Below are 51237 nucleotides of genomic sequence, written 5' to 3' on the forward strand. Positions count from 1 at the left end.
ATTGCACTCTGCTCCACTCCCCCTTTCTTCCCTCCCCAGAACGGCCCTGCCCTCTGTCTGCTCCTCAGAGCTGGCCCTCACATGGGGCTGGGCCTCAGTGGCCTCAGCCTCATCCTCTTCACTTCTCCAGCAGCTGCTACAAGCTGCCCAAGGGAGGAGGCTGGCAGCAGTGGCCATGGAGAGGTAACAGGGTGCTCCCTCACAGTCATCACCACCTCCTCCCGAGTTCAGCAGAGGCATCACTGGGGGGAGAAATAGGGACATTCCGGGATCAAATACGAAGCTGGGACGGCTTTTGTAAGTCCGTGATAGTCCCTGGAAAACCGGGGCGCTTTGAGGGTATGCATATCTTGCTGAGTTGCGAGAAGCAATCAAACTCATGAGAAGAACCTGCAGCAGGTCAAAAGCCTCTCTGGTCCAGCATCCTGATCTCTCAGGAGCCAACCAGATGCCGTAGTAGGAAGCTTGCAAGCAGGAGCTGAGCATGAGAGATCTCTGCCCACCTGTGATTCCCAGACACTGGCATGCAGAGGCATACTGCCTCTTAGAGGGATAGCAGAACATAGCCATCATGGTTAGCTGATAGTCTCACCTTCCATTAATTTGCCCAACACTCTTTTAAAGCCATTCAAGATGGTGGTCTCCATTGCATCTTGTGGGAGGGAGTTCCAGAGTTTAGCTATGCATCATGTGAAGAAATACTTACTTTTTCCTGCCCTGAACCTTCCAACATTCAGCTTCTTTGGATGGTTCCTCCACAGTATTATGAGAAAGTCCTACCTTCTTTTCTATGTAAGAACATAATAAGTCTGGCTGCTGGATCAGACCAATAGCCCATCTAGGTTACACATACAGGTTAGTACAGAGCAAGACTGGTCCAAAGTAAATCCCCTTGTGCTCATTGAGGGTTGCTCCCAGGTAAGCCTGCGATGGATCATAGCCTTCCTTGTGCAACCACATGCAGAACTAGCTGTTGCTTCCTGCCAGGTCTCAGCTGGGGAGTGGGCGTCCAGGAGGCTCTGGCCTTACCTTGGTTCAGGCTCCATCTGCAAGTGAGAAGCTGGGATCCTGCAACGAGGCTAAGTAGGGGCCAACTGCACCCAGGGTGAGTTCAGCCTCAGACATCGAAGCAGTGTCAAAGCAACATAAAACAACGCGCATCTAAAAGCTCAGCAAAATTAGCCCACAAATATCCACACAGCTTTTGTCAGTGGCCTTCTGAAGGTGAATTTCAACCAGCTTACGTGCACAAACTTCAGCCTCCTTCAGCCCTGCGGCATCCCGGGCTTCCACATGCTAATCACCAGCTTCTGCCAGGTCCATCACCAGCTTCCAACCATGGATATCTGCTGCTTTCAAGCCGCGGTCCTGCTCAGCAGGTACACTTGCCTTCTCGTTGCTCCATGGCATCTCATTGATGGATGATGGCCTCCTTCCATTTGACACTTCACCTCCATGCGGAAAGAGATCACCAAGTACTGAATAACACAACTGTTGTCCACTGTGTCCTTTTTAAGCTTTGCCTTGGGCTTTCCCCTTGGGCCGCTTTTGTATATCCACTGAGCTGCCATGTGCTTATGTGACATCACAGGGCATCCACAGCCAATAACAGCAGCTGGAGAGGCATCATCATCATCACCTCCTCAGGCCTCACAATAGTGGGTGCAGCTCAGCAGCCAATTCCCCTTTGCTTATTTGCTATGTACCGCTCACTCCTTATCTGTAATGACATCGGAGAAAGACATGCCATAAATCCACCTTCCCATTTTGATTCTCTGGCATCCTATCTGCATAACCTAGCAATTCCAAAATATAGACGTGTTGGAAATATCAAGCCTTTTATCAGAGGAACTGGCAACAATCGTAGGCACCCGGCTTGATTCCCTGATGACCTCCCTGGCTGCATTCCCCAGCAGACGCAGGCAAGGTCTCGATCGGCGATTCTTCTCAAACGTGAGAAGAACACACCCCTCTTTTCTGCCCCCCCGGGCAGGGGAAAGAGATAGACAGAAACGTATTTACATGCCTTTATTTCTGTCTTTGCAGCATTACAAAAACATGACTGCTCTCTTCAAACTCCAGCAGCCAAGAGAGAAAACACTTCCTGGATAGGAATAAACGGAAGAGCTCATATTACACTCTGAGCTAATTCCGGTGCTTCGCTCTGTGAATAGACTGCCCCTCTGATTCCCACGGCAGTCCCAACATTCCCATCATGTTTACCTCTCAAGCTAGCAGTTTGCAGCTGCATTGCATCCATATCGTAACAAGACGCGCTTTTACTCTCGCAAGATTGAATGTATTATTCTTGAGGGATGATTCCAACAGATTCCACATGAAAAACTCTTTTGTCCCTGTGGAGATGGCAGTACCGAATTGGTGGCGCATGCCCTTCTGGCTTGCACTCTTTATAAAGACTTGAGGAATGAGATTATCACCCCTCTTTTATTGTCCATTCCGGGTCGCCCAACCACTGCCACAGTGTCCTTTCTCTTGGCAGATCAAGATGAGCAGGTGGCAGCAAAGGTTGCAAGGTTTTTAGCTGGGGCAATCAGAATAAGACCCACCATTTGACTGCTGATTCAGGACCCTAAACTGTGTTTTATATAATCAACTTTTTATTTCTGTTCTGTGTATATTGCAATGTTCTTTTGTTGCTATGGCCTATGGCTGATGCAAATAAGGTTTCATTCATTCATTCATCAAAGCAGAATTGGTCCCAAGCCCAAGGGAAGGGTGGATGGGAACTCAGCCTAGCCAGAGGAATGCCCAACTACAGGTAAGGACTCATTGGGAGTAGGGCCTTCCTCTTAAGGAGACCTCTGGAGAGAAGGGAGTTGACAGGAGTTGGGGTGTGGCTTTAGTAGCTCCACATCAAAAACCCCAGGGTAGAAATAGAAGAGTTGTTGGAACAAAGTCTCTGTATCACTTCTGTGCACAACCCAACCATGGACTGCTCTGACTTTGACACTAACCTGGACTCTGCTTACTTGGACTTTGATCTTGGATGGGCCCTGGATACTGCTTTGCTTGCTGCCCCGTTGGTGTTGCTGCCTGTCTACCCAGGGACCTCTTCTTCACCCCAGGATCTGATAATAACATTCTCCAGTGGGCTGCCTGATTGTGATATCTAACTGCAACAGAACACATGTGCTTTTCCTCTTGGGACAGAGATACCCTTCTGTGCAGATCCATGTCTAAACTGCCATGTGTTCCCAAGTGCTTTTGGAGAATGCAGTGTGGCTCTTCTGTTCAGAACCACTCCCCCCTTTGAAGGTTAGCACTCTTCTCATCAGCAGATACACTCTTAGCTCAGTATATTTATACCTCTGACTGCCACTGCAGTATGTTGCCCCAGACATTGCAAACTTCCTTCCACTCTTCTCTGTTAGGCTGATTGCTGTTGTTTTCTTTTGTTGTGCTGTGTCCTTTGAAAGCCTGCTTCTGGGTTTTAATCCAGGAGTAATTAAAAAAGCTTTGTTGAATGATGACATTCACTCCCACAAGATATAGTGATGGCCTCCAACTTGGATGTTTTGAAAGAGGATGAGACAAATTCATGGAGGAGAGGAGGGCTATTGATGGCTACTAGCTGCAATAGCTGTGTTCTACCTCTACTGTTAGGGATGCAGGTGGCACTGTGGGTTAAACCACAGAGCCTAGGGCTTGCCGATTAGAAGGTCGGCGGTTCGAATCCCCGTGATGGGGTGAGCTCCCATTGCTCAGTCCCTGCTCCTGCCAACCTAGCAGTTCGAAAGCACATCAAAGTGCAAGTAGATAAATAGGTACTGCTCTGGCAGGAAGGTAAACTGCGTTTCTGTGCAGTTCTCTGGTTCGCCAGAAGCGGCTTAGTCATGCTGGCCACATGACCTGGAAACTGTACGCCGGCTCCCTCGGCCAATAAAGTGAGATGAGTGCTGCAACCCCAGAGTCAGCCACGACTGGACCTAATGGTCAGGGGTCCCCTTACCTTTACCTTTACCTTTACCTCTACTGTTGAAGGCAATTTGCTTCTGAATTTCAGTTGCTGGGAGCTGCAGGCAGGGAGAGTTCTTGTTGCACCCAGGTCCTGCTTGTGAGCTTCCTACAGGTATCTGGTTGGCCACAGTGAGAATAGGATGTTGGACTAGATGGGCAACTGGCCTTATCCAGCAGCTAGCCTCTTCTTTATTGAGCTACCAATGAAACCTTACATATTTCATTCTTTTGCATCAGCCTGAGGCATCCAGGCACCCTCTGGATGCTTGTGCTGGCTTGGGCGGATAGAGGCAGTAGTCCAAAAGATCTGGCAGGCACTGAAGGCTGATCTGGATTGAGCAAGGCTGGAGCACCCTGGGGCCCTCAAGATACTGTCGCAATGGCCAGGAAGGGAGGTTGGTTGGGGAAGACTGCTTTAAGCCCATACATAATTCAAAACATCTCTCTTTAATGTGCAACAGAGGCTCTGTAATCTGCCCCTTAGGCTGGAAATCTTTTGAGAGCAATGCCTAGGTTTGTTTTTCTGCATCCACAAACACCCCACTGGCCTCTGCTCCCCTCTTCATCTGCACCACGATGGCACCTGTTGTTGTTTTTTAATTTTTAAAACTACTACTGTGCTTCCTGTTGTGAATATTAAGTATGTGAAATGAAGCAAAGGATATCCAAGGCAGGGCTGCTGAAGTTATTCTTATTATTTTTATTAAAAAAGAGCGTATGAAAGCTAATTGCACTTGCATATAAATAGAGGTTTTAAAGAATATTGTCCTCTTCGTGATTGCAATGTAAATATTAAATACTCAATAACTGGAGGCCCTGGAAATGAGAGGAAGTTACCTAAGACATCCCAGTAGGATGTTAAATTGAGTTTCTTTTCCCTGATACACACACACAATATTGCAGTGCCTTCTGAGAGTTATTCCATGTGCAAAACCTTAATCTGCTTGCAGTGAGTGGGGCACCACTCCTGACATTGTGCCTGCTCATCTGGCTGTGTCCCAACCAGCAAAGTCTGAAGGGGGAGCCAGTTGTACTTCTGAAGGATCCTTCACTTAACAAGGTATTTGTTTAGAGCACTTAAATTGGAGTCTTCAGCCAAAAAGACTCCCAGACCAGCCTACCTGCAACTGAGCAAAACAATTCTCTGCAGTCTTACTATCTAAAGGGCACAGCATGAAAGGAAAGAGAGACAGGGAGGGGAAAAAATCAGACTCAAACACCAATTCTTAAAGTAAAATAGCAGTTCTTGTAATGAACAACTGAGATGGAAACCAGCTGAGCAGCAAGAGGAGCCTGATGGAGGTGGTCTTTCAGAAGAGCTGGTGGCTTGCAAAGTATTGGAAGACACAAGAGTTACCCACCCGAGAAGAATGGCAGACGAAAGTGATGGACTATATGGAATTGGCTGAGATGACTGGCAGAATCTGGGACCAAGGAGAAGAGTCGGTGGAAGAAGATTGGAAAAAATTTAAAGTATATTTTCAAAAATATTGTAAAATTAAGGACTGTTAGAAAGATGCTGGAAAAAGAAAATTAGGTGGTTTTGGTAGAAATGATATAAAGGACTAAGTAAAAATGAGTTGATGAAATTGACAAAAGAGAGGATGTTAAACTATAATATATTAAATTAAATTACTTAAATGAAAATAAGGTTGGAAGGATTTGCTGAAATAACGATTTGAACTAGAATACAAAATTGGGAGGTGTGAGGAGGTCAAGGAAATAAGTAAAGGAAGAAAGTTATGTAAAGGTTTAATCTGCTCTTTTTCTTTTTTAAGCGAATGCATTTTTATTATTTATTATTTGTTTTCTATTGCTGTTGTATTCTTTTTTATGTATTTTGTATTGTTCTTTTTTCTTTTTGTAACTTTTAAACTCCGAATAAATATTATTATTAAAAAAAAAAAGAGCTGGTGGCACGAGCCTTCTGCTTACCACTGAGAGCTCATGGAGGCTAGTGGCTACTGGATGACAGGTACAAAAGAGGAGGATTGATGGAGTACAGTGCTGTGCCAAAGACTTCTCGCGGCATTCTTCTTCTGCAACCCTCTGCATAGGGATTTCAAAGACATAATTTCTGAAAGGCAACACTTTGTCCTTGATCTTAGGCAAGTAAAAAAGAAAAAAGAAAACTGGTATTGAAGAGCTGTCATAAGGGGATACAATGAAATTCAGATAGGAGGGATCCGAGGAAATCAGTTAACAATGAAAGATAAATTGGGTTGTACAAGTAATATGTGTTTAATTTTTTTTTTCTTGTTTTAGTGTCATAGTATGTTTTCTCTGCTTAAAAAGCAGAGACATCACCTTGCCAACAAAGGTCCGTATAGTTAAAGCCATGGTTTTCCCAGTAGTGATGTAAGGAAGTGAGAGCTGGACCATAAAGAAGGCTGATCGCCGAAGAATGGATGCTTTTGAATTATGGTGCTGGAGGAGACTCTTGAGAGTCCCATGGACTGCAAGAAGATCAAACCTATCCATTTTGAAGGAAATCAGCCCTGAGTGCTCACTGGAAGGACAGATCATGAAGCTGAGGCTCCAATACTTTGGCCACCTCATGAGAAGAGAAGGCTCCCTGGAAAAGACCCTGATGTTGGGAAAGATGGAGGGCACAAGGAGAAGGGGGCGACAGAGGACGAGATGGTTGGATAGTGTTTTCGAGGTTACCAGCATGAGTTTGACCAAACTGCGGGAGGCAGTGGAAGACAGAAGTGCCTGGCGTGCTCTGGTCCATGGGGTCACGAAGAGTCGGACACGACTAAACGACTAAACAACAACAATGTTTTCTTTTGTGTGCTTTTTTTCTTCTATGTTATAATTGTGGAAAACTTTTTTTTTTTTAAAAAAAGAAGCACCTTTTTTTTTGGCTCAACGACTTTGGGGTTTGTCTAAAACCAGGAGTGCCCTGCTTTTTACTTTTTGAAATGTGGCAACCCTACCTCTGCCCAGCAACTGCTGTTAAAATATGTTGCATTCCGAAACCATCAAAGGGGAAAGAAAATGTTGGCGAAATTATTATGGGTGGGTGCAAAGTTTTTGTTGCACTTGCCTTACTTTCAAAATGTCCTGCCTTTCCTTCTATAAACCGCCTCGCTGGTGGTACGCACTCTGCAGCCTTCATGGCAACCTGCATTTCCAGCAAACCCAATGGTGGACTCAGGTAGGTAGGGGAAGGCAGCCTCCTTTATTCAGAGAAAGGACTGTGCCCAGTGGCAAAACCACTGCTTTGCTTGTAAAACGCCCTGGGTTCAATCTCTGCCTTTGCCAGGTAAGGCTGGGATAAGGATCAGAAATCCTGGATAGCTGCCACCAACCAGGGTAGACAAAACTGACCTAGATGGACCAATGGTCTGATTCAACAACAACAACAATCATTATTACGGTCCAAAGACCCAACAAATTGTTGCAAAGCAGTACACAATTCATACAGCCTACCTCCAGGTTAAACAAGCATTTTGTTCAGAATATAGGGATCATTGGTTCTTGCAACCATCGATAAAAACTTTGCCACTGCTAATGTTCTAGCATTTGTCCGGTCTTCCAACAGGAACCTGACATAGTGAGCCTCTGATTTTCCTGGGAAAGGTACCAGCAAGGGTAGTATCAGTTCAGCCCTGGCTTGCTCATATTTTGCACAGTGCAACAAAATATGTTTTATGGAATTGATGTCTTGAGCACACAAGCAAAGTCTGTCCTGGTAGGGAACTCCTCTCAACCTGCCATCCAACACTGCAGAAGGAAAGACTTTTAGTCTGGCTTTGGTGAAAAGCCTTCAATAGTTTGGTACTGTCAGGTTTTTAATGTAAGATGTTAACTTAAAGACATGCCCATATTGTACTCCTACTGCCAGCAGACTCACTGATTCAGTATAAGGCTCTTCAAGGAAGAGCCAGAGCTCAGTGGTAGACCACCTGCCTTGCATACAGAACGTCTCCTGTTCAATTCTCAGCATTTCAGCACCCCAGTTTGATTCCCTGGATTGCTGCTACCAGTCACTGTCACCTATATGGCGCTGGCTGGAGACTGCTGGTGCCTTATCCCTGTGGTAGGCTAAAAGTGTGCAGCCAGGTAGTGCTGTGAAAGAAACATGGGCGAGCTGCTGCCAGTCAGTGTAGACAATACTGGGCCTGGTGCCGAATCCCAAGGGAGCAGAAAAGACTATTTATGTATGTGATCATGAATGTTATTGGCCCAGAGATGCAAAGAAGACAAAGTCCCCACCAGAGAAGAATGTAAGATGAAGCTGATGGACTATACTGAAATGACTAAAATGATGGAAAGAATCAGAAATCAAGAAGACCAAAATTTTAATAGGGAATGGGGAAAATTTATAACTTATCTTAAAGACCATTGTAAAGAATTAAAACCGTTAGTAGGATTGGAATATCACTTGTAGTTTAAGCGTGAATTCTGGATACAATGGAGATGGAAAAGATTTTGGACTATCATAAAAATGCAGAAGGAAATGATAAAAAACAGGACCCACAAAGGGGTGGATGGAAGCCCAGGAGATTCCTTGGAATCTTGTTTTTTATGATTTATGTTTGATATATCTCTGTAAAATTTTAATTTGAAAAACCAAATAAATATGATGATGATGATGATGATGATGATGATGATGATGGAGCGTCTCCACCTCCATCATTCTGCCCAGACACTGAGGTGCAGCGCCGAGGGCCTTCTGGCAGTTCCCTCACTGTGAGAAGCCAAGTTACAGGGAACCAGACAGAGGGCCTTCTCGGTAGTGGCGCCCTCCCTGTGGAATGCCCTCCCACCAGATCTCAAAGAGAACAACAACTACCAGACTTTTAGAAGACATCTGAAGGCAGCCCTGTTTAGGAAAGCTTTTAATGTTTGATGTATTACAATATTTTAATATTTTGTTGGAAGCTGCCCAGAGTGGCTGGGGAAGCCCAGCCAGATGGGCGGGGTATAAATAAATTATTATTATTATCAATATTGGGCCTGCTATATGAAAAGGATACAAAGCATTTTTCTACAGGTTCGATTCTTTTAAGGGAAGTATATATCACCCTATGTATATTTGCTGTCTTTTATAGCCTTGAGCTAACGCATGGAGATGGGCTCTCACTGCCATAGCATTCAGTCCTTCCTCTGGCTTGGCTGAATGTGTCGTGTGGAGCTCTGCCACGCCCTGTGTGCTATGGGGGATCCTTCTCACATGCCACTTCCTGAGACATCAACACACCAGGAAGTTCGCTCGTTCACAACTGCATAGCTATGCTGTGCGATTCTGGAGAACCCCGCCTTTCCCCGTAATAACGGACGCGATGAAGGGCTGCTGGTTAATTAGCATATTTAATTAACTGCAAGGCTTACCTTCAAGCTTATTGTTTGAGTCAGCAAAGGGGAACTCTGGGTGACCAACTGCAAATTTGCCTCCCAGCTAAGCTCTGTAAGCCTTTGAAAAGACAACGCGGGGGGGGGGAATTGGATTGCTCAGTGCATATTAAAAAATGCTACCCATGAGGAATGAAGGCTTTGGGAATCATTCCTAACAAGGGGCTGTATTTAATTTTGATCTTACTCAGAGTAAGCACACTGAAGTTTATGGACCGTGGCTAACTTATGTCCATTAATTTAAATGGGCCACAGCGTTAGACTTAGTTGGACAAAACCCAAAATTATTACTGTTACAGGTGGCACATAATATTTTTTCCTCAGTTGTAAGAAACCAATCTTTTAGCACTTGCACTTTGGAACTCCCTGCCTTTTGATACCTGGCAGGTTCCTTCACAGTGTTTTATTCAGCACCTAAAGCATTGTTTTAAGGCAAGCCTATCCAGACATGTAAAGGATACATGGTGGGTTATTGTTGCCTTTGTTGCTGCTTTGTTATTGTTTTTAGCCACTGTCAATTTTAATAAACTTTTAGATATTATTAATACCTGTTTTAATCAATAACTTTAATGTTTTATTTCATATTGTTGCAAATTGCCTAGAGGCTTGTTTATTTTTTTTACAACCAAGCAGTATATAGATTTTGGTAGATGAAATAAATCAATAAAATTATGAATGTATATATCAGTTGATGTCAAAGCAGGCTTCTGAGCCATTTATGAATTCTAACAATTCGTTGAACAAATGTGAAAATGCAAACACCCATCCTTTAAAACACACAGTGAAACAATGTTGAAGCACTGAGTAGACTGGAGGTAAAACTTTCTGCTTAACGTGATGCTGATTTTGTGATGTGTTGTGATTTTGTACCAGATGTCAATCTAGCCAGCCCTGGTCTAGAGTCGGATTTGTGCTGTTTTGTCGCATATTGCCTCCTGTTCCATTCCACAGCAGTGTCAAGATAAGAGACTCCCACAGTTAAGACGCCCCAAAGGCAATGCGATAGCAGTCTTTGAAATTACAGAGTTTCAGCACCTTGGAGAGAGCTGCTTCACTCCCCCCCACAGAAGAGAGGAAGAAAACTCTTGTTGACGAGATGAGCAAGTTCAATGCATTTTTTCGCATTTGACATACAGGTTTAAAAATAATAAGGACGGGAGCATTAGCCAGAGGCTGGGTTGAGGGTGTCCTCAATAATTATTAGGGTCACAGCAGGTGTGGAGTGAAGGAACTTAACCCACCTCCAACTCAGAAACTTCAATTGGTCCCCAAATGCAGTGTCCAGATTACAGGCTGGAGTTCTGTTTAAATCACATATAACTCCCATCTGAAAACAGCTGCATTGGTTTGGTGGTTCATTTCCAGGCTCAATTCAAGGTGCTCAGGCCCCAAATAACTGAAATACTGCCTCCTTTCCTACAGAAACTCTCAGGTGCAGTGGGGCCCTCTTGGTATCGGTAGTTCCACCACCCTCAGAGGTTCGTGGGGTGGTGGCCTGGGAAAGGGCCTTCTCTGTGGCAGCCCCTAAGATGTGGAACTCCCTCCCCACAGAGGGCAAGCTCATTATACAGTTTGCAGTGAAGCCGTACCTCTTTACCTTGGTCTTTGACACCTGTGATGTACGTTTTCAATGTTATTGTTGCTGCTGCTGTTGTTTTGTTTTTTTAAAAAAGATTCTGGTTAAAATAATAAAAGGGAGCATTCCTTGGATGCCTAGATCCAGGTCTTTGGTGAGAGAATCCCAGCAGAGATTTAAAATCACAAAATATGCAGCAAAGTCAAGCATGAAAATATAGACTGTTATACCTTTAAAATACCCCCTACCAAGTTCTTTCCAAAGTTAAAAAATGTTTACTTGCAAACTCTTCAAAAGTCAGATTCACATGTTTTTCCATACTGCAGCAAGAAAACACAGGCAGTAAAGATTTATGTTCCAAAGTGGTGAGAGTTTCCAAATTATTTGTATTTGTATAGAAACACAAAGATGGCTTGCTTAAGCTATGTGGTCTAAGCTTAGAGCAGCCAGGTTAGACATCCTTACTGGTAGAGTTCACCTGGTGGAATGGGGGAACAAAGGGTTTGATAACACTTCCTCCCATTGTGATGGGGAGTGACCTAACAGATAGCTTACTCTATGGTCTTAACCCCTTCATGCACTAATTAGAGTTAAGGTTGTGGGTTATATGAGGCTGATTATACCACATTCAGGACCAAGTCTATTTGTAACTGTAAGTTTTACAACTGCATTTTCAATTGTTGCAACATACCCTGGGACCTCAGAATGAAGAGTAGGCAATGAGCTAAAATTATAGACGTCATAGTAATAAGAACAAGAGACAAGTTTGGGGTGGACTGGTATTTGTGTATTGATTTTATAAATAGCCAGGAATCTGGTAAAGCAGTTCCAACTATGTATATAACATACAGTACTTTGGTATTTTAAGGAGAAAAAAGAGGACCCAAAAGAGTTAGACGAATTAAGATAACATTTGGTGGATCTAATTAATGGGGACATTTGTTTTGATTATATGTTATAGAAAACAATGAATGCTGTCAAGGAAAAGTTAGTCTTATAAATTACAGGAGATTGAATGTAATGTTAAATAGAAGATTATTAATCCTACTTGTAGAATTTATTGTGCTTTAAAGAAATGTATTCTGAATCCTGAAATATAGGTTATGGAGGGAGGCAGGTTAATTTATATTTATACTTTAATCAATATTACTTTTGTGTTTCATTTTCATATGGAATAATATTAATATTAATAATAATCCATGCTCATTATGCTAAGGAACTGGGTCCCCTCTTTGCTATAGTTGCATGTTATTCTACAATTTAGGTGGTGTTTTTCCTTATCTGAAGGGAAATCCAGAGTGACTCAGAGGTTAATAAAGATACTATAGAGTTGTTGTTGCTGTTGCTGCTGCTGCTGTTGTTGTTGTTGTGTTTGTCAGCTTGAAGTGTTATTTGAGACTGTCAGAGGTATGGAAATAATGACATGGTTAGTGGTTTAGAAAACCTGGAGCAACTGGGCACGTTTCCCCCTGGAGAAGAGAAGATGAAGAGGGAGCGGTGATTGCATGCTTCAAAAACACAAGGACCCAACAAAGAGAAGAGGGGGGAGGTTTGTTCTCTTTTGCTCTGTCTAGAGACAGCAGGGCTAGATCTTATGGAATGAAGCTAGAGGAGGGGAGAGCTCAGCTGAACATCAAGAGACACTTCCTGGTTTTCTGCATGTTGAAGCTCATGGCTTCCATAGGGCCACCGATCAGCTGATTGCCAGTGCTTTAGACACTCTCTTTGGCCTCTCCCAGCCACCTTTGCATTTGCTAAAAGGTGTGGCTAGCCCAGAATGGTGTCACCGACCAAATGGGGAGTCTGAGTGGGCTTTATTGGGGATGGAGGGTCGCCACCCTTGCCCTTGCCCTTGCCCTTGCCCTGGCACACAAACACAAACACACACACACACACAAACACACAATTTTTAGAAAAGAAATGCACTTTTTGTGGCTAGAACTGCAACGTGAAAATGCCCTGCAAAGTGTGGCATGGACAAATTAATGAAATGGAAGGTGTAGAAATACCTTGCAAAAAAATCAGGAAGGAATGTGGGGTGTATGCTAATTGTCATGCACTGTCCACACAGCATCCCCAATAGGGATGCGTAATAAATGCCAGATATCCTCTGACCTCTGTGTGAGCTGAAGGCAGCCCTGTTCAGGGATGTTTTTAATATTTAACGCTGTATTGTTTTTAATACTTGATTGGGAGCCGCCCAGAGTCGCTGGGGAAACTCAGCCAGATGGGCGGGGTATAAATAAATTATTATTATTATTATTGAATGAATGAATGAATGAATGAATTTTATTATTTCAGTCACAGACCAGTTCCAGCCCACATACCATATCAAGGAAGTCATAAAACACAATTGGGATACCTTTGAATTTGCAATTAGGTATAACAGGGACAATACAAATATAGCAACAGTTTAAAAATATATAAATTAAAACTTAGTCACTAACATATAACATAAAATTATCATTTAAAACCTTAATTATTATGATAGCACAGCTTATTTCCTAAGTTTTCTGGCAATAGCACAGAATTTAGCTACCCTTAACGTGATCTCAGGATCCTTGTCCTCTACCAGGGATTTTTGACATTTAAGTTCAGAGCTTTGTGGAAGGAAATTGGGAGGAAGCTTCAATTAAATGCATCACCTGGAGGAGACCCCTCTCAACTTGTGATTGGCAGGCACCAAGGAGAGTCCATGTAGTGGCCTGGAGCTGTTGAGCAGCTCTCTTCATGGACAGAGGGACAATGGATAGGATCCAGGACTGGAGTCTTCCTTCACCCCAAGGTCCTCCCCCACCTGCAGTCCATGTGGCATCTATCAATACAGCCTCTGCTCCTCTGTTTGGTGACAAGGAAGAAGACAATGTGTTCTCAGTTCTGTTGGATTTCCCTGTGTGCAGCAAAGTGGAGACAATGTCCAGCTCATTCAAGCACCACAAGGCAGGGAACAAAACCATTCCTGGCCCAATGAAGCTGCAAAACACTTGCTGTAACAGACGCCCCATATCATCCCCATCTTGCCAAGCTTGTCCTGGCTATTGATTCTACCTGTGTTATGGTCCGTCTGTTAAATTGCATTGCTGTTTGGAATGAGACCTCCTTAGCAGATGACGTGCCTCATTTGTAGGTACAGGTGACTCTCAGCTTATGGTGGGGTTAAGTTCCAGTGACGGTGCCTAAAGTCAAAATGGGAGGTAGTCAAAACATGTTGGGTTCAATGGTAGTTGGGATTGCAAAAGTTTCCAACCCACCTGATGCCCACACCCATTCTGCCCATTTTGCAACGTAAGTTTCAAGTTGCCTGTTCTAGAACTCTTTTGTGGGGACCTGAAGTAGGCAATCAATGTTAAGGAGAGTCTGTGGGACCAGAAAGGCCTGTTGGCACTCCTGGACAGACATATTGTAGGTTTAAATTCAATACACCAAACGGCAGGTTTGAAGGTCATGATTTATTTACCATTTCATGGTTCTGGCAGGTTCTCTGAGGCAATGGGGTGTTGTTTGGGGTGCCCATGAAATCTGGGTTCTGGGTTAAAGGAATAAGGAAGCAGAGGTGGCATGCATTAGGCCTTTGACATATTTTGATGAACCTGCTTAGCATATGGGTTGATTCCAGTCTCCTTTTCAGTTTTCCATGACCAGAGTTGCCTCTTCACCTGTGAGGAGAAAGAAGAGGGGAGGGGAGGCATACCTCCCAGAGATCAGGTGAAACTTTCTCTACCAAGCAGGCAGCAATCACAGAATTTGAGATCTGGGTGGGACTTTTAGTCTAATGCCCTCCCATGACAGAAATCTGTAGCATGATACCCTCATTCACAGCTGGTCAACCAGACTATGTGCAGACCTCTCATCCCCAAACATCCATCCTTATGGAATTGGATCCATTGTCTCAATGCTTTTACCACCACAAATTGCCCCCTAGCATTCCATCAAAATCCCCCCCCCCCATAACTTAACCCCATGAGATCCACTCTTGCCCTTTAGGATTGCAAGGAACAATTTTTGGCCTCAATTTTAATCATGGGAGGCAAAGGCAGATTTACAGATGCATGGAGATTATTCAATGCACTAATTATTCTTGTACCCCATCCCACACAATCTACCAGTCCAAACCAACCTGCTCCATGCTCCCATCAGAACTTGAGCTCCTTGTCATTCTCAGCCTTTGAAATGCCACTCATATCTTCTCCCTCAGCAGCTGATCTTCGGTAAGTACCAAAAGGACAACCCTTTAAGTAGGGAGAGATACCACTTAATGCCTGTGAGTCACATATTTCAAGATGGTTTGACTGCTTCAGCTTCTTCTTCTAGATTCTAAGCTTCACTGTGTACAGAATCACATGCCCAGAAGGGACCCATGGACATCATCTAGACTGACCCCCCACCCAACAGCTACTGCTGCTCCTCTTAATAATTTATTCTTCAGGTGAAACACAGACAGCTCTTTTGACAGCTCCTCAGAACACTTTAGTGTCCAGTGTTTGGAGTTTTGTTTAACCAGTTACACACCAGAATATTGTGCCTCTCAAGGAAGATTGGCAATTAAAATTAAGGAAATATGCAGAAATGGCAAAACTCATTAGAAGAATAAGAAATCAAGAAGAGAGACTTCTTAAAATAGAATGGGGTAAATTTATTGCCTGTTTGAAGACACATTCTAAACAAATTAAAATATTGGCGGTTAAGGGAGAATCTGTAAATATATTTGAATTGGATATGCAGTAATAAAAAGATATGAAATAAATAAACGCAGAAAAGAGAGGAGAGAAATCAAGGAGAAGGTAAATTCTACAAAGGTTCTGCTTTTCTTGTCAAAATATTTGTAAAAACTGAAAATGAAAAATAAAATTATATTTTTTAAAAAAGTATTGTGCCTCTCAAGGAAGGTGGATGCTCCAACCAATGGTCTGAAAGGATGGTTTTTTTATTTCATACTTACTGGCTTCTTCTTTTTCAAAGTCACCGGCTCTGGGGTTACCTGAGTCCTTACACTGCAGATGACAGCCAGAACAAATAACAAGATCATCAGATGCTTCATGGTGGATGGAAATGGATCCTGCTTCAGATCAGCTGAAAGGAAGCTAAGAGGGAGAGGCGGGGGGAGCCTTAATATGATCATAGTGGTGATTTATATCCCACCCCACCCCCAAGGTGGCTTACAGATAAAAATGCAAAACACAAGTAAAATATGGAGAGCTAAGACATATGAAGGATTTTCATTAACAAGCAATTAAACTGCAATAGAATTAAAACAAAATCTGTTAAAATACAGATAATAAAATCAATAAAAACATCACAGCATTATAAAAGGGCTTGCAGAATGAACAAAAGGAGACTGTTTGGGATAGGGATGGGTGGAAGGCAGGAGGAATTCTCAGCACAGCACTAGTTGAGCCAGCAGAAGGATGGATGGAAGGAAGGATTTCTTACCAAGCAAGTGCTGTTTCTTCTAGGGATGAAACATGACTGCTTTGGCAGAAGCTGGCAGACTTCTCAAACAAAGAAATCTACCTTTGGCTGGGTTCCCTAGTCAAGCAACTGCGAAAGATTGGTGCTCACTCGACCAGGAAGACATGTTAGGGAGCGTCCTATGACTTGCTGGTCTAAAGGCCTTCTAATTGTTGGTTCTACATCCCAAAGGCCAAACAACACATTCACATCACTTGTTGGCATCTGTTCAAGAGTAAAGCTAAGCCACTGGAGAATCACGGTGCCTGCTGTGGCTGCAGAAACCAGTAATGTTGTTGTTGTTTGATTAGATTTATATACCACCCTTTGTTGTAAGATCTCAGGCAGGATTAAAAACCAGTAAATAAGTAAATCAAAATAGCAAAACAATAAACTCACCTTCCCACAGATACATTTAAAAGGCTGTAGATTTTTAATCCACTGAAGGCCTGTTTGAAGAGGGAGCTTTTGGCTCGGTGCCTAAAAATCTATAATGAAGGTGCCAGGCAAACCTTGGGGAGCCACTACAGAGTAGACCCATAAAAGCAATGGAAAAAAAAGGAAAAGAAAAAAAAGATCATACGTGCAAATCCTGACTAATCTCCCTCTTCAGATCTGGGTTGCCTCTTGTTATAGCATTCTCTACACAGAGATTGGGCATATCTGGCTTTTATTAACCATCCTTGGTGTGCATGTTGTGTTGATGTTACACGACAAGGAGCATTCATGTGTTTCTTTTCCAAACATTATTGTGCCATGGCAAAGATGAGGAACCTTCAGCCCCAAGGAGGCCCACCCCATTTCACCCATTCTGGGCAAACTTCCCATTCACCTGACATCTTATCTATGGTCAGGTATGGACAGATGCAAAGGTGGCTGGGCAGGGGCAAAAGGGGTCTCTGGAGCACCAATTATCAGCTGATCCGTTTCCCTTTGGAAGCCCCAAGTGCTGAGCTTCAGCGTGAAGCAAAGGGCTTTTGGAAAGGGGCAGGGGAAACTCCCCAATGCAGGACTTGGAAGCCCCCCAAACCAGCTTGTAACCTCCCAACATCATCTTCACAATTCCCCACTAATCCCCCACTTCTGATCGGGGTGCCTCATGGTGCATTTGAAATATCACAAATTGGTGGGGGAATATTAACCCCCAGCTTGTACCATGGTACCTCGGGTTACAGACACTTCAGCTTACAGATGCTTCAAGTTACAGACTCCGCTAACCCAGAAAGAACTTTGAACTTTGCTTCAGGATGAGAACAGAAATCGCACGGCGGCTGCAGGAAGCCCCATTAGCTAAAGTGGTACCTCAGGTTAAGAACAGTTTCAGGTTAAGAACGGACCTCCAGAACGAATTAAGTTCTTTACCTGAGGTACCACTGTACTTAAGGACACGGTTGCATGACTAACGTCTCTTGTCATTGGAGAACCAATGAGGTGATGAGAAATGTGAAGTGCTTTGGGGAAGTAACTCCCTGTGCCCTGTAACAGCTTGTCCCTGGCGGAACGGGTGTGTGAGTTTCAAACATCAATGAGCATCTTAATCTTGATTAAGATCAAGATACTGATAATCTGGATATTTAAAACAACCAAAGGTGGGTTCTTCAGCTCAACACATCTCTTGACTTCTCTGAAAGCAAACTTCCTTCCATCTCTGGAGAAAGAGTGAAAGACCACTAGCTTGATAAGAATCCCATTTTCTCTTTCCCTCAGCCTTAGATTCAACCCAGTGCTGTCCTGGCTGTTCCCCATAAATACCTGGAAATAAGAAACTGCAGATGGAAATGCTCTGAGGGATGAGGAAATGTGGGCAAATATCTCCTGAGTGGAGTGCTGGGTTTTACGGCACTTTTCAAATGCCTGATGTGTTTATTAGTGCCCTTTCTTTTATTCTGAAAATGATTTTATCATGCAACTTTATGTATAATTGTGTTTAAATTAGTGATTAACAGCATATTACTTAAACATCTTTCTATTTAAATATGTTATGTATGCTTCTTTTTAAAGTTTCCCTTTATTGATGCTCTTTAATGAATAGTTTTAGATGGTCCTTTTTGCTTAGGGAAGCACCAAGTCAATTTCTGTCTGCAAGACTGTCTGAGAATTCACCAGAAGAGGGTCAGTATTTTCTTTAGAGAAGGGGGCCATCAACCAGACTGGAGGCAGGCAAATGTTGTCCCCATCTTCACAAGGGGAAAAGCAGAAGATGCAGGGAACTACCAACCTGCCAAATGAACGTAACTTTCGATCCCTTATTTACATAACTATCTACAGTATCCCCCTGCTGGCCCAGGGTGAGAACTTCAGTACATAACAGAAAGAGAACATATCCACATGGTGCTGACCCAAAACCTTGCGCATGCACTATGTAAAACTTCACTACCCCCTCATCTCCCCCCCACTCTTCTCCCCAAAACTTATACTGTACACATTAAAGTCTCACAAAGAATATAAAGTCAGATCAAAGGATATATAGTTTTGCAGACTTTATGATCTGAAAACAGAACTGGTGTATGTACTAACCCAAGAAAATGATTATATCATGTCTCACATATAACGTTAACCAGTCATTCTACCCAAATTATACATAATACATAATTATACATAATTTGGGTAAAATGACTGATTAACGTTATATGTGCCTAAGATAAGGCCAACTGCTTCCCAGCTCTGCGTTATGGTTCCTGTTTTCAGCAGCAATTGGAGTTGGGATTGTCTCCAGCTTCAAGGGATCTCATCTTTGCCAACCCCTTTGTGTGTTTTGTTCTGCAGATAAGATGTCACTTTGACTCTTCCTGGAGTTTAGGTAGGTTGAGGAGCAATTCAGGCCGGGTCTTTTAAGGTTGGTTGGAGACTGTTGCACTGCTACCTGATCCAGCACTAGCACTTTGAATGATTTGATCTCCTGGCGACCCTCAGCTCAGTCCCTCTGGCCTGAAGGCTCTTTGGGGGGCAATGGCACTGCTAGAGATAGAGAGCCACTGGAGGTCAGCTGGATTTTCTATGAAAGTATGGCTGTCTAGACAAAACAAGGGACGTGGCATTCTCAGAAAGATTAGCTTGCTGGAATTGTGTGGAATGATGAGAAAGTTTCTAAAGGCAAATCTGATACAGCATATTTGTCTTCTACTGTTTACATGAACAAGAATGCACATGGACAACCCCAAGGTGGCTATCACCTATGGAAGCAAAGGCTCTGAAAAAACTTAATATGGAGACTAACTGGCCAAAATACTGGGAAATTTTGGAACAGGAGGGCGATAAATTGAAACTGCAGAGCTATGAGAAACTTAAAGATAAGGTGCGGGGTTGGTTACACTACTTTCAAGTAAGAGAGGCCTACAATTTGGATAGAAAAATTGGCTTCCAGGTGGAAAAATTAAAATTAGAAACAGAATTGTTAGAACCCAATGCTAAGATATTATCAAGAATGTATAACCTGCTGTTGAAATGGAATACTGAGGATGAAACGGTAAAATCTGCTATGATAAAATGGGCACAAGATGTTGGACATAACATTATGTTTGCTGACTGGGAACAGTTGTGGACCACTGGGGTTAAATGTACGGCATGTAATGCCTTAAGAGAGAATATTATGAAAATGATATACAGGTGGTACATGACCCCAGTCAAGCTTGCAAAAATCTATCATTTGCCCGATAATAAATGTTGGAAATGTAAAGAAACTGAAGGTACATTCTTTCACCTTTGGTGGACGTGCCCAAGGATTAAGGCTTTCTGGGAAATGATATATAATGAAATGAAAAATGTATTTAAGTATACCTTTCTGAAGAAACCAGAGGCCTTTCTCCTGGGCATGGTCGGCCAATTGGTGTCAAAGAAGGATAGAACTTTCTTTATGTATGCTACAGCAGCTGCAAGAATACTCATCGCAAAGCATTGGAAGACACAGGACTTACCCCCTTGGAAGAATGGCAGATGCAAGTAATGGACTATATGGAAATGGCAGAAATGACGGGCAGAATCCGAGATCAGGGAGAAGAGTTGTTGGAAGAAGATTGGAAGAAATTTAAAATCTATTTACAAAAACATTGTAAAATTTTTGAATGTTGATCACATTGAAATGAAATGAATGGGTTCTAGTAAAAAAGGTAAAATAAGAATATGAAAGAAGGGATAGATATTAGATGAAAATTAGGAACAAACAATATGTGAAGAAAGATAATTAAGGATAAAATTAATAAGAAGGAATTTGCTAATTAATTTCAAATTGGAATACAAGAAAGGGGGGTGTGAGGAAGTCAAGAAAATAGGTTTATGAATGGTAAGAAAGTAAAGAGAGGGATTTTCTTTTTTTAACTTTTTGAATTTTCTTTTAGTGTTTTAACTTTTTTCTTTTATTTTTGATTTTTTTCTTTTTTCTTTTTATTCTTATATGTCAACTGCTTGTTTTTAATGTATTCTGATGTTTTTTTGTACGCTTATATTAATTTGTGTTTTTCTTTATGTAACTTTTTTCTTTGATAAAACTTAATAAAATATTTTATATATATATATATATATATATATATATATATATATATATATATATATTGCACATGGACTACAACCTCCAATGAGTCAGGCCGCAGAGTGGAGGGCATCCCTCAGTAGCCTACATGCTGCACAAGAACTTTTGCTCATATCAGAGATGTGTTCTACGTCTTACTCTAAATCATCAGTCAAGTATGATTTAGTTGAGATTCCTGCATTGCAGAGGATTGGATGATCGTCAGGGTTCCTTGCAATTCTACAATTCTATGATTCACTTCCTCAGATGTTTTATGATATTATCCTTTGTAGTATGACTCTAAATGCTGTTCCGGATGTTACTCTTGTGGCTTCTATTGCTCCTTGTTTATTGTTTTCTGAATCTCAGTCAAAATATAATTGCAAGTTCCTCCCCCTTCTCCTTTCAGTTGATCCAAAGCCAGCACCAACACCAGCTCCATCCATCATGAAGCGTCTTGTGATCTTGCTGTCTGTTCTGGCACTCGTGAACTATATGCCATGTGTGGGTGGAGCGGCCTGTATGAGGGCGGCTGTAAGTATGAAAGGCAAAGGAAATCCTTTCACATGATTAGTGGGGATATCCTTGAACCTGAGGTTCACCTGAACTTAGTTCTGGCACCTCTAGGTGGGTGCCATTGTCACTAGAAGAGAACAAGGGAGGTGTTCAAAATGAGTTCCGGACTGTGGAGAGGCATGGCAGACTGGCAGACATGGCAGACAGATGATAAAATCCAAAACAAAAGAAGGCCAGAGTCCCGCTAGGAGACATTCAAATAAGGTAGAGGCTCAGTGACTCAGGAAACTGCAGTCAGTTGGCCTTCAGGAACTTTTGCAACAGGAAAATGGTTCAGAGGCTCTCCTGGTTTTAAAGCTCAGAAAAGGCCGATAGTAGGGATTTGTTGAGCTCCAGGAAAACTCCATCTTCATGACATATGCGTGCTCAAAGCAGGAAACTATTCTCCATTCTCTACTATTATCTGTTATCATCTATTGTGATTACTGCACTTAGTATGGCCATGCTCCCTAGCCTGGTGCTCTTCAGATTCTGTGGATCCTACAACACCTCTGGCTGTTGGCCAAGCTGGCTGGAGCCGTAGTGCAAAACATCTGGAGGGCACTTTGTGCATTCAGGAGGGCTGCTGCTATTGCACAATCAACCACTCGGCTTCAATGTAAGATCGTGGCTAATCCATCTGCAAACCAATTATTTCAATGGGTGTCCATTTCTTGCTCATCAGTGGTCCACAACGTCTTCACTGTAAACCTATATCCACTGTAAACCTACATTTTCAGGACTTAAGCTGTGTCTCTTTCTATCTCTAGGGTGTAAACATATGTCGCTCTGGAGATAGGGTGTATAAGGTTGGAAAACGTGGCAAAGGTTGGTTTTGGCTGGAAGATTGTAGGGGATGGGGTGAAATGATAGTGAGCTTTTGGGATAGTCTCCATGCTTTGTCATATCTCCTTTCTCCTCCAGTGAAGAAATAGTAATAATAATAATAATAATAATAATAATAATAATAATAATGCCCTTCCACATTGAGAAATGAGATCAGCACCACCCTTATGGTCCTGATCAGGAGTCCCCAAATATATTTGTCCTGAAGGCACATGAGAGAGCAGGAGAAAGTGTTGCAGGCATAACACATTTTTTGTACACATCCTTTTTTCATCTTAACTCAGTTAAAAGTTCTTTAGATAGCCACCCTGGCTTCTTTAGGCACCTTCCATGTTTCCGTCTCATTGGTATTGCCTGAAGTTGTGCTTTTACTATCTCCCTCTTAACAAACTCCCAGCCATCATGAACTCCCTTTCCTTTTAGTATTACTGTCCATGGGATCTCACCCAGCACTTCCCTAAGTTTTATGAAGTCGGCTTTCTTAAAGTCAAGAAATTGAGTCCTAGTATGCTTGGCTGCTCCTTTCCACTGTATAGTAAACTTCAGAAGAGCATGATCACTCGCGCCTAATGATCCTTCCACTTCTACCCCACTAACCAGGTCATCAACATTGGTTAGGACCAGATCTAAAATGGCTGTTCCTCTTGTTGCTTCTCCCACTTTCTGGACAACAAAGTTGTCTGCAAGGCCAGTGAGGAATCTGTTTGACCTTATGTTCTTGGCTGAGTTTGACATCCAGCAAATATCCGGGTAATTGAAGTCCCCCATTACTACTATCTCCCTTCCTTTTGCATGCTTGGCCATCTGTTCCAGGAAGGCATCATCTATGTCCTCCGTTTGGCTTGGGGATCTATAGTAAACTCCCACAATGAGGTCCCTGTTATTCATCTCTCCCTTAATTTTGACCCAAATGCTCTCACTTTGGCTTTGAGGTTCTAAATCTTGGATCTCTTCACAGGTATACACATCCCTGACATATAACGCCACTCCTCCTCCTTTCTTGTCTGGTCTGTTTCTCTGAAATAGATTGTAACCCTCCATTATTACATTCCAGTCGTGGGACTTATCCCACCAGGTTTCAGTGATGCCTATTATGTCATATTTAGTTTGCTGTACCAAGAGCTCAAGCTCATCTTGTTTATTACCCATGCTTTGCGCATTAGTGTACAGACATTGAAGTCCATTAATCATTCCCCCGTGTCTCTTATTTAAGGATTTTTTCCTCCCACCACTAGGTCTGTGTGCTGTTTGCTCCATTTGGTCTGACATTTGGATGATCATCTTCATCAATTGATAGACTCCTACCTTCAGGAGCACTGTCTCCCTCCGCCACGTTAGTCAGTTTAAAGCCCTCCTGATGAGGTTTCTGAGATTTTTGGCAAAAACATTCCTCCCAACCATTGTGAGGTGCAGCCCATCGCTTACCAGAAGTCCATCTTCAAGAAACTGCAGTCCGTGATCTAAGAATCCAAACCGTTCCTGTTTACACCATTTGAGAAGCCAGCTGTTCACTTCCACTATTTTTCCCTCTCTCCCTGGGCCACGTCGTTCAACTGGGAGGACAGATGAGATGACAATTTGTGCATTTAATTGCTTCAATTTCCTGCCCAGAGCCTCATAGTCTCTTTTGATCTTCTGGAGGCTATTGCTTGCAGTGTCATTGGTTCCCACATGAACCAAGAGGAAGGGGTATTTGTCAGTGGGTTTTATGATTCCTTGCAGTCGTTCAGTTACATCTTGGATCTTAGCCCTAGGGAGACAGCACACTTCCCGAGACATCTTGTCAGGCCCACAGATCACTGCTTCTGTTCCCCTCAGTAGGGAATCCCCTATCACCACTACACGCCTCCTCTTAGGTTTGGTCGCTGTCAGTTCCAAGGTCACCTGCACATTCCCTGAGGACTGACTTTGCTGCTCGTCTTCATATACCTGATCGACTGTAACGACTGGTCTTCCTTCACCCCAAGGTCCTCCCCCACCTGCAGTCCATGTGGTATCTATCAATACAGTCTCTGCTCCTCTGTTTGGTGACAAGGAAGAAGACAATGTGTTCTCAATTCTGCAGGCAGTTGATAAGCCTTCAGGATCAAATATAAGTCAGAAAGAAGCAAAAAATTACCAGGAGATTGCCTTGTCTTCTTCAACTCAAATAAAATGAAAGATTTGATTTTACGAACCAATCGAGACAGGAAATTATGCATAAATCAAAAATTGGGAGGAAGCCTCAGTTGAATGCATCACCTGGAGGAGACCCCCCTCAACCTGTGATTGGCAGGCACCAAGGAGAGTCCATGTAGTGACTAGGAGCTGTTGAGCAGCTCTCTTCATGGGCCTCTGCCCCTCTGTTTGGTGACAAGGAAGAAGACAATGTGTTCTCAATTCTGCAGGATTTCCCTGTGTGCAGCAAAGTGGAGACAATGTCCAGCTCGTTCAAGCACCACAAGGCAGGGAACAAAATCATTCCTGGCCCAATTTCTACTAAGGCCATAAAATTTCATTCCATCATTTTTCTATCGCTCATTAATTTTACAGTATTTATATATATAAACTTTAAATTTTCCGATCTTCTTCTACCATCTCTTCTCCCTGGTCTCGGATTCTGCCAGTCCTTTCCGTCAATTCCATATAGTCCATCAACCTGGAGATCTTATGTCCGAGGCTCTTAACTCTTTTCCAAGTCCCTTCTGCAGGTGTTCTTCATATTCTTTAATGCTAAAGAGCAGATCTCGGGGAGACTCCAACCTATCAATGCTTTTATTCCTTCTTGACAGGTCAGCCAAATTTCCATAGTTAAAGTTAAGGTCCATAAAGTGTTTCAGGACATGTTTCAAGATTCCTCCAAATCCAAAGGCTGCCAGAACTTCAATCTCCTCCTGACCCAAGTCCATGTTCCAAAAGTCAATTAATCCCTGCATAGAGGGATCTTTCCAACTTTCCTTCTCCAGTCCAAGCCGGGCTCCGATCCTCAAAATCTGACTTTTTCTAGATTCAATCATAAAAGGACTCAACTTAGAGTCCTCAATTTGCTTCTGTAAGGCTGAGGATCCCGCTTGTATTACTTTAGGTTCAACAACAACAGCTTTCTCCTTCTCCTCCACAATTTGTCCTGCCAAAGTAGATTCCAGTACCAAGTCCTGAATTATTTCTGTGTTGGTACTCACTTTTTGTCTCAAATTAATCGCTTTTTGTCCCAAGTTATCAATTTTAGTAGTCATATCATCCGTCTTCTTGTGAAGCTGTTCCAGCGAATAACTTATCTTGCACAATGCAGTCACTATGGCTTCTCCTGTCAACATTCTTAAATGGTCCAAGGTCAATCCCTAGTTCTCACAATTTCTTATCTTGCAGCTGGAGATTCCCCAGTTCCACTCCTGTAACAGTTTCAAAAGCTCCCTCTAGAGGGAAACAGTCTCCACTTGTATCAATCCTTTCAAGCACAACTCAAGCAATAAAGATAGTTTCAATTTTCAGTTACTTTTCCTCCTTTTTAAATGCAGAAGAGGACAATGGAAACAGTATATTTCTCTTGTTTAGCTAGCTGTCAAATTCGTTCTGTTCACAGTCAATGAACTCTCCCAAAACGTTTCCTGGTTCAGAGCGGTAGTAATTTAATTTTTCACTCTCTCCTGCAGGCTCGCTAGCTCCAAAATTTTCCCTCTCTCCTCCTGCTTCCAAGGGGGGTTTGATAATTTTAACCGATGGAAATTTAATCCTTTACCAAAGGCTTTCTGAGACTTTAGCTTGTAACGTCTTTGCTTCAATCTATTTACAAAAGAGGAAGGCGGACTTCCTGTTTAAAACCTTCCCGTTTCGGTGCCAAATTAAGGTATTTAAAAATCCAATTTCCCGTTCTACTCACGGGTAGTTGTTTAAAGTCCAATTGTCCACAGGAAAAAGTCAGCGCTCTCCGGCAACAGTGATGCGGCTTCACTCCGTGAAAGAAGCAGTCAATTTGAAGCACCGTGCCACTCATCCCATGTCGCTCCGTTTCCCCAAAACAAGGTTTCCCCGCGAGTAGGGGAGGCGCAAAAGGTGCCAGCCGAATCCCAGGTTCACAAGCTTCTCCCACCTGTGATTTCAGTTGGTCTCCACCTTCGCCGTGGCGGTCAGACCCTGATTTCCACGGAGTAAGTTCCTCCCGATCGGAGGAGCTCCGCCATTGCCAGAGGCACCAACCCGGAAGTTCCTGTTCTATCATATTTTTAACCAGCATTTTGATTTTCCCTTTATTTAACTTAAAAACTTCCACTTGGCCAAAATCATTCAGTCTCTCTACTGATTTTCTACTGTTAAAGGATTTTCTACTGTTAAAACTAAACCATCTGCAAATGCCTTCAGTTTATATGTCCTAGTCCTAGTCCTATATGTCCAATTTATATGTCCTAGTTCCAATTGTTTCCAAATACACTGAGTATTTCTGACCATGGGATCTCACCTGGTACAGCGGTGAGGGAAATGCACCTTTGCATGCTCAGAAAGTCAGAGGCCATAAGATTTCTTGGGAACTGGGGAAAAGGAGGTTTCTTGTGGCTTTAACTGATGTGTGTGTCTGGGAGAAATTCAACAGGTTACCCTTTTCTCCTAGGAAATTAAATTCTGGAGAAAAGCTTCGCTTGCGTGGAAAGACACGGGTATATTTTTGGGCCCAACAATTTACCTAAAAAGGGGACACCACTTTGAACATGACATGAAGCATATGCAATTGTTTTGCAGAGCTTTTTCCTCGTTTCAGAGTATGTTGGAAGGTGCAGTATGTGGGTGCACCTCTGGATTAACATCTTGTAGGTTCACATTCAAGACACCAAATGACAGGCTTGAAGACCACAATTTATTTGCAATTGCTGAATTTTGACAGGTTCCTTGAGGCAACTGGGGTGACTGCCCATGAAATCAGGGTTCAGGGCTAATGGAAGACATGAATGGAGTGGAGGTATCAAGCAGTGAAGGTGTGCCTTTGAGATCTTTTGGTGAACCTGCTGAGCATCTGGGTTGATTGCAATCTGTTTATCAGTTTTCTTCTAGCCTCCTCTGCATCTGTGAGTAGAAAGTAGAGGGCATGTGATTCATTTCTCTGAAAGATCAGCCCTCAAGAAAACAGGAATCACAGAATTAGAGAGCTGAGAGGGTCTTTGGAAGTCAGTTAGTCCTGTCCCTTTCATTACAAGCATCTCCAACGTGTGGAAGGGGCTAAAAAAGAAGGGGCAGACTTGCTCTCTCACTCCCCAAAGCAACACAAATTTCACCATCAAAAATAGCCTCCTAAAGTTCTACCAAAATTTGCCCTCTTATAACTTAAGCTGTAAGATCCACTCCTCTCCTCTGGGGCAGCAAAGCATGATTCTTTACCATCTTCCAACTGACAGCCCTCCATGCATATAAAGAGTGCTCTCCTCTCCCTTTCACTCTTCCTTCCTCAAGGCTAAACTGTGTTGTTTACCTGTATACAATGTTAGTGCCAGTTCAAGTAGGCCCATTGAAATGAAAGAAAATGGCTTACATTAATTCCAGTGGCTCTGTTCGGAATATAAATCAGTTGGATATGACTACATGCTTCTCGGGTCTCTGCTCATCCTTATTGCCCTCCCACAACCTCCTCCCAAGTCCTCTATTGATTGCCTTCTCATCTTCCTAGAGCAGTATTCACCTTCTTAAATATCTGAGAAAAAGACAGACATTCAGCAGGTCGGAAACTTTCCATCATGGATACTTCTTTGTTAGCAAAGTTACACCTGCTGAATTCTTGTCCACTAAAATTAAAGGAATAGGAGGACTTGGCATAGACAGAACAGCCAAAACAGAAAGCCATCTTGACCAGGGAGTTGCCAGCCTAGGTGTCCCTCTCACTGCCCAAATCACACTTGAAAGGACAATTCTGCTGAAGCCCATGGAATGGATTGATGTGTGTGGTTGGCCTTAGTTTATGTGTAATGCCTGAAAAACCTTTCCCTGCTCTCCCATGTGCCCTCAAAACAAGATGTTAGCGAACTATGATCAAGACCATAAATGGTACGGATCTCATTTCTCAGTGAAGAAGGACTTTTAAATAATTCATCGGAGGAGAAAGGAAAGCTGCCAAAGCACAGAGACTATCTAAAAAGCTCATCATCCTTTTGCTCCATCCCCCAGGATCTTCCAGTCCAAACCAACCTCTTCCGCTCAGATGCTCTTCATTGTGTTTCACCCTACGGGGTTTACCACAAAAACATATTGGATGCCTAGAAGTAAAAAGAGATGTAGCTTAAGATCTGAGTATGAATCTCCATGTCATGAATGAACCAGCACCCAGGGAAGATTTACAGTCAGCTAGAGAAAGCAGGCAGGAAGAGATAGAGTCAATTGCAAGTCAGGGGATTATAGTGTGCCAGCGAAGTACAAAATACAGAGACTAGAAATGAAAGCAGTTCAGAGGGAAGAAATGACGACGGAAGAGCATTGTCAGAGTATTAAGAAGGGGAGGGAGTTGACCCCCTGTTCCCCGAGATCTCGGCAGCTGTAGGAAACACCCACCCACCCTTAGAAGGGAGATATTTGGTTTAGAGATGGACGGCTGTGATTGCTGCTCAGATGGAATCTGGGTTTTTTTTTGCAATTAATCTTCTTTTTAATTAACTATGCTCGTTGTTATCAAGACTCCTTGACACGCCAGTACATATTTAAAATGATTGAACAGCTATTCAGCTTCCTCCACCGCAACAACCATGCCTCTGATTCCTGGAATGTTTGTTTGGATATCAGCAGAAACAACTATCCTTAAAAATTATTCAGGGGAATTCATGACACTTAGTAAACAAGAATGCACTGTATCCCATCTTCGCCATCCTCTGAGTAGTCTAGATTTACATCAATGGACATGACTAAATAGATTCCATGAATCTAAGCCCACTATTGATTGATTGATTGATTGATTGAGTGTCCTTTGAGGTGGACGTAGGCTTACAGTGAAATTGACAGCCATAAAATTAGTAGGTTTGCAGGTGGATTAGCCACAATCTTTCATTGACGCAGAGTGGTTGATTGTGCAATGGCACCAGCCTTCCTGAACGCACAAAGTGCCCTCCAGATGTTTGACACTACAGCTCCAGCCAACTTGGCCAACAGTCAGAGGTGTTGTAGCATCCAAAGAATCTGAAGGGTACCAGGTTAGGGAGCATGGAGAACACTAATAACAGTAATCATAATGATAATAATAGAGAATGGAGAATAGCTTACTGCTTTGAGCACACCTACATCATAAACAAGGAATGTTCCTGGGACTTCACAAATCCCCACTATCTCCCTTTCCTTAGATTTAAAACCAGGAGAGCCTCTCTACCCATTCCCTGCTGAGGAATTTCCAGAAGGTCAACTGGGTGCCCATTTATGTGTTCCTGAGACTCCACTCTCTTTGAAGAGCTGCTTGTGGGACTCTGGCCTTCCTTTGTTTCAGATTTTATGATCTGCTACACACCAGTCTGCCATGCCTCTCCAGGTACAAGGATGTCCTCACCAATCATCTGAAACAATTTCCTTTCCCTTTCATACTTACATACTCTTTGTACATGTCGGTATGCAATCTTGGTCCCTTGCACAGCTCATGAGTGCCAGAACAGACAGCAAGATCACCAGATGCTTCATGATGGATGGAGAGGGCACTGGCTTTGAATCAACTGAAAGGAGAAGCAGGGGGAACTTGCAATTATATATTTACTGAACTCCAGAAAACACAGCAAGCGAAGAGCAATGGAGGCCATGAGAGCAATATCTACAACAATGTGGTACTACAAAGGAAAATAACACCAAACATCTGAGGGATGCCCTCTACTGTGCAGCCTGACTCATTGGATGTTGTAGTCTATGTCCATTCTTGTTCACGTAAGATTGCCAACAGGCTGTATCAGATTTGTCTTTAGAAACTTACTCCTCAATCCACCCTATTCCGGTAAACTAATACAGTGGTACCTCGGGTTGCGTACGCTTCAGGTTACAGATGCTTCAGGTTACAGATTCCGCTAACCCAGAAATAGAACCTCAGGTTAAGATCTTTGCTTCAGGATGAGAACAGAAATCGTGCTCTGGTGGCGCGGCAGCAGCGGGGGGCCCCATTAACTAAAGTGGTGCTTCAGGTTAAGAACAGTTTCATGTTAAGAATGGACCTCCAAAACGAATTATTACTTTTTTCCTCCAAAAAAATGATTAGTTTTCTCTTATAGACAAAAACAAAAAAGAAAAAAAATACATTTGACACAACATAAAAACTTAACAACAATAGAAACACACAAAATAAAAGAATTTTTTCTTCTTATTATTCCCTGGTGTATTTACATTGCTAGAAGACTTTCTCAACACCCTCCAATCTGAAATTCATCATATTACATATTTAGCAGTTCCCAATTTCATATTTATAACATCAGTATCTTCGTTCATTACTAACTTCTTAACCTTACTTCCAATTGTAATCGATAATAATCTTTGTTATCAATCTTTTTCTATCCCTTAGCCTAATCTGTTACTTCTAGGGATTTCTTAATTATCTTAACTTACAATATCTCGCTATATCTTCTTTAAATTTCTTCCAATCTTCTTGTGTTTCCTCCTCTTTCTGGTTGCGGATTCTTCCAGTCAGGTCAGCCAGCTCCGAAAAGTCCATCATCTTCATCTGCCATTCTTCTTTTGTCAGTATTTCTTGCAATTTCCAATTTTTGGCTAATAAAAGTCTTGCTGTTGTAGTGGCATACAAAAACAGTCTAACATCCTTCTTAGGAAATTCCAGTCCTGTTATTCCAAGTAGAAAGGCTTTTGGCTTCTTAATAAATGTATTTTTCAACATTTTTAAAAATTCATTATAAATCTTTTCCCAGAAGTCTTTCACCTTGGAACACGTCCACCACATATTTAAAAAGTGCCTTCTTTCTCTTTACATTTGAAACGTAAGTTATCATTAGTGTGGGAGATTTTTGCTAGTTTCACCAGGGTTAAGTACCATCTATACATCATTTTCATAATATTTTCTTTTAATACAGTACATGCCGTGAACTTAACCCCTTTCTTCCATAACCTCTCCCAATATTCCATCATTCTATTGTGAGCCACATCTCTTGCCCAATCAATCATAACAGATTTAACTTGTTCATCTCACTGATTCCAATTCTAGAAGTCTTGTTTCATGTTCCGAGACCTGTTGTTTCACTTCTTGTTGATTTTTTCCTAGTTCATCACAACCTTTTTGAAGTTCCTTCAATGTCTGCTTATTTGAATAATGTGATGTGACTGGCCTGTTAATAAAAATTATTTTTTAAAAAAAGACTTGACCTGATGCTGTGCAAGGGTCCCCAACTAACCTTAAAAGACCTGGCCTGGGTTGCCCTTCTGCTTACCTAAACTCCAGGGAGCATGAAAGTAACGTCTTGTCTGCAGAACAAGACACACCAAGGGGTTAGCAAAGATGAGATCCCATGTTGCTAGAGAGAATCTCAATTCCAATTGCTGCTGAAAACAGGAACCATAAGGAAACCTCACACCCCCTTTTGAATGTTTTTATTAAATACTGACCCTCTTCTGGTGAATTTTCAGACAGGCATGTAGACAGAAATTGACTTGTTGCTTCCCTAAGCAAAAGGAACCATCTAAAACTATTCATTAAAGAGTATCAATAAATAGAAGCATACATAAATAGAAGCATACCTAACATATTTAAATAGAAAGATGTTTAAATAATAGATTGTTAATCACTCCTTTAAACACAGCTATACATAACGTTGCATGATAAAATCATTTTCAGTATAGAAGAAAGGTCACTAATAAACACATTGGACATTTGAATAGTGCTGCAAAACCCAGCACTCCCCACCAAGAGATTCTGGCCCAAATTTCCTCATCTCTCAGAGCATTTCCATCTGCAGTTTCTTTTTTCCAGGTATTTCTGGGGAACAGCCAGGACAGCACTGGGTTGGATCTAACTGCTGCAGGCAAAGAGAAAATGCGGTCCTTACCAAGCTAGTGGTCTTTCACTCTTTCTCAAGGGATGGAAAGAAGTTTGCTTTCAGAGAAGTCAAGAGATGTCTTGAGCAGAAGAACCCACCTTTGGCTGGTTTAAATAGCCAAATGATCAGTATCTTGATCTTAATCAAGATTAAGATGCTCATTGATGTTTGGAACTCACAAACTCGTTCCGCCAGGGACAAGCCGTTACAGAGCACAGGGAGTTACTTCCCCGAAACACTTCACAGTTCTCATCACCTCATTGGTTCTCCAATGAGAAGAGACGTTAAGTCATGGATCTCTGTCCTTAAGTACAAGGTGGGGGTTAATATTCTCCCACCAATTTATGATAGTTGAAATGCAGCATGAAGCACCCCTAATCTGAAGTTGGAGATTAGTGGGGAATGAGTTCATTGGATAATCCCCATGCATCTGTATATCTGTTTTCGCCTCCCATGATTTAAATTGAAGTCAAAAATTGTTCCTTGCAACCCTAAAGGGCAGGAGTGGATCACTTTTAGGGGCTAGAACTGCAACGTGAAAATGCCCTGCAAAGTGTGACAGGGACAAATAATGAAATGGAAGTTTTAGAAATACCCTGCAAATAATCAGGAAGGAACGTGGGATGAATGCTAATTGTCATGCACTGTCCACACAGCATCCCCTGTAGGGATGCTTAATAAATGCCAGATATACTCTGACCCTCTGTGTGATCCTCTGTGTGAGCTTTGTGGAAGGAAATTGGGAGGAAGCCTCGGTTGAATGCATCACCTGGAGGAGACCCCCCTCAACCTGTGATTGGCAGGCACCAAGGAGAGTCCATGTAGTGGCCTGGAGCTGTTGAGCAGCTCTCTTCATGGACAGAGGGACAATGGATAGGATCCAGGACTGGCGTCTTCCTTCACCCCAAGGTCCTCCCCCACCTGCAGTCCATGTGGTATCTATCAATACAGCCTCTGCTCCTCTGTTTGGTGACAAGGAAGAAGGCAATGTGTTATCAATTCTGCAGGATTTCCCTGTGTGCAGCATAGTGGAGAGAATGTCCAGCTCATTCAAGCACCACAAGGCAGGGAACAAAACCATTCCTGGCCCAATGAAGCTGCACACACAGTTTCTGTAACAGATGCCCCATATCACCCCATCTTGCCAAGGTTGTCCTGGCTATTGATTCTACCTTTGTTATGGTTCGTCTGTTAAATTGCATTGCTGTTTGGAATGAGACCTTCTCAGCAGATGACGTGTCTCATTTGTAGGTACAGGTGACTCTCAGCTTATGGTGGGGTTAAGTTCCAGTGACAGTGCCGAAAGTCAAAATGGGAGGTAGTCAAAACATGTTGGGTTCAATGGTAGTTGGGATTGAAAAAGTTTCCAACCCACCTGATGCCCACACCCATTCTGCCCAGTTTACAACGTAAGTTTCATGTTGCCTGTTCTAGAACTCTTTCATGGGTACCTGAAGTAGGCAATCAATGTTAAGGAGAGTCTGTGGCGCAGATGTAAAGTTCTGTGGTGTAGCTGTGGTGTTAGAGGGATACGAAATTTGGTTCAGATCTGCTCCTCCCCAGTCCTATCCCCACATCACCACCCTGCTTCAAGTCACATCACCAGCATATGGTCCTGTCCTTCTGAATTAGCACACAGCCAACCAACCTGGAGTGCAGGAGACCAGCCAGAGCAGAAGGAGACCTCAAGAAAAGAAGGGTGCACAACTGCCAGCAATCAGCCTAATCTCCTGCAGCCCTTAGCCTAATTTCACAGGGGTATCAATGAAAGAGGAAAGAAGGGCCAGGGGATGGCTTAGGGAGTGGGAGAGGGAGTTGGAGAGCAAGGGAGAGAAGGAGACGGCATAAACAGAGAGAAAGGGAACTGCTCCACCCACCAGTATGGGGCACATAGCATACCAGGACTTTGGTGGACTGGGTGATATTTCACTGTTTTAGAATGTCTTTGCATTGCCCTGCTTTTCAAATTGCTCTCCCTGGGCTCCTTGGGGAAGTTAGGCAGAATAAAAGTGCATATGTGATATCAATTGATTGACAGCTGGGTGTGACTTGCTAAGAATGGCCTGACTGGCCCAGAGGGGATGCCAAATGGGCCGAATTAGGAACTTGTGGTTCACCTCCCTTGACCTGCTCCATATGACATGAAGGACAAGGAAATTTGAGGAAAATCTGTGTCCTGATTTGGGAGTGGGTTCCAGGGCCCAACCCACATATTGGGACCAGAAAAACCTGTTGGCACGTCTGGACAGACATATTGTAGGTTTACATTCAATACACCAAAAGGCAGGTTTGAAGGCCATGATTTATTTTCAACTTCAGGGTTCTGGCAGGCCATCTGAGGCAATGGCGGGTGTTGTTTGGGGTGCCCATGAAATCTGGGTTCTGGGTTAAAGGAATAAGGAAGCAGAGGTGGCATGCATTAGGCCTTTGAGATATTTTGGTGAACCTGCTTAACATTTGGGTTAATTCCAGTCTACTTTTCAGTTTTCCATGACCAGAGTCGCCTCTTCACCTGTGAGGAGAAAGAAGAGGGGAGGGGAAGCATACCTTCGAGAGATCAGCTGAAACTTTCTCTACCAAGCAGGCAGCAATCACAGAATTTGAGATCTGGATGGGACTTTTAGTCTAATGCCTTCACATGGCAGAAATCTGTAGCATGATACCCTCACTCACAGCTGGTCAACCAGACTATGTGCAGACTCGCCCTCTCATCCCCATACATCCATCCTTAGGGAATTGGATCCATTGTCTCCCTGCTTTTACCAACAGAAATTGCCCCCTAGCATTCCATCAAAATCACCCCCCTCAATTTTAATCGTGGGAGGCAAAAGCAGATTTATCAATGCATAGAACTGGATATGTAATAACTGATTGGTTCAAAATTGGGAAAGGAGTATAACAAGGCTGTATATTGTCTCTCTGTTTATTTAACTTATATGCAGAATTCATCATGTGTAAGGCTGGGCTGGATGAATCCCAAACCGAAATTAAGATTGCTGGAAGAAATGTCAACAACCTCAGATATGCAGATGACACAACCTCAATGGCAGAAAGTGAGGAGGAATTAAAGAACTTTTTAACGAGTGTGAAAGAGGGGAGCTTTAACTATACGGACCTTTGTGAATATAAAGGAAAGATTAATTACGGAAATAGCAAATTGGCTTGGGATGGAAGAAGACGTAGGAAAGGCAGTTGATAAGCCTTCAGGATCAAATATAAGTCAGAAAGAAGCAAAAAATTACCAGGAGATTGCCTTGTCTTCTTCAACTCAAATAAAATGAAAGATTTGATTTTACGAACCAATCGAGACAGGAAATTATGCATAAATCAAAAATTGGGAGGAAGCCTCAGTTGAATGCTAGGTCCAAAATTTTCCCTCTCTTCTCCTGCTTCCAAGGGGGGTTTGATAATTTTAACCGATGGAAATTTAATCCTTTACCAAAGGCTTTCTGAGACTTTAGCTTGTAACGTCTTTGCTTCAATCTATTTACAAAAGAGGAAGGCGGACTTCCTGTTTAAAACCTTCCCGTTTCGGTGCCAAATTAAGGTATTTAAAAATCCAATTTCCCGTTCTACTCACGGGTAGTTGTTTAAAGTCCAATTGTCCACAGGAAAAAGTCAGCGCTCTCCGGCAACAGTGATGCGGCTTCACTCCATGAAAGAAGCAGTCAATTTGAAGCACCATGCCACTCACCCCATGTCGCTCCGTTTCCCCAAAACAGGGTTTCCCCGCGAGTAGGGGCGCAAAAGGTGCCAGCCGAATCCCAGGTTCACAAGCTTCTCCCGCCTGTGATTTCAGTTGGTCTCCACCTTCGCCGTGGCGGTCAGACCCTGATTTCCACGGAGTAAGTTCCTCCCGATCGGAGGAGCTCCGCCATTGCCGGAGGCACCAACCCGGAAGTTCCTGTTCTATCATATTTTTAACCAGCATTTTGATTTTCCCTTTATTTAACTTAAAAACTTCCACTTGGCCAAAATCATTCAGTCTCTCTACTGATTTTCTACTGTTAAAGGATTTTCTACTGTTAAAACTAAACCATCTGCAAATGCCTTCAGTTTATATGTCCTAGTCCTAGTCCTATATGTCCAGTTTATATGTCCTAGTTCCAATTGTTTCCAAATACACTGAGTATTTCTGACCATGGGATCTCACCTGGTACAGCGGTGAGGGAAATGCACCTTTGCATGCTCAGAAAGTCAGAGGCCATAAGATTTCTTGGGAACTGGGGAAAAGGAGGTTTCTTGTGGCTTTAACTGATGTGTGTGTCTGGGAGAAATTCAACAGGTTACCCTTTTCTCCTAGGAAATTAAATTCTGGAGAAAAGCTTCGCTTGCGTGGAAAGACACAGGTATATTTTTGGGCCCAACAATTTACCTAAAAAGGGGACACCACTTTGAACATGACATGAAGCATATGCAATTGTTTTGCAGAGCTTTTTCCTCTTTTCAGAGTATGTTGGAAGGTGCAGTATGTGGGTGCACCTCTGGATTAACATCTTGTAGGTTCACATTCAAGACACCAAACAGGCTTGAAGACCACAATTTATTTGCAATTGCTGAATTTTGACAGGTTCCTTGAGGCAACTGGGGTGACTGCCCATGAAATCAGGGTTCAGGGCTAATGGAAGACATGAATGGAGTGGAGGTATCAAGCAGTGAAGGTGTGCCTTTGGGATCTTTTGGTGAACCTGCTGAGCATCTGGGTTGATTGCAATCTGTTTATCAGTTTTCTTCTAGCCTCCTCTGCATCTGTGAGTAGAAAGTAGAGGGCATGTGATTCATTTCTCTGAAAGATCAGCCCTCAAGAAAACAGGAATCACAGAATTAGAGAGCTGAGAGGGTCTTTGGAAGTCAGTTAGTCCTGTCCCTTTCATTACAAGCATCTCCAACATGTGGAAGGGGCTAAAAAAGAAGGGGCAGACTTGCTCTCTCACTCCCCAAAACAACACAATTTTCACCATCAGAAATAGCCTCCTAAAGTTCTACCAAAATTTGCCCTCTTATAACTTAAGCTGTAAGATCCACTCCTCTCCTCTGGGGCAGCAAAGCATGATTCTTTACCATCTTCCAACTGACAGCCCTCCATGCATATAAAGAGTGCTCTCCTCTCCCTTTCACTCTTCCTTCCTCAAGGCTAAACTGTGTTGTTTACCTGTATACAATGTTAGTGCCAGTTCAAGTAGGCCCATTGAAATGAAAGAAAATGGCTTACATTAATTCCAGTGGCTCTATTCGGAATATAAATCAGTTGGATATGACTACATGCTTCTCGGGTCTCTGCTCATCCTTATTGCCCTCCCACAACCTCCTCCCGAGTCCTCTATTGATTGCCTTCTCATCTTCCTTGAGCAGTATTCACCTTCTTAAATATCTGAGAAAAAGACAGACATTCAGCAGGTCGGAAACTTCCCATCATGGATACTTCTTTGTTAGCAAAGTTACACCTGCTGAATTCTTGTCCACTAAAATTAAAGGAATAGGAGGACTTGGCATAGACAGAACAGCCAAAACAGAAAGCCATCTTGACCAGGGAGTTGCCAGCCTAGGTGTCCCTCTCACTGCCCAAATCACACTTGAAAGGACAATTCTGCTGAAGCCCATGGAATGGATTGATGTGTGTGGTTGGCCTTAGTTTATGTGTAATGCCTGAAAAACCTTTCCCTGCTCTCCCATGTGCCCTCAAAACAAGATGTTAGCGAACTATGATCAAGACCATAAATGGTACGGATCTCATTTCTCAGTGAAGAAGGACTTTTAAATAATTCATCGGAGGAGAAAGGAAAGCTGCCAAAGCACAGAGACTATCTAAAAAGCTCATCATCCTTTTGCTCCATCCCTCAGGATCTTCCAGTCCAAACCAACCTCTTCCGCTCAGATGCTCTTCATTGTGTTTCACCCTACGGGGTTTACCACAAAAACATATTGGAGGCCTAGAAGTAAAAAGAGATGTAGCTTAAGATCTGAGTATGAATCTCCATGTCATGAATGAACCAGCACCCAGGGAAGATTTACAGTCAGCTAGAGAAAGCAGGCAGGAAGAGATAGAGTCAATTGCAAGTCAGGGGATTATAGTGTGCCAGCGAAGTACAAAATACAGAGACTAGAAATGAAAGCAGTTCAGAGGGAAGAAATGACGACGGAAGAGCATTGTCAGAGTATTAAGAAGGGGAGGGAGTTGACCCCCTGTTCCCCGAGATCTCGGCAGCTGTAGGAAACACCCACCCACCCTTAGAAGGGAGATATTTGGTTTAGAGATGGACGGCTGTGATTGCTGCTCAGATGGAATCTGGGTTTTTTTGCAATTAATCTTCTTTTTAATTAACTACGCTCGTTGTTATCAAGACTCCTTGACACGCCAGTACATATTTAAAATGATTGAACAGCTATTCAGCTTCCTCCACCGCAACAACCATGCCTCTGATTCCTGGAATGTTTGTTTGGATATCAGCAGAAACAACTATCCTTAAAAATTATTCAGGGGAATTCATGACACTTAGTAAACAAGAATGCACTGTATCCCATCTTCGCCATCCTCTGAGTAGTCTAGATTTACATCAATGGACATGACTAAATAGATTCCATGAATCTAAGCCCACTATTTATTTATTTATTTATTTATTTATTTATTGAGTGTCCTTTGAGGTGGACGTAGGCTTACAGTGAAATTGACAGCCATAAAATTAGTAGGTTTGCAGGTGGATTAGCCACAATCTTTCATTGATGCAGAGTGGTTGATTGTGCAATGGCACCAGCCTTCCTGAACGCACGAAGTGCCCTCCAGATGTTTGACACTACAGCTCCAGCCAACTTGGCCAACAGTCAGAGGTGTTGTAGCATCCAAAGAATCTGAAGGGTACCAGGTTAGGGAGCATGGAGAACACTAATAACAGTAATCATAATGATAATAATAGAGAATGGAGAATAGCTTCCTGCTTTGAGCACACCTACATCATAAACAAGGAATGTTCCTGGGACTTCACAAATCCCCACTATCTCCCTTTCCTTAGATTTAAAACCAGGAGAGCCTCTCTACCCTTTCCCTGCTGAGGAATTTCCAGAAGGTCAACTGGGTGCCCATTTATGTGTTCCTGAGACTCCACTCTCTTTGAAGAGCTGCTTGTGGGACTCTGGCCTTCCTTTGTTTCGGATTTTATGATCTGCTACACACCAGTCTGCCATGCCTCTCCAGGTACAAGGATGTCCTCACCAAGCATCTGAAACAATTTCCTTTCCCTTTCATACTTACATACTCTTTGTACATGTCGGTATGCAATCTTGGTCCCTTGCACAGCTCATGAGTGCCAGAACAGACAGCAAGATCACCAGATGCTTCATGATGGATGGAGAGGGCACTGGCTTTGAATCAACTGAAAGGAGAAGCAGGGGGAACTTGCAATTATATATTTACTGAACTCCAGAAAACACAGCAAGCGAAGAGCAATGGAGGCCATGAGAGCAATATCTACAACAATGTGGTACTACAAAGGAAAATAACACCAAACATCTGAGGGATGCCCTCTACTGTGCAGCCTGACCCATTGGATGTTGTAGTCCATGTCCATTCTTGTTCACGTAAGATGGCCAACATGCTGTATCAGATTCGTCTTTAGAAACTTACTCCTCAATCCACCCTATTCCGGTAAACTAATACAGTGGTACCTCGGGTTGCGTACGCTTCAGGTTACAGATGCTTCAGGTTACAGATTCCGCTAACCCAGAAATAGAACCTCAGGTTAAGATCTTTGCTTCAGGATGAGAACAGAAATCGTGCTCTGGTGGCGCGGCAGCAGCGAGGGGCCCCATTAACTAAAGTGGTGCTTCAGGTTAAGAACAGTTTCATGTTAAGAATGGACCTCCAAAACGAATTATTACTTTTTTCCTCCAAAAAAATGATTAGTTTTCTCTTATAGACAAAAACAAAAAAGAAAAAAAATACATTTGACACAACATAAAAACTTAACAACAATAGAAACACACAAAATAAAAGAATTTTTTCTTCTTATTATTCCCTGGTATATTTGCATTGCTAAAAGACTTTCTCAACACCCTCCAATCTGGAATTCATCATATTACATATTTAGCAGTTCCCAATTTCATATTTATAACATCAGTATCTTCTTTCATTACTAACTTCTTAACCTTACTTCCAATTGTAATCGATAATAATCTTTGTTATCAATCTTTTTCTATCCCTTAGCCTAATCTGTTACTTCTAGGGATTTCTTAATTACCTTAACTTACAATATCTCGCTATATCTTCTTTAAATTTCTTCCAATCTTCTTGTGTTTCCTCCTCTTTCTGGTTGCGGATTCTTCCAGTCAGGTCAGCCAGCTCCGAAAAGTCCATCATCTTCATCTGCCATTCTTCTTTTGTCGGTATTTCTTGCAATTTCCAATTTTTAGCTAATAAAAGTCTTGCGGTTGTAGTGGCATACAAAAACAGTCTAACATCCTTCTTAGGAAATTACAGTCCTGTTATTCCAAGTAGAAAGGCTTTTGGCTTCTTAATAAATGTATTTTTCAACATTTTTAAAAATTCATTATAAATCTTTTCCCAGAAGTCTTTCACCTTGGAACACGTCCACCACATATTTAAAAAGTGCCTTCTTTCTCTTTACATTTGAAACGTAAGTTATCATTAGTGTGGGAGATTTTTGCTAGTTTCACCAGGGTTAAGTACCATCTATACATCATTTTCATAATATTTTCTTTTAATACAGTACATGCCGTGAACTTAACCCCTTTCTTCCATAACCTCTCCCAATATTCCATCATTCTATTGTGAGCCACATCTCTTGCCCAATCAATCATAACAGATTTAACTTGTTCATCTCACTGATTCCAATTCTAGACGTCTTGTTTCATGTTCCGAGACCTGTTGTTTCACTTCTTGTTGATTTTTTCCTAGTTCATCACAACCTTTTTGAAGTTCCTTCAATGTCTGCTTATTTGAATAATGTGATGTGACTGGCCTGTTAATAAAAATTATTTTTTAAAAAAAGACTTGACCTGATGCTGTGCAAGGGTCCCCAACTAACCTTAAAAGACCTGGCCTGGGTTGCCCTTCTGCTTACCTAAACTCCAGGGAGGATGAAAGTAACGTCTTGTCTGCAGAACAAGACACACCAAGGGGTTAGCAAAGATGAGATCCCATGTTGCTAGAGAGAATCTCAATTCCAATTGCTGCTGAAAACAGGAACCATAAGGAAACCTCACACCCCCTTTTGAATGTTTTTATTAAATACTGACCCTCTTCTGGTGAATTTTCAGACAGGCATGTAGACAGAAATTGACTTGTTGCTTCCCTAAGCAAAAGGAACCATCTAAAAGTATTCTTTAAAGAGTATCAATAAATAGAAGCATACATAAATAGAAGCATACCTAACATATTTAAATAGAAAGATGTTTAAATAATAGATTGTTAATCACTCCTTTAAACACAGCTATACATAACATTGCATGATAAAATCATTTTCAGTATAGAAGAAAGGTCACTAATAAACACATTGGACATTTGAATAGTGCTGCAAAACCCAGCACTCCCCACCAAGAGATTCTGGCCCAAATTTCCTCATCTCTCAGAGCATTTCCATCTGCAGTTTCTTTTTTCCAGGTATTTCTGGGGAACAGCCAGGACAGCACTGGGTTGGATCTAACTGCTGCAGGCAAAGAGGAAATGCGGTCCTTACCAAGCTAGTGGTCTTTCACTCTTTCTCAAGGGATGGAAAGAAGTTTGTTTTCAGAGAAGTCAAGAGATGTCTTGAGCAGAAGAACCCACCTTTGGCTGGTTTAAATAGCCAAATGATCAGTATCTTGATCTTAATCAAGATTAAGATGCTCATTGATGTTTGGAACTCACAAACTCGTTCCGCCAGGGACAAGCCGTTACAGAGCACAGGGAGTTACTTCCCCGAAACACTTCACAGTTCTCATCACCTCATTGGTTCTCCAATGAGAAGAGACGTTAAGTCATGGATCTCTGTCCTTAAGTACAAGGTGGGGGTTAATATTCTCCCACCAATTTATGATAGTTGAAATGCAGCATGAAGCACCCCTAATCTGAAGTTGGAGATTAGTGGGGAATGAGTTCATTGGATAATCCCCATGCATCTGTATATCTGTTTTCGCCTCCCATGATTTAAATTGAAGTCAAAAATTGTTCCTTGCAATCCTAAAGGGCAGGAGTGGATCACTTTTAGGGGCTAGAACTGCAACGTGAAAATGCCCTGCAAAGTGTGACAGGGACAAATAATGAAATGGAAGTTTTAGAAATACCCTGCAAATAATCAGGAAGGAACGTGGGATGAATGCTAATTGTCATGCACTGTCCACACAGCATCCCCTGTAGGGATGCTTAATAAATGCCAGATATACTCTGACCCTCTGTGTGATCCTCTGTGTGAGCTTTGTCGAAGGAAATTGGGAGGAAGCCTGGGTTGAATGCATCACCTGGAGGAGACCCCACTCAACCTGTGATTGGCAGGCACCAAGGAGAGTCCATGTAGTGGCCAGGAGCTGTTGAGCAGCTCTCTTCATGGGAACTTAAGGCAGGCAGAGGGACAATGGATAGAATCCAGGACTGGAGTCTTCCTTCACCCCAAGGTCCTCCCCCATCTGCAGTCCATGTGGCATCTATCAATACAGCCTCTGCTCCTCTGTTTGGTGACAAGGAAGAAGACAATGTGTTATCAATTCTGCAGGATTTCCCTGTGTGCAGCATAGTGGAGAGAATGTCCAGCTCATTCAAGCACCACAAGGCAGGGAACAAAACCATTCCTGGCCCAATGAAGCTGCGCACACAGTTTCTGTAACAGATGCCCCATATCACCCCATCTTGCCAAGGTTGTCCTGGCTATTGATTCTACCTTTGTTATGGTTCGTCTGTTAAATTGCATTGCTGTTTGGAATGAGACCTTCTCAGCAGATGACGTGTCTCATTTGTAGGTACAGGTGACTCTCAGCTTATGGTGGGGTTAAGTTCCAGTGACAGTGCCGAAAGTCAAAATGGGAGGTAGTCAAAACATGTTGGGTTCAATGGTAGTTGGGATTGAAAAAGTTTCCAACCCACCTGATGCCCACACCCATTCTGCCCAGTTTACAACGTAAGTTTCATGTTGCCTGTTCTAGAACTCTTTCATGGGTACCTGAAGTAGGCAATCAATGTTAAGGAGAGTCTGTGGAGCAGATGTTAAGTTCTGTGGTGTAGCTGTGGTGTTAGAGGGATACGAAATTTGGTTCAGATCTGCTCCTCCCCAGTCCTATCCCCACATCACCACCCTGCTTCAAGTCACATCACCAGCATATGGTCCTGTCCTTCTGAATTAGCACACAGCCAACCAACCTGGAGTGCAGGAGACCAGCCAGAGCAGAAGGAGACCTCAAGAAAAGAAGGGTGCACAACTGCCAGCAATCAGCCTAATCTCCTGCAGCCCTTAGCCTAATTTCACAGGGGTATCAATGAAAGAGGAAAGAAGGGCCAGGGGATGGCTTAGGGAGTGGGAGAGGGAGTTGGAGAGCAAGGGAGAGAAGGAGACGGCATAAACAGAGAGAAAGGGAACTGCCTCACCCACCAGCATGGGGCACATAGCATACCAGGACATTGGTGGACTGGATGATATTTCACTGTTTTAGAATGTCTTTGCATTGCCCTGCTTTTCAAATTGCTTTCCCTAGGCTCCTTGGGGAAGTTGGCAGAATAAAATGCATATGTGATATCAATTGATTGGCAGCTGGGTGTGACTTGCTCAGAATGGCCTGACTGGCCCAGAGGGGATGTCAAATGGGCCGAATTAGGAACTTGTGGTTCACCTCCCTTGACCTGTTCCATATGACATGAAGGAGAAGCAAATTTGAGGAAAATCTGTGTCCTGATTTGGGAGTGGGTTCCAGGGCCCAACCCACATATTGGGACCAGAAAAACCTGTTGGCACTTCTGGACAGACATATTGTAGGTTTACATTCAATACACCAAATGGCAGGTTTGAAGGCCATGATTTATTTTCAACTTCAGGGTTCTGGCAGGTCCTCTGATGCAATGGCGGGTATTGTTTGGGTTCTGGGTTAAAGGAATAATGGAGCAGAGGTGGCATGCATTAGACTCGCCCTCTCATCCCCATACATCCATCCTTAGGGAATTGGATCTATTGCCTCACTGCCCCCTAGCATTTCATCATAATCACCCCCGCCCGATAACTTAACCCCATGTGATCCACTCCTGCCCTTTAGGATTGCAAGGAACAATTTTTGACTTCAATTTAAATCATGGGAGGCGAAAACAGATATACAGATGCATGGGAATTATCCAATGAACTCATTCTCCACTAATCTCCAACTTCAGATTAGGGGTGCTTCATGCTGCATTTCAACTATCATAAATTGGTGGGAGAATATTAACCCCCACCTTGTACTTAAGGACTGAGTTGCATGACTTAACGTCTCTTCTCATTGGAGAACCAATGAAGTGATGAGAACTGTGAAGTGTTTGGGGGGAAGTAACTCCCTGTGCTCTGTAATGGCTTGTCCCTGGCGGAACGAGTTTGTGAGTTCCAAACTTCAATGAGCATCTTAATCTTGATTAAGATTAAAATACTAATCATTTGGCTATTTAAACCAGCCAAAGGTGGGTTCTTTTGCTCAAGACATCTCTTGACTTCTCTGAAAGCAAACTTCTTTCCATCCCTTGAGAAAGAGTGAAAGACCACTAGCCTGTAGCAGTTAGATCCAACCCAGTGCTGTCCTGGCTGTTCCCCAGAAATACCTGGAAAAAAGAAACTGCAGATGGAAATGCTCTGAGAGATGAGGAAATTTGGGCCAGAATCTCCTGAGTGGAGTGCTGGATTTTACGGCACTTTTCAAATGCCCAATGTGTTTATTAGTGACCTTTCTTCTATACTGAACATGATTTTATCATGCAACGTTATGTATAACTGTGTTTAAAGGAGTGATTAACAATCTATTCTTTAAACATCTTTCTATTTAAATATGTTAGGTATGCTTCTATTTATGTATGCTTCTATTTATTGATACTCTTTAAAGAATACTTTTAGATGGTTCCTTTTGCTTAGGGAAGCAACAAGTCAATTTCTGTCTACATGCCTGTCTGAAAATTCACCAGAAGAGGGTCAGTATTTAATAAAAACATTCAAAAAGGGGGTGTGAGGTTTCCTTATGGTTCCTGTTTTCAACAGCAATTGGAATTGAGATTCTCTCTAGCAACATGGGATCTCATCTTTGCCAACCCCTTGGTGTGTCTTGTTCTGCAGATAAGACGTTACTTTCACTCTCCCTGGAGTTTAGGTAAGCAGAAGGGCAACCCAGGCCAGGTCTTTTAAGGTTAGTTGGGGACCCTTGCACAGCAGCAGGTCAACTCAGGGGATGCTGCCAGTTTAGGAAACCCTCTCCACCTGATCCAGCACTAGCACTTTGAATGATTCAATTTCCTGGTGACCCTTAGGTCAGTCCCTCTGTCCTGATGGCTTTTGGGGGGCAGGCAACGGCCTCAACACTTTGAATATAACTGTCTCAACAACATTAAGGGTTTCCAATTTAAAAATTAGTAGCCAAGGCTTAAAGAATAAGACTGGGTTTGGTGTTCAGGGGCGGTCTGGGCTGCCAGCTAGTGTTTGTGTCAAAAATCCCGTGACTGAGACTGAGTAACTTGACCTTGAATTATAAATAGCCATGCATGGGGCTGACAAGTTGAATAAACCAGAGAATAAAACTAGAAGAGGTTCCAAATTTTGAAGAAACTGTGATGACTTTACTAACTGAAATAAAATCAGAGGTTACTGAAAATAAGCAGACGTTGAAGGAACTTAAAAAAGGTTGTTGTGAACTAGGAAAAAATCAACAAGAAGTGAAACAACAGGTCTCGGAACACGAAAGAAGACTTTTAGAATTGGAATCAGTGAGAGTTTCTGATGTGGAACGATCCCATCAGGAGGCTCTTAATGCGATTGCCCATCTCTAAAATGTATAATTTATTGTTGGGATGGCATACAAAGGATGAACAAGTTAAATCTGTTATGATTGATTGGGCAAGAGATGTGGCTCACAATATAATGATGGAATATTGGGAGAGGTTATGGAAGAAAGGGGTTAAGTTCACAGCATGTACTGTATTAAAAGAAAATATCATGAAAATGATGTATAGATGGTACTTAACCTTGGTGAAACTAGCAAAAATCTACCACATTAATGATAACTTATATTGGAAATGTAAAGAGAAAGAAGGTACTTTTTTCATATGTGGTGGACATGTTCCAAGGTGAAAGACTTCTGGGAAAAGATTTAAAATGATTTTTTTTTAAATGTTGAAAAATACATTTATTAAGAAGCCAGAAGCCTTTCTACTTGGAATAACAGGACTGGAATTGCCCAAGAAGGATATTAGACTGTTTTTGTATGCCACTACAGCAGCAAGACTTTTATTAGCCAAAAAATGGAAATTGCAAGAAATACCGACAATAGAAGAATGGCAGATGAAGATGATGGACTTTTCGGAGCTGGCTGACCTGACTGGAAGAATCTGTGAACAGAAAGAGGAGGAAACACAAGAAGATTGAAAGAAATTTAAAGAATATTTAGTGAGATTATGTAACATAAGATAATTAAGAAATCCTTAGAAGTAACAGATTAGGCTAAGGGATAGAAAAAGATTGATAACAAAGATTATTATCGATTACAATTGGAAGTAAGGTTAAGAAGTTAGTAATGAACGAAGATACTGATATTATAAATATGAAATTGGGAACTGCTAAATATGTAATATGATGAATTCCAGATTGGAGGGTGTTGAGAAAGTCTTTTAGCAATGTAAATACACCAGGGAATAAGAAGAAAAAAAAATCTTTTATTTTGTGTGTTTTTATTGTTGTTAAGTTTTTATGTTGGGTCAAATGTATTTTTTTTCTTTTTTATTTTTGTCTATGTGTTATGAGAGAAAACTAATAATTATTATGGAGAAAAATAAAATAATTCGTTTTGGAGGTCCATTCTTAACATGAAACTGTTCTTAACCTCAAGTACCACTTTAGCTAATGGGGCTTCCCACTGCTGCCGCGCTGCCGGAGCTCGATTTCTGTTCTCATCCTGAAGCAAAGTTCTTAACCTGAGGTACTATTTCTGGGTTAGCGGGGTCTGTAACCTGAAGCATCTGTAACCTGAAGCATATGTAACCCGAGCTACCACTGTATTAGTTTACCGGAATAGGGTGGATTGAGGATTAAGTTTCTAAAGAGAAATCTGATACAGCATGTTGGCCATCTTACGTGAACAAGAATGGACATGGACTACAACATCCAGCGAGTCAAGCTGCACAGTAGAGGGCATCCCTCGGACGTTTTGTGATATTTTCCTTTTTAGTACCACATTGTTGTAGATATTGCTCTCGTGGCCTCCATTGCTCTTCGCTTACTGTGTTTTCTGGAGTTCAGTAAATATATAATTGCAAGTTCCCCCTGCTTCTCCTTTCAGTTGATTCAAAGCCAGTGCCCTCTCCATCCATCATGAAGCATCTGGTGATCTTGCTGTCTGTTCTGGCACTCATGAGCTGTGCAAGGGACCAAGATTGCGTATGTACAAAGAGTATGTAAGTATGAAAGGGAAAGGAAATTGTTTCAGATGATTGGTGAGGACATCCTTGTACCTGGAGAGGCATGGCAGACTGGTGTGTAGCAGATCATAAAATCTGAAACAAAGGAAGGCCAGAGTCCCACAAGCAGCTCTTCAAAGAGAGTGGAGTCTCAGGAACACATAAATGGGCACCCAGTTGACCTTCTGGAAATTCCTCAGCAGGGAAAGGGTAGAGAGGCTCTCCTGGTTTTAAATCTAAGGAAAGGGAGATAGTGGGGATTTGTGAAGTCCCAGGAACATTCCTTGTTTATGACGTAGGTGTGCTCAAAGCAGGAAGCTATTCTCCATTCTCTATTATTATCATTATGATTACTGTTATTAGTGTTCTCCATGCTCCCTAACCTGGTACCCTTCAGATTCTTTGGATGCTACAACACCTCTGACTGTTGGCCAAGTTGGCTGGAGCTGTAGTGTCAAACATCTGGAGGGCACTTTGTGCGTTCAGGAAGGCTGGTGCCATTGCACAATCAACCACTCTGCATCAATGAAAGATTGTGGCTAATCCACCTGCAAACCTACTAATTTTATGGCTGTCAATTTCACTGTAAGCCTATGTCCACCTCAAAGGACACTCACTCACTCACTCACTCACTCACTCACTCACTCACTCAATAAATAAATAAATAAATAAATAAATAGTGGGCTCAGATTCCTGGAATCTATTTAGTCATGTCCATTGATGCAAATCCAGACTACTCTGAGGACGACGAAGATGGGTTACAGTGCATTCTTGTTTACTAAGTGTCATGAATTCCCCTGAATAATTTTTAAGGATAGTTGTTTCTGCTGATATCCAAACAAACATTCCAGGAATCAGAGGCATGGTTGTTGCGGTGGAAGAAGCTGAATAGCTGTTCAATCATTTTAAATATGTACTGGCGTGTCAAGGAGTCTTGATAACAACGAGCGTAGTTAATTAAAAGGAAGATTAATTGCAAATAAACCCAGATTCCATCCGAGCAGCAATCACAGCCGTCCATCTCTAAATCAAATATCTCCCTTCTAAGGGTGGGTGGGTGTTTCCTACAGCTGCCGAAATCTTGGGGAACAGGGGGTCAGCTCCCTCCCCTTCTTCATACTCTGACAATGCTCTTCCATGGTCATTTCCTCCCTCTGAACTGCTTTCATTTCTAGTCTCTGTATTTTGTACTTCACTGGCACACTATAATCCCCTGACTTGCAATTGACTCTATCTCTTCCTGCCTGCTTTCTCTAGCTGACTGTAAATCTTCCCTGGGAGCTGGTTCATTCATGACATGGAAATTCATACTCAGATCTTAAGCTACATCTCTCTTTTTTAAATTATTTTTATTATTATTATACATTTTATAAATTTCCATCCAATTATTCATTTAATCCCGCACAAAATGAATTATAACTGTTTTTTGACTTCCTTCAGCGTCTCTGACAATCATCCGTAATTATACCTTTAATACACATTCCCTTCTTTCGTATTGCCATTGTTCCTCCTTAGTCCCATTGTTTCTAATAAACAATACTTGTTTTTTTGTTTTTTTTACAGTGCCTCTTTAAATCCCACTAGCGTTGTATTTACACCACATATATTTTTCAGATAATCCACAAATTTTCCCCAGTCCTCGATGAACTTTTGGTCTTTAGTATATCTGATTTTCCCAGTTAATTTATCCAATTCTGCATAGTCTATCAGTTTTGATCTCCATTCTTCTATCGTCGGTATCTCCTCTTGTTTCCACTTCTGGGCCAACAGAATTCTGGCTGCCGTTACAGCATACTGGAAAAGCTTACAGTCCTTTCTTCCTATATCCTTTGCTACAATACCTAAAAGAAAAGCTTCGGGTTTTTTCACAAAAGTATATCTTAACATTTTTTCAACTCATTATATATCATTTCTCAATTTTTTTTCCACTTTCTTACATTCCCACCACTGATGAAAGAATGTCCCTTCTTTATCTTTGCATTTCCAACATTTGTTATCAACCTTATACATCTTTGCTAATTTTACAGGTGTCATATACCATCTGTAAAACATTTTCGTCACATTCTCTTTCAGTGATGTACATGCCGTAAATTTTATATGCTCTTTCCACAATTTTTCCCAATCTTCAAATTGAATATTGTACCCAAAATCCTTTGCCCACCGTATCATTACCGATTTAACCTCTTCATCTTTCGTGTACCATTCCAGCAATATCTTATACATTTTTGACAGAATTTTATACTCATTATTTATAATGTCTTTTTGGAAACTTGATTCTTTTTCCACATAACCTTTTTCCTTCAGATCTTTTTTAAATATTTCATTTACTTGGAAGTAGTGCAGCCAATCATAAACTTGCTCTTTATCTTGATCATATGGCTTCAATTTCCATTTCCCTCCCTCGTTAATTACCAGTTCCCCATAGGTAGCCCATTTGTCTCTCATAATAGTCTTATTCACACTTATTACCTCTAACGGAGACAACCAGTGTGGGACTTTTGGTTCCTATATATTTTTGTATCTTTCCCAAACCTCTATTAAAGGACCCCTGAAGATGTGGTTTCCAAATCCTTTATGAACCCTCTTTTTATCACACCAAAGGTACGCGTGCCACCCAAATCTGTTATCAAATCCTTCAAGATCTAATAACTCATTGTTTTCTAACTTTATCCATTCTTTTAACCAGCATAGACAAGCTGCTTCATAATACAGTCTCATATCTGGCAGGGCGAAGCCTCCTCTTTCTTTTACATCCATCAATAGTTTAAATTTTATTCTAGGCTTCTTCCCCTGCCAGATATACCTTGAGATCACTTTTTGCCATTCTTTAAAAATTCCTATACCCTTTAATATGGGTATGGTCTGAAATAAAAATAACATCTTTGGTAGCACTGTCATTTTTATCGTGGAAATTCTTCCCCAAAATGATAATTTCATTCTGGCCCACACCTCCAGATCCTTCTTTATTCCCTTCCAAACCGGGATGTAATTGTTTTGATACAAATCAATATTCTTAGGTGATAACCAAATTCCCAAGTATTTAACTTTTTTCACCACCTCTATCTCCGTTCGTTGCTACATTAATTCAATCATATTTTGTTCCATATTTTTTACAATAATTTTTGTCTTTCTCTTGTTCAATCTGAATCCTGCCACCATACCAAATTGTTCCATCTCATCCAATACCTCCTTTATACTTTCTATTGGTTCTTCCATAGTCAGTACCAGATCATCGGCAAAGGCTTTAACTTTATACTCATTTAGACCTATTGTTACCCCTTTTATTTGCTTATTTTGTCTGATTGCATTTAAGAAGACTTCCAGAACCGTTATAAATAACAATGGCGATAGTGGGCAACCTTGTCTTGTTCCTTTAGATATTTTTATATGTTCAGTAATAACATTATTCACTATCAAT

The 51237-nt window shown here is 42.1% G+C and overlaps 1 long non-coding RNA gene across 1 annotated transcript; it reads right to left on the minus strand.

The window, feature by feature from the left end:
• Nucleotides 1-14377: 14377 nt before the first annotated feature.
• On the minus strand, nucleotides 14378-16645 carry LOC307221892. Its single transcript, XR_013841585.1, has 4 exons — nucleotides 16346-16645; nucleotides 15855-15996; nucleotides 15033-15144; nucleotides 14378-14571 (listed from the first exon to the last, which is right to left on the minus strand). It is a non-coding gene; the product is annotated as an uncharacterized lncRNA (long non-coding RNA).
• Between the last annotated feature and the right edge of the window lie 34592 nt (nucleotides 16646-51237).

Source organism: Podarcis cretensis, assembly GCF_951804945.1.
Source record: "Podarcis cretensis genome assembly, chromosome: 8".
NCBI lineage: Eukaryota > Metazoa > Chordata > Lepidosauria > Squamata > Lacertidae > Podarcis > Podarcis cretensis.